The sequence below is a fragment of the Triticum aestivum genome, chromosome 7B, assembly GCF_018294505.1.
Source record: "Triticum aestivum cultivar Chinese Spring chromosome 7B, IWGSC CS RefSeq v2.1, whole genome shotgun sequence".
NCBI classification, from domain to species: domain Eukaryota; kingdom Viridiplantae; phylum Streptophyta; class Magnoliopsida; order Poales; family Poaceae; genus Triticum; species Triticum aestivum.
Genome location: NC_057813.1, coordinates 587543384 through 587615472, shown reverse-complemented (window position 1 = coordinate 587615472; position 72089 = coordinate 587543384). Strand labels below are relative to the sequence as shown.

The 72089-nt window shown below is 46.8% G+C and overlaps 1 long non-coding RNA gene across 1 annotated transcript; it reads right to left on the bottom strand.

Annotated features, from left to right (window-relative positions):
* Positions 1-58274: 58274 nt before the first annotated feature.
* Positions 58275-63098, bottom strand: LOC123156478 (uncharacterized). Its single transcript, XR_006478170.1, has 3 exons — positions 63038-63098; positions 59023-59202; positions 58275-58331 (listed from the first exon to the last, which is right to left on the bottom strand). It is a non-coding gene; the product is annotated as an uncharacterized lncRNA (long non-coding RNA).
* Between the last annotated feature and the right edge of the window lie 8991 nt (positions 63099-72089).

The window sequence follows — 72089 nt, the reverse complement described above, 5'->3', positions numbered from 1 at the left end:
CTCTGCTTTTGCAGGAGCCTTTGTTAATGACGTATACCCCTTTGTGTGAAAACAGGCGTGTGTAGAGAAGACGGCCGCTCATAGTGCGGAAGTGTCCAGACTGAATCAGAGCCTGGAACGGGCTGAAGAAGAACTTGGTCGTGTAAAGAAGCAATTGGAGGACAAGCAGGGTATGTTGAAACATTGTCTTGAATTCGGCACGAATGAGTAATTGTGCCTAGTGAAAAGTATTTGTATTGTATGCTCTAGGAGCAAGTGCCGAATATGAGGCACTGAAGAAGGCTGTGGCTGATGCCAACGAGAAGGCTGGCGCCGAACAGGCGCTTCGTGAGAAACATGAGGCCAGGGTCATCGCAGCTGAGCGAGAGCTCCAGAAGGCTGTGAAGAAAAGTGAGGGCTTGGAGCAGAGTCTAGTAGGGAAAGAATCCGAACTTGCCCAAGCTCTCCAAGCCACGGAGGATGCTCCGGAAGAAACCCGAGGTGCTGTGCGGGACATTTAGGAGGCCCGGAAGGTTGCGGCTGGTAAGGCCTTTTGTATTCATGGCCATTCTGACAAGATAATGGGGAGAACTCTAAGCGACAAGCCCCTTGTTTTTCCAGGGGCGTTTGCGGATTTGCCTCGTAGTATATCAGATGCCACCCAATTCTACTGGACCGAGGAGAAGAAGTCTGCGGGGAGGAATTTCTGGTCGTAGTATTTGGAGCCAAACTATCCGGTGCCCTTTTGTCGATCAGCTGAAGCAGCTGGTCGAACTGCACCAGGCGGCCGAACTAGCCATGAAGGACTTGGTTGTCCGGCTATGGCCCGCGGAGCCAATTACGTGCAGTTACTTCGGACTCATGAAGCGGATTGTGGGCACCTGTCCTCGGCTTGATGCTATTAAGCGATCAGTGTGTATAGAGGGTGCACGCATGGTGTTTGCCCGTGCGAAAGTGCATTGGGGGAAGCTTGATGCGGAGAAGCTGATGACTGAGGGACCGCCAGAGGGTAAGGAGCACCGCAAGCCCGAGCTGTACTATGAAGGTGTACTGAAGGGAGCCCGCCTTGTGGCGGATAAGTGTACCAAAGACATTATATTTCCCTGAGGGTATTCATGCCGTTCTTTGTAATATGGGATAATGGCACTTTTATTATTTATTGCCTGTTTTGTTTGAACATTTGTTCTTCCTGTGTGGCTGTTTTGTGTATGTAAATCCTGAGAGTTGGCCAGTCGTCGGCTTCTGCCCCCATGAAAGAAATACAGGTGTGTTCGGGATATACCTGAACACTCTTTATCCCATGGCTGGGTCCTTTTAAGGAGGTGTTCCTCACCACGAACGAGGCAATCGGACTATAGGGCTTTACCACTCTCACTTAGCCATAGGAATTCGAGTATGGTCGGCGCAGCCCCTAGTGTTCGGAAGGCCGCACTAGGGGCTCTATTGGCGCTTGATCGGAAGACCGATCCGTTGCACTCTGCATTTATAATGGCGTTATGCGGAATAAATCTTTAAGGATTTTACAACCTCTCGAACAGCTGACCAGCTCTCGCTGTATCATGATAGTCGGTTTTCGGCTTTCTCTACTGAGGTGCTCGTCCGGCAGAACCGGGACATAATCGCATTAGTTCTCCCAGCGCTACTGAGGGCGTCCTGGATTAGGGGGTTTCCGGATGACCGGACTAAAACCTTTGGCCGGACTCCTGGACTATGAAGATACAAGATTGAAGACTTCGTCCCGTGTCCGGATGGGACTTTCCTTGGCGTGGAAGGCAAGCTTGGCAATATGGATATGTAGATCTCCTCCCATTGTAACCGACTCTGTGTAACCCTAGCCCTCTCCGGTGTCTATATAAACTGGAGGGTTTTAGTCTATTGGAGGGTTTAGCCTCTCTGATCTCGTGGTAGATCTACTCTTGTACTACCCATATCATCAATATTAATCAAGCAGCAGTAGGGTTTTACCTCCATCGAGAGGGCCCAAACCTGGGTAAAAACATCGTGTCCCTCGTCTCCTGTTACCATCCGCCTAGACGCATAGTTCGGACCCACTACCCGAGATCCGCCGGTTTTGACACCGACATTGGTGCTTTCATTGAGAGTTCCTCTGTGTCGTCATCTTTAGGCCCGATGGCTCCTCCGATCATCAACAACGAAGCGGTCCAGGGTGAGACTTTTCTTCCCAGACAGATCTTCGTATTCGGCGGCTTTGCACTGCGGGCCAATTCTCTTGGCCATCTGGAGTAGATCGAAAGCTACGCCCCTGGCCATCAGGTCAGATTTGGAAGTTTGAACTACACGGCTGACATTCGCAGAGACTTCATCTCCGATGGATTCTTGCCACAGCCGAGCGCGCCGCACTGTCATGATGGGCATGATCTAGCTCTACCGCCAAACAGTTCCCAGGAGGCCGCCCCAGTGTCCGCTCCGACCCTTTGCTCGGAGCCGACTGCGCCAATAGAGGACGAGTGGCTGGACACCGCCTCGGGGGCTGCAATCTCTACGGAGATCGAGCCGAACACCATCCTTGTCCTTTGTGAAGCTCGTGACTCCAAGGTGCCGGACTCCTTTCCGGACTCCGAACCTTCCGCGCCCCTGCCGATCGACCCCGATTGGGCGCCGATCATGGAGTTCGCCGCCGCGGACATCTTTCAGCACTCGCCCTTCGGCGACATTCTGAAATCACTAAAGTCTCTCTTTATCAGGAGAGCCCTGGCCGGACTATGGTCAGCGAGGTTGGGATGCGGACGACGAAGAAATTCAAAGCCCACCCACCACCCACTTCGTAGCCACCGTCGATGATTTAACCGACATGCTCAACTTTGACTCCAAGACATCGACGATATGGACGATGTTGTAGGAGACGAACAGGAACCAGCGCCTATAGGGAACTGGACAACCACTTCATCTCACGATGTATAAAGGAAACAACGACGAGGAACAAAGGGACGCAACGAGGGATCGTTCCCTCGAAAAGCAGTCAAAGCGGCGGCGTAAGCGCCGCTCCAAACCCCACCTCGACAGAGACAACAACATACAGACCCAGCCATAGAGCAGGGCGAACCGGCGGACGACGAACATGCCATCGAGCAACCGTCCTATCAGGGCAACTTGGGTAAACAAACCGAACAACCCGTCTCCCGTGAAGATAATAGTCCGGACGACCTCACGCCAGACAAGTTGCTGGAGCAGAAGAACCTCCACAAAAGGCTCGTCGCCACTGCGCGTAGCCTGAAAAAGCAGAAGCGGAAGCTCAAAACAGCGAAAGATGCACTCAGAATCAGATGGGGCAAAGTACTCAACACCGCAAACAAGTACGGTGACAGTCGCCACACAAAGAGCTATCCGAAGCGAAAATTACTGCCAGAATTTGATGAGGAGGCCTTAGAGCCCCCGTAATCAAAAAAATAAGAAAGCCACCCGATCGGATAAACAACCCCATGGCCAACATAGAGCGGGAAATGGCACCGCACACAAGCCGACACGCGGTTCGCACAAGGATTCGCATCAAAAAGACGGCCCAGCCAGATCTATCTACGGGCCGAGAAAGCAAGCTCTAGTAAGCAATGCAACGCAACAAGTATCCGAACATCACGGCACACCCAAATATAGGGGTGCTGCACACCCCCTATGTTTCACCGATGAGGTGCTGGACCATGAATTTCCAGCGGGATTCAAGCCCGTAAACATAGAGGCATACGACGGAACAACAGACCCTGGAGTTTGGATTGAGGATTATATCCTCCACATACACATGGCTAGAGGAGATGACCTCCACGCCATAAAATACTTACCCCACAAGCTCAAAGGGCCAGCCCGGCATTGGCTTAAGAGCCTTCCTGAAAACACCATCGGTAGTTGGGAAGAGCTCGAGGATGCTTTTCAGGCAAATTTCCAAGGGACCTATGTCAGACCTTCGGATGCAGACGATCTAAGTCATATAACTCAACAGCCCGGAGAGTCAGACCGGAAACTCTGGAACATATTTCTTACTAAAAAGAACCAGATAGTCGATTGTTCGGACGCCGAAGCCTTAGCAGCTTTCAAACACAGCGTTTGAGATGAATGGCTCGCCAGACACCTCGGCCAAGAAAAGCCAAGAACAATGGTCGCATTAACAAGCCTCATGACCCGCTTTTGCGCAGGAGAGGATAGCTGGTTGGCAAGAAGCAGTACCAGCGACCCAAGTACATACGAAGTCAGGGATGGAAACGGGAAACCGCGACGTAGCAAGGACCAGCGCCGAACCAAGGGAAACTGCTCGAAGAGGGCGGCAGTCAACGCCGGATTCAAAAGCTCTCAGCAAAATCAGAATAAGCTGCCCCTCAAGGATAACAGGGACGAGCTATCTAACCTAAACAAAATCTTGGACAAAACATGCCAAATCCATAGTACTCCCGGGAAGCCTGCAAACCATACCCACAGATATTGTTGGGTCTTCAAGCAATCCGGCAAACTTAACGCCGAACACAAGGGGCTCGACATATCAAGCGAGGACGATGACGAACCCCACAAGCAGAGCACTAGAGAACAAAAGAAGTTCCCACAAGAAGTCAATACAGTAAACTCACTTCACATGACAAAAGGGAAAACAGAGTGGCACCTATAGAGATACGCGCCATGCGGCCTGTCCGAGAGAAGTCCCGCCACTGGTTGTTAAAACCAATCATCTTCGACCATCAGGATTACTCTAGAAGTATCCAGAACGCAGGTTGGACTGCCTTGATATTAGATCCAATAATTGACGGACTCCACTTTACACAAGTCCTAATGGACGGCGGCAGTGGTCTAAACCTACTATATCAGGACACAATCCGCAAAATGGGGATAAACCCAACAAAAATTCGCCATGGAAACACTTCCTTTCAAGGGGTAACGCCAGGCCCAGATACCCATTGTACGGGTTCTCTCCTACTAGAAGTTATGTTCGGCTCCCCCGACAACTTCCGCCGCGAAAAGCTAACCTTCCACATCGCCCCATTTACAAGTAGCTATCAAGCACTACTAGGACGCGAAGCTTATGCCCGCTTTAACACAATACCGCATTATGCATCCCTTATGCTTAAAATACCCGGTCTGCGAGGCATCATCTCATTAAAGGGAAATATCGAGTGTTCCTCGAGTGCGGAAGACTATGCGGCTGCCTTGACAGCCACACACTAAACCGGCTTCACTATCCAAAGCACCTAAACAGGTCGTTCAGACCCCGGACATGGCTAGACGAGTCCGGCGTAAACATACAAGGGCTTACTAGCCGCATACCCTCGTACAAGGGGCTCCGCGCGTGTACAACAAGAGTCAATAAAGCTCAATTCTACCCATTTTCTGAATTATACTTTGTTTATTTAATATAACATAGATTTTTGCGTGATCTTTTTCAACTAAATTCCTCTCTTTTACAGATGAACACCACGCTACACCCATCCAGGATACAGCACAACAGAGACACAGGCGCAGACGTATAGTAGGGACCCGTTCCAAGGATTCTTTTCAGATTAAGACCACGCATAAACCTTTTTCACTGTCTCTTGTTGATACACATCCCCCGGTTTCTTGTTATAATCGAGGAGGAGGCTGGTGTCTTGGCATGTGGCCATGTCAGAAATTTGCGCGTACCTGGACACCAGGGGCTTCCTACCAAGGGCGTTGTTCAGCCTGTTTTCATAAAGACCGAATACCTTCGGGAGTGTTCGGCGTCGCGAGTTTGGCCTTATATACATCAGCTCCAAATCATGTCTTTGGTCAAATGTTGGGTTTGCCCGGCTCCTGTGTTTTGCTGACTTACCTTCCCCTCTATCGGCTAAGGCGGCACCAGGAGAACTACTGCGATGGTGCCCCAGTTCAGTCAGGCGAGCACCTTAGTAGAGAAAGCCGAAAACTGACTGTCATGATATAGCGTGAGACTGGTCAACCACTCGATGACCCGCCAAAATCTTTCGGATTCCTCCACATTAACGAAGGGCAGTTTCCCGGCCAGGCACACATGCACCCCGAACTCGGGTAAGCGCGGTGCCCCTAGGGGCTATATAGTAGCCCCACTGTAAAACTCCTATGGCTAAGTGAAAGTGATAAAGCATTATAGTCCGGTTGCCTAGTTCGCTGCGCTATCACCTCCTTTATAGGACCAAGACGTTGGATCAAGTGTGAAAATGCGCCTTCTGCGAACACCCCCGCATTATATGCGTGGGGGCTGAAGCCGAAGACTGCCATCTTTCAGGTTATATGCACATATACATTAACGGCCGCACAGGAGGTATTCTAATTCTTGAAAGCACAAGTATAAAAAGCTTTTATATTCCATCAAAACATTGTTTTACAATAATACATGTTATTCGAACATAACAACCTTCGAGCACTGCGTCTCTATTAAACGAGCACCCTGCAAAACTTCCTGAAAATAGTGCTCGACAGGTACTCGGCTGTCGTCCGAATCTTGGGATGCAACAACACTGGCCTTCATCTCCTCCCAGTATGTCTTGACACGGGAAAGAGCCATCTGCGCACCCTCTATGCACGCCGACCTCTTCATTGCATCAATATGCGGTACCGCACCGAGGAACTGCTGCACCAAGCTAAAGTAACTCTTCGGCTCGGGCCTTTTCGGCCATAGATGACTCACGACATACTTCATGGCGAGTCCAGATAACCTATTCAGCTCCGCCCATGCGGCCAAACGATCGGTTAATGGAAGTGTGCGCTCTGGATTGTGGAACTGTGACCAAAAAAGCTTGTCCACTTCGTGGTCCTTTTGATCGCGGAAGTATTCGGCCGCGTCCGCGGCACTCGCCGCCAAGTCCAGATAAGTGTTCGCCGCACTCCACTGCCAGTCTAATGGAGCATATTTAGGATCCCCGAACTTCATCCACAGCATAAAGGGCTTTCCAGCCGTGATATCTCCTCCTTCATAGCTCTCATCGCAGAACGAGTATCCTTGGCCTCGGTAGTGACCTTTTCTAGGTCCTTCTGTGCCACCCGATCTTCTTTTTCAAGAAGCTTACAGCGGTCGGCAACATTCTTCAACTTTACAGCCATCTCAGCCATTTCCTTCTTGCTTTGGCAGTGAGCAGCCTGTTCGGCTTTCAGCTCTTCAGCCGCCTTTAAGGCAGCCACATCGCTTTTCCTAGCCTGCTCCTTGGCTCGGGCAAGTTCCGCCCGAAGCTTCTCCATGGCAGCGGCACCATCTGCATCAAGCACACATGTTGTAAGGTACGGGCATCAAGCTCCTCTTACCAGGCGTCTTCGGAGAAATTACATACCTTATGCCTCGTCCAGCCGCTTGTTGACAAGCGCGATGTCAGCATCTGCCACGTCAAGTTGCCGCTTTAGTGCGGCAAAATCATCAGTCCGGCTAGCCACCGGACACTTCGCCACCTACATAGGAAAGGTGACATATCATACCTGGGATTATGATCCTCAGCGCGCCATCATTTTTGACAACACACCGAGTCTCAGTGGCTAGTATCTATACAGGGCGCATCTTATATATGCGGATCTGTCAAAAGGTACATCATTTCGCGTACCTCAAAACCTGTCAGTAAACTCTTGACGGCCTCGTACAACCCGCTCTCCGCGGATGAAATCCTTCCAATCACCGTATCCATCAATGCACGGTGTTCTTCTGAGATAGACGCTCGCCCGAGAAGATCCTTCAGCTCCTCCGACTATGCACCGGACGGTGCCGGACTCATTCGATGGCCTTTTTCGAAGGCCTGACACGGAGGGCCTTGGGGGGCCATACGACTATCTTCCGGCCCGGCTGGATTTGGAGAAACCCTCCGTGACGACACCTCAGGGTCGCCCGCCTCGCAAGGTGGTACGGCAGGGGGAGGCGTTCCGCTCTCCATCATCTTCGGACGAAGATCCTCTGAAGATGAGCTCTGCTGAGAAGGGCTGAGATCCGAACTACAAGGTAAAATTTCGGTTATCTTCCTCAGAAATAGAACAGGGATGTCTCTCATTTTAAAAGCCCCCAGCGCCGGACCCTCTGACAAAGATTCCTTCCCCCGCTTTGAGACCATGGCCTCCGGGTCTTCAGAGGCGGTCCTCTTCTTCCCCTGGTCAGAGGAATTCTCGATTCCTCCTTTCCTGACAGCCTCCTTCGTGGAGGCGGTAGCTTCCTTGTTCCCCTCTTCGCCTTCTTCCAAAGGCGCAACCTACAGCATCCTGGTTAACACTGGATCCGGCGTGGTCTCAGGGAGGGGGGCCGGACACCTGATTAGCTTTGCTTTCTCTATCCACTCATGTCTAAAGGACAAATCTTTTAAGGGCAATTTTATGATAAATATACGGATAGCGTGTCCGGGTACATGGCTACTTACTTGAGTATCCAGGCGATTGCATCTCGGACCTGCGTCTTTGGACAAGTCTGGACACATTGCTTGTGATCCGAAGAACAATTTGTACATCTCCATGGGCGTCGCGCCCATAAAATGTTGGAGGGCTCGTGGTCCTTCTGGATTAAACTCCCACAGGCAGAGTGGGCGACGTTTGCAGGGAAGGATGCGGTGAATCAACATAACCTGCGTCACTACGGCCAGATTGATATATCTTTCTAGGAGATCTCGAACGCGGCCCTTCAACAAGGGCACGTCCTTGGATGGCCCCCAGTTAAGCCCTTTATTGACCCATGACGCTAGCTGTGGTGGGGGACCCGAGCGAAAGGCAGGTGGCGCCACCCATTTGGTGCCCCTGCGAGGTGTGATATAGAACCACTCTCATTGCCATAAGCTGAACTCCTCTTGGAAAGAGCCCTCGGGCCATGGAGCGCTGGCATTCTTGCTTATAACAGCACCTCCGCACTCTGCATGCTGCCCCTCGATCATCTTCGGCTCTACATTGAAGGTCTTAAGCCACAATCCGAAGTGAGGAGTAATACGGAGGAAGGCCTCGCACACGACAATGAATGATGAGATATGGAGGATGGACTCCGGAGCTAAGTCATGAAATTCCAGCCCGTAATAAAACACGAGCCCCCTCACGAAGGGGTCTGTCGGGAAGCCTAGCCCCCGAAGGAAGTGATACGCAAACACCACGCTCTCACCAGGCTTGGGAGTGAGAATAACCTGCCCTTGAGCAGGCAGCCTATGCGAGATTTCGCCGGTTAGATACCTGGCATCTCTTAGCATTCACACGTCTTCTTCCGTAACGGAGGAAGGCATCCACCGGCCTTGAAGGTCAGAGCCGGACATCATCGGAGGTCTGAAGCGTCTGAATATGGAGCTTTGGGTGTTGGAACTCAAGGAGGGAGGCAGATTTGATTGAGATTGAAACAAAGGAGTCGAGCCTTGGTCTCTTTATAAAGAGGTTGAAAACCAAGAGCCCTCCCCGCGACTGTTTGGGACTCGCCTTCGATTGAGGAGACATACTAACATGCACGATTGGGTTACCCACGACCGTATTGGTGAGAATCCCGGAATAAGGGGACACGATCTCTGCTTTGACAAGACGTGCCACAGAAACCACCTCGCTAAACGCGCTGAGCTGGGATAGTAAAACAATTCGAATAAAGGCTTGGCCGTGGCATGATGTCACACTGCGGAATACGTCAGCAGATTAGATTTGTACAAGTATTATTCTCTCTACGGTGGTATGTGGAACTTATTTTGCGGAGACGGACACTATCCTTGTGTTCAAAATCTTCTATGAAGTATTCGGAGGAGGAACCCGCCTTGTAATGTCGAAGACAATCTGCGTGCCGGACTCGTCGTCATTGAAGCCAGGTTCAGGGGCTACTGAGGGAGTCCTGGATTAGGGGGTGTTCGGATGACCGGACTATAACCTTTGGCCGGACTCCTGTACTATGAAGATACAAGATTGAAGACTTCGTCCCGTGTACGGATGGGACTTTCCTTGGCGTGGAAGGCAAGCTTGGCAATACGGATATGTAGATCTCCTCCCATTGTAACCGACTCTGTGTAACCCTAGCCCTCTCCGGTGTCTATATAAACCGGAGGGTTTTAGTCCATAGGACGAACAACAATCATACCATAGGCTAGCTTCTAGGGTTTAGGCTCTCGGATCTCGTGGTAGATCTACTCTTGTACTACCCATATCATCAATATTAATCAACCAGGAGTAGGGTTTTACCTCCATCGAGAGGGCCCAAACCTGGGTAAAAACATCGTGTCCCTCCTCTCCTGTTACCATCCGCCTAGACGCACAGTTCGGGACCCCCTACCCGAGATCCGCCGGTTTTGACAGCGATAGCTACCTTAGCCGATGGGGCGGAACGTAAGGTACCAAAACATGGGAGCCGGGCAAACCCAACAGATGACCCAAGACATGATTCGGAGCTGATGCATATAGTGCTATAAGTTCGGGGTGCCGAGCGACCGAAAAGGTGGTTGGACTTTATTGCCGTACTGTGAAGCCCCTGGCATAATCGGGCATAACCCAAGGCATGGGTGACGTTTTTGACAAAGAGGCGTTGATGAGAGACGATGGCCATTAAGTGTTATTTAAGTCTAGGCATTGTAGTAGGATGATATGTCTATGCATAGGAGTACGATTTATGATTATGAAAAGAGGTGTTTTTGGCGGAATCTGTCATGGCCGGACTGGAGGGGGCTGTGAGTGGACCTGAAGTGAATCCGGACTGCCTTCTTTGGAGGGGGGGTCACTTACGTGTTCCCGCCCTTGTGTGCCCGGGCCGATTCCACGTCGCCAATCATGTTCTGCATCAAAGTTAGTTTGTAAAGGCAAATACTTGAGGGCAGCTAAACGTCCTCTTGTGGTTGGTCCAAGGGTTCCTGATCGGAACCTAGTTAACCCAACGGTTATACCGTGAAGTAGCGCGGACTCCTCAGTTGGTGTCTGGGTAGTTGGTTGTCATATCAAAATTTTGATAGGCCAACATGACTCATTAGTCCGGCAGCGGTATGATTTCCGCTCTAAGGGCGGGTGTCGGTGTCAAAACCGGCGGATCTCGGGTAGGGGGTCCCGAACTGTGCGTCTAGGCGGATGGTAACAGGAGACAAGCGACACGATGTTTTTACCTAGGTTCGGGCCCTCTCGGTGGAGGTAAAACCCTACTCCTGCTTGATTAATATTGATGATATGGGTAGTACAAGAGTTGATCTACCACGAGATCGGAGAGGCTAAACCCTAGAAGCTAGCCTATGGTATGATTGTTGTTCGTCCTACGGACTAAAACTCTCTGGTTTATATAGACACTGGAGATGGCTAGGGTTACACAGAGTCGGTTACAATGGGAGGAGATCTTCATATTGTATCGCCAAGCTTGCCTTCCACGCCAAGGAAATTCCCATCCGGACACGGGACGAAGTCTTCAATCTTGCATCTTCATAGTCCGGGAGTCTGGCCAAAGGTCATAGTCCGGCCATCCGGACACCCCCTAATCCAGGACTCCCTCAGTAGCCCCTGAACCAGGCTTCAATGACGACGAGTCCTGCGCAAGTTGTCTTCGGCATTGCAAGGCGGGTTCCTCCTCCGAATACTTCATAGAAGATGTTGAACACAAGGATAGTGTCCGGCTCTGCAAAAATAAGTTCCACATACCGTCGTAGAGAGAATAATTTCTGCACAAATCTAATCTGCTGATGTATTCTGCAGCATGACATCACGCCAAGGTCAAGCCTTTATTCAAATCATTTTACTGTTCCACCTCAGCGTGTTTAGCGAGGCGGTTTCCTTGGCACGTCTTGTCAAAGCAGAGATCGTGTCCACTTATTCTGGGATTCTCATCAATACAGGCGTGGGTAACCCAACCGCGCCATTAACAGTGGCACTTGGGAGATAAGCGAGTTTTATTAGGCCGGTGGGGGCTCGTAGTTTCAGCCGCCCATATAAGGGGATAAGGATCTACCCTTCCCATTTATGCCTTCCTCCTCCTTTGCTTATTCGTCCCTGCGCACTCGAGCTCCAACGCCCAAGCCCGCACTTCCCACCTCAACCTTCTCCAATCATGTCCGGAGTGGGAGGTAGATGGATGGCCTCCTCCGTCACGGAGGGGCAAATCAAAAAGCCGAGGAAGGCTGGATACCTGTCCGACGACATCGCGCACCGACTTCCAGATGTGGGGCAACTCGTCCCCACCCCCAGGCCCCATGAGAGGGTTGGTTTTCTTCCCCATTTCCTCCGTGGACTGGGTTTTCTTCTTCACCCGTTCGTCCGGGGGCTCATGTTCTACTATGGCCTGGATTTCCATGATCTAGCCCCGAACTTCGTCCTCAACATCTCGGCATTTATCGTCGTGTGCGAGGCCTTCCTCTACATCCAGCCCCACTTCGGCTTATGGCTGAAGACTTTTAATGTCAAGCCGAAAGTAGTGGGCAGCCGCCAAGCAGAGTGCGGAGGTGCCATGGTGGGCCGAATGGCCAACGTCCTATGGCTCGAGGGCTCCTTTGTGGAGACAATGAAAGGGTGGCAATCGGGGTGGTTCTACATCACCGAGCCACGCGACCCCAAATGGGCGGCGGACCCCGAATTCCGATCCGACTTTCCCACATGGCTCACCTCCAGGAAAGATACAGGCCTAACGTGGGGGGATTTGGAAGAGCTGACCGGACTCGAAACCTGCGTCAAAAACCTGGTGAACAAGAATCTTAAGCTCGTCAACGTAGTCCAGGTCATGGTTATCCGCCGGGTCCTCACATGCCAACAACGGGCCTTCAAATTGTGGGAGTTTGATCCGGCGCAGCACCAAACCTTGAGCGGGCTCTTAGACACCACGTACGAAGATGCCTGGAAGGTGTTGTTCAAGGGCGCCGAGGCCCCCGCATCCGCTACTGAAGATTGCGGATTCAGCTCACGGCGCCAGGCCAATGAGGTAAGCTATTCTACCCTTTACGGGACTCTTGTCTTTCATAGTCTGACTCTATGCGGGATCTAAACTCCCCTACCTTTGATAGGACTGGCTGAAGAAGTCCGGGCAGGTTATCTGTCCGGCTCCCCTACCAGAAGACCCAGCGGACGCCCGATTGACGGGGCTGCTGGTTCCGGCACCTCACCTGGTGCCGAAGAAGAAGGCCAAGAAGAAGGCCACAGGGACTCAAAAGAGCTCCCGGTGCCTGGTGGTGTCAGATTCATCGCCCGACAACCCCGAAGCACCCTCCGCCTCTGAAGACGAGGAGAAGGAAGAAGAAGAAGCCTCCCCCCTCCAACAGGGGGAGGAAAGAAAAGAAAGGCCGCCCCAACTGGGGAGGCCAGAGGGTCCAAGAAGGGGAAGACCCTTCTGCCGGACTACGCCTCCGATGCCGAAGACGACAGGAAGGAATGGCCATCCAGGGTCAAGCCCCTGGCAAAATCATAAGTGTCTGGTTACCCGAATGACTTATGGCGCTCCTCTATTATTCGGTAGCTTCTGACGCCGAATTTAATTATGCAGTCCGCCCAGAGCTCAGCTCGGCGATTCGTCGAGCGGCTCCTTGAATTCGTCGGACGTGAACAACGCTTCACTTCCGACGGCCTCCTCCCCTCTCCCTGCGGACGACGCCGAGGTGGAGTCCCAAAAGGGACCGAACTAGGAGGTGGTGGTCCCGGAGGCGCCTCAAGGAGACCTCCCGGACTCCAGGCCCAAAGGGGGTAAAGCCCCAGAGGGATCTAAGTCCGGCCCCGGGCCGGACACTGCTCCGGAACCATCAACGGTTCCGGGGTCCGTCAGGCGGCGCCTTCATAAGAAGGGCAAGCCTACGACGCCGGTGACCTCCATCCATCCGGAGGCGCCGGACAATTTGCTGGAGGTGCTTAATGGCGCCTCCATCGACAAGGAGCACCGCACTGTTATGAGTGCGGTGATTCAAAAGGTTCAGTCGGCCAAGAGCAGGCTGATCGAAGCTTGTACAAGCCTTCTAACAGGCTTTGAGGTAAGTATTTAAAACATGTAAAAATGTTACCGCATAGACAGTAGCCCTTGATGCTCATTTCGGTGTTCGGAAAGAAAAGCCGAGCTGAGGATCTAAAAAGATATATGCAGGAGTCTACCAAAAATATGTCAATATGGGAATGCAGGCTGCGCTGCTGACCTCTGCCGCACTGACTGCGGAGGTCAATGCATTGAAGGAGAGCCTCGAGCGGTCCGAGAGAGAGCTCAGCCATGCCAAGAAGCAGCTCAAGGATAAGGAGGGTATGTAGTACCGCATGTAAATGTATATAGAAATACTTTGTTGCAAATTATGACAGGACCAACGTAAATGTTGCAGGGGCCACGCCCGAGGTAACGATCCTGAAGGAGGCGGTCTCCAAGGCCGAAAACAGTGCGGCCTTGGAGCGCACCGAGCGAGAGAAGCAGGAGGCGCGAGTGGCGGAGGTGCGGCAAGAGCTCCAGGCTCTCGTGGAAAACCACGAGAGTTTGGAGCGTGACTTGAAGACTCGGGAGTCCGAGCTCGCCTTGGCTCTTGAGAGTGCCAAGACCGCTAAGGCCGAAGCCCATAAGGCCCTCCAGGAGATCGAGGCGATGAAGAAGATAGCGGCGGTTTAGTCATTCTTTATGCAAAGCAAGAACATAAAAGTAAATTATCTGTTACTTACCTGAATCCGGAGCTCTCCAGGAGCGTTCACCGATCTGCCCCGTAGTGTGTCTGATGCTGCTGCATTCTACCGAGCCGAGGAGGGGAGCTCGATGGAAAAGGTGTTCTGGTCTTAGTATGCTGAGGCAAAACATCCGGTGCCCCTGAGCGGCTAGCTGAAGCAGCTGGTCGAGCTCCACAAGGTGGCCGAACAGGCCATGAAGGGCCTCATAGTTTGGCTGTGGCCTAGGGAAGCCATGCCTGGGAGCTACTTCGGTCTGGTGCGGTGGCTAGTGGACGCGTGTCCGTGGATTGAGGTCATCAAGTGCTCCTTCTTCATTGAAGGTGCCCGTCGGGCCCTCGCCCGTGCTAAAGTGCACTGGGGAAAGCTGGACGCGGAGAAGCTTTTGACGGACGCGCCACCGCCGGGCAAGGAGCAACGCATGCCCGAGATGTATTATAAGAGTGTCCTGAAGGGTGCCCGCCTTATAGCGGGTGAATGCTCCAAAGATGTAATTTTTTAGTAGACTCGCATTTGTTATCCTGTATGCTGAATACTTTGTTCATATGCGTTAAGCAACGCTTTGTTAATTTAAAATATTACCTTCTGTGCAGTCGTTTATCGAATCTGAGAGATGCAAGTCGTCGGCTTCTATCCCCATGCCACGAGTGCTGGGGTGTTCGGAATAAACCTGAGCGCTCTTGTTCCCATTCTTGGGCCCATCTAGGGAGGCGCTCAGCACAACGAACCAAGCCATCGGACTTATAATGCTTTATCACTCTCACTTAGCCATAGAATTCTATAATTTTAAATTTCGGCGAAGCCCCTAGTATTCGGAAGACCGAGTTCGGGGCGCTATCCACGCCTAGGCCAGATAAATCCGGCTCCTCGCTCTAAGCGGCATAAGTCTTTAAGGACTCGAAAACCTCGCGAACAGCGACCGGTCTCTCACACTATCATGACGGTCAGTTTTAGCTTTCTCTACTGAGGTGTTAACCCAGCTCAACTGGGGCACAATCGCAGTAGTTCTCCCAGCGCTACCTTAGCCAACATTGCGGAACGTAAGGTACCAAAACATGGGAGCCGGGCAAACCCAACTATTGACCCAAGACATGATTCGGAGCCAATGCATAAAGTGCTATAAGTTCGGGGTGCCGCACTTGTTAGAGTGTTCGGTATTCTCACACCATGTTATGGGGTGCTTAAGCCCCTGGTGTATTGGCCGTACCAAAGTGTATGGTTGCATAATGTCATGACTGAACATATATACAAAAAAAGATGAATACAATAATAGACAAGAGCTATGTATTGTTTATTAAAAAAAGGGCTGCTATGAAAGCAGAACGATACAAATAGTGCGATAAGCAAGAGATGGGATTATTTGACATGTCCCCCTCCAGGGGCAAGCTGCGGGACTTTAAGTAAAACAGGTATTAAGCTTGTTATAGAGACCACCTGGACATTTGACGCGGCTTGTTCTCTCCCTGGCTGTTGCATCGTGTGTTCGGCGAGTGTATTGCCGGACAGGCCTTCCGAATAGTTGGGTCCTGAAAGTATATAAAAAAGAAATGGCGGAATAGGGAGCCCCTTAGTGCGGTTTAGCCGCACTCTGGGCATGCCATGGTTGTGCCCCTCCCCTTATGCCCATGGTATTTCTAAAGCATAATTATGTACGTGTGGTATCGACATCACCGTCTGGCGAGGGCTGGGGTTGGGGCTGCACTACTATGCTTGCTCGGAACGTACCAGCCGGCTTTGTTGCAGGTTACTTCGGGCTTGCTTGACATTGTCCGGACGTTTAACTCCTGGATTGGAGAATTGCCTTGAGAGGTTACTCTGTACTTCCGCCGCCAGGGCCGCCGTGTGCTCCTCCGTTTGGAGAGAGCATTCGGTGTTTCCATTTACGGTGATGACTCCACGAGGGCCTGGCATCTTGAGCTTGAGATATGCGTAGTGCGGCACCGCATTGAATTTTGCAAATGCGGTTCGTCCGAGCAGGGCGTGATAGCCACTGCGGAATAGGACTATGTCGAAGATTAACTCTTTGCTTCGGAAATTATCCAGGGATCTGAAGACCACTTCGAGTGTAACCGAGCCTGTACACCTGGCTTCTACACCTGGTATGATGCCTTTAAAGGTTGTCTTTGTGGGTTTAATCCTTGAGGGATCGATACCCATTTTTCGCACTGTATCCTGATAAAGCAGATTCAGGCAGCTGCCGCCGTCCATGAGGACTCTGGTGAGGTGAAATCCGTCAATGATTGGGTCTAGGACCAATGCGGCGAATCCACCATGACGGATGCTAGTGGGGTGGTCCCTTCGATCAAAAGTGGTCGAGCAGGAGGACCATGGGTTGAACTTTGGGGCGACTGGCTCCAACGCATAGACGTCCTTGTGAGCATGCTTCCACTCCCTTTTAGGGATGTGGGTTGCGTATATCATGTTCACCGTCCGCACTTACGGGTGGAATCCCTTCTATCCTCTGTTGTTCAGTGGCCGGGGCTCCTCCTCGTCATTGCTACGTAGCCCCTTGTCTCTGGTTTCGGCACTTAACTTGCCTGCCTGCTTGAACACCCAACAATCCCTGTTGGTGTGGTTGGCTGGTTGTTCGGGGGTGCCGTGTATCTGGCACGAGCGATCGAGTATCCGGTCTAAGCTGGATGGACCCGGAGGGTTTCTTTTGAATGGCTTCTTCCGCTGACCGGGTTTAGAGCCTCTGAATCCGGCATTGACTGCCGTATCCTCAGTATTGTCGCCGTTAATGCGGCGCTTGTGCTTGTTGCGACGTGACCTGCCATTGTTGTCCTAGGAATCCGAATTGCCAGGGCTCTTGGTTATGTTATTGCTACGAGCTAGCCAGCTGTATTCGCCCGCGCAGAAGCGGGTCATGAGTGTCGTGAGGGCTGCCATAGATTTCGGCTTTTCCTGTCCTAGGTGCCGGGCAAGCCATTCGTCTCGGATGTTTTGCCTGAAGGCTGCAAGGGCCTCGGCGTCTGGACAGTCGACTATTTGATTTTTCTTGGTTAGGAACCGTGTCCAGAATTGCCTGGTCGATTCCTCTAGCTGCTGGATTATGTGTCTTAGGTCATCGGCGTCTGGTGGTCGCACATAAGTTCCCTGGAAGTTGTCAAGGAATGCGGATTCCAGGTCCTCCCAGCAACTAATTGACTCTGCTGGCAGGCTGTTAAGCCAGTGTCGAGCTGGTCCTTTCAGCTTGAGCGGGAGATATTTGATGGTGTGTAGATCATCACCACGGGCCATGTGGATATGAAGGAGATAATCCTCGATCCATACCGCGGGATCAGTTGTGCCATCGTATGATTCGATGTTTACGGGTTTAAAATCCTCGGGGATTTGATGATCCATTACTTCGTCTGTGAAGCATAGTGGGTGTGCGGTGCCCCTGTACTAGGCTATGTCGCGACCAGCTCGGATGAGCTTGGTCTGTTGTATTTGGCCTGGCCGTATCCGGTGTGATGGTTATCGTCCTATGATGTGGGGCGCCCGCGCGATCCGTAGGTCGATCTTGTTTGCCTTGCCTTATCCTCCAATATCTCTCACAGGTCTGTTGCGTTTACCCGTGCTCTGGTATTCTTAGAGTAGGCGCCGGGGTGCGGCTTGGATTGAGGGCCAAAGAGCCTCTCTGTCGCGGCCACGGGGTGGCCAATCGGGCACATCGTACGCTGGTGATGTAGGTTTAGTTGCTTCCTCCTCTAGCTGGGGTAGCAGCCTGCGCTTTGGGTCACTCTTGGAGGGGCGTTCAAGTTTATACTCTTCGGCTGCCAAGATTTTAGTCCATCTGTCGGCTAGCAGGTCTTCGTCAGCTCTAAGCTGCTGCTGTTTTTTCTTGAGGCTGCTTGCCGTGGCCATAAGCCTGCGTTTGAAACGCTCTTGTTCGACGGGATCCTCTGGCACGACGAATTCGTCGTTGTCGAGGCTTGCCTCGTCTTCGGAGGGAGGCATATAATTGTCGTCCTCGACCTCTCTGTCAGCCGCTCTCTCACGAGGGCTGGCTCCTTCGTCCTCCTGTGTTGAATCCTGCTGGAGGGGCATGTCTTCGGCACTGTCCGGGGTGTTGACGTCTCTGGTGCCGGATTCGCCGTTCTTGCTTTGGCGGGATTTAGAGCGGCGCCGCTGACGTCGGCGCTTGGGTTGCTTCTTGGAGGGGTCGTCCTCCACTTTTTCATCGCCATCCCCTGCTTTGGGGGTGTCCACCATGTATATGTCATATGACGAGGTGGCCTTCCAGTGCCATATAGGTGCTGGTTCTTGGTCGTCTCCTTCATCGGCGTCCATACCGTCGATGTCTTCGGAGTCGAAGTCGAGCATGTCGGTTAGATCGTCGACAGTGGCTTCAAAGTGGGTGGTGGGTGGGTTTCAAATCTCTTCGTCGTCCGCATCCCAACCCTGCTGACCATAGTCCGGCCAGGGCTCTCCTGACAAAGAGAGAGACTTTAGGGAGTTCAGGATATCGCCAAAGGGCGAGTGCTGAAAGACGTCCGCGGCGGTGAACGCCATGATCGGAGCCCAATTGGGTTCGATTGGAAGGGGTGTGGAATATTCGGAGTCCCGAACAGAGTCCGGCACCTTGGAGTCACGGGCCTTGCAAAGGACTAGGCTGGTATTCAGCTCTATCACCGTAGAGGTTGTGGCTCCGGGAGCGGCGTCCAACCGTTCGTCCCCGACTGGCGCAGTTGGCTCCGAGCTAATGGTCGGAGCGGACACCTGAGCGGCACTCTGGGCGCTGTCCGGCGGCAGAGCTAGATCATGCCCATCGAGACAGTGCGGCGCGCTCAACCGTGGCCCGAATCCGTCGAAGATCAAGTCCCCGAGGATGTCGGCCGTGTAGTTTAAGCTTCCAAACCTGACCTGATGGCCAGGGGCGTAGCTTTTGATCTGCTCCAGATGGCCAAGCGAGTTAGCCCGCAGTGCGAAGCCGCCGAATATGAAGATCTGTCCGGGGAGAAAAGTCTCACCCTGGACCGCGTCGTGGTTGTTGATCAAAGAAGCCATCGGGCCTAAAGGTGACGACACAGAGGAACTCTCAATGAAAGCACCAATGTCGGTGTCAAAACCGACGGATCTCGGGTAGGGGGTCCCGAACTGTGTGTCTAGGCAGATGGTAACAGGAGACAAGGGACACGATGTTTTTACCCAGGTTCGGGCCCTCTCGGTGGAGGTAAAACCCTACTCCTGCTTGATTAATATTGATGATATGGGTAGTACAAGAGTTGATCTACCACGAGATCATAGAGGCTAAACCCTAGAAGCTAGCCTATGGTATGATTGTTGTTCGTCCTACGGACTAAAACTCTCCGGTTTATATAGACATCGGAGAGGGCTAGGGTTACACAGAGTCGGTTACAATGGGAGGAGATCTTCATATCGTATCCCCAAGCTTGCCTTCCACGCCAAGGAAAGTCCCATCCGGACACGGGTCGAAGCCTTCAATCTTGTATCTTCATAGTCCGGGAGTCCGGCCAAAGGTCATAGTCCGGCCATCCGGACACCCCCTAATCCAGGACTCCCTCAGCGGGGTTCGGCCTTGCCCATAGGTGTGATTATATCCCATGGGGTTGGCCTAATGGTTTACCACGTGGAATCTAGTCAACGTGGTTCGTCCCGTTAACACATGGTAAATTACCGTATGAGGGGATGGTGCCGAAGAATTATACTTTGGCGTGGCATTTTTTGATGATCCGAAGACAACCGTTAGAGTGGTGGGCCAATAAAACTTGGCCTTTGCACCTAGCATCTTTCAGAAGATGTTATTTGTGGTTCATACCCGCGGGGGCTCTATGTGAGATGGAGCCCCCAGACTACTATGTCTAGAGGTACTGCAATTTAATTGCTATGGTTGATATTGTCCAGACGGTTGATGTGATCGGGGGAGATCGACCGTACTTTTATGATCTGGAGGATCTTTTGACTTCACCGTTGTTGGACTCCTCCCCTCCTTGTTTCCGGCACACGACCGGCCGCTTTGTTTTGAGGATCCGGCATTCTCTATTGGTGAGCTTGGCCGTCCTTTTAGGAGTACCATGAATTTCACATGGTTGATCGAGTATGTTGCTCGGGCCAGATAGGCTTTAGCTGTTCTTTGTCCGTTGACCGGACTGGGAGTTGCTGGATTTGGCACCAACTTCCCTGACTTGACGTTTATGACAATTGCGCCGAGACTTGAGGATGCCTCTTTGTGTATCCTTCCTATTGTCTTGGACCATTGTGGTGAGTTGACGACGGGGTATGTGCCTTGGATTCTCTTGCTTAGGTTGGGGTAGCGAATTATGTCGTGCATGCCCTTTGTCGGGGCGGTCGAGTTTTATTTCTCGGTGGCCAGGACCTTGGTCCATCTGTCCACGAGCAAATCTTGGTCAGCTTTGAGCTGCTGTTGCTTCCTTTTCAGGCTCCTCGTAGTGGCAATGAGCCGGCGCTTGAAGCGCTCCTGCTCCACAGGGTCCTCAGGCACGCCGAACTCGTTGTTGCCGAGGCTAATATCATCTTCGGAGGGGGCATGTAGTTGTCCTCCTCTGTGTACCCATCCGTCGCCTGTTCATCTGGGCTGTCCTGCCCATCTTCCTGCTCGGCCTGCTCGAAGGCGGGCTGGTCGGGGTTGTATTCATCTTCGGCACCCTCCGGATTGTTTTCGTCTCCGGTGCCGGTATTGCTGTGGCAGGGCTTGGAGCGGAGCTGGCGACGCCCATGCTTTGCTTTCTGTTTGGAGGGGCTATCCTCCATCGCCTCATCGCCATTGGTTCCTTTCGGAGTGTCCACCATATATATGTCATATGAAGAGGTGGCTGTCCACAGCCCCGCGGGTGGTGGTTTCTGTTCTTCTCCTACATCGACGTCCAAACCATCGATGTCTTCAGAGTTGAAGTCAAGCACGTCGGTCAGATCATCAACCGTGGCTATGAAGTGGGTGGTGGGTGGGCAACGAATTCCTTCGTCGCTAGCTTCCCACTTGAGCTGGACATAGTTTGTCCAAGAGCCTCCTAACAAAGAGAGAGACTTTAATGAGTTCAGCGTGTCGCCAAAAGGCGAGTGCTGGAAGATATCCGCAGTGTTAAACTCCATAACCGAAGCCCAACCAGGCTCAGCGGGCTCGGGAGCGTGCGGACTGGAACCTACAATCGAATACGAGTCCGGGGGTCCAGAATCACAGGCGACCCTAGAGGTGAGGCCTGGGTTCGGCTCTACCGCCGATGAGTGTGCGGTCTGCGGGGTGGGGTCCATCCACCCATCCTTGGGCCATGCAGTCTGCTCCGGATTTAGGTCCGGGGCTATTGCAGGGGTGACATCCCGAGCACTGTCCGACAGCAGGTCTAGGACGTGCTCATCGTGACTGTCCGGCGCTCCTGGCACGGGCCCGATTCCGTCCAAGATCAAGTCTCTGTGGATATCGGCCGTGTACTTCAGGTTTCCGAACCTGACCTGGTGGCCAGGGGCGTAGCTGCCGATCTGCTCCAGTTGGCCAAGCGAATTGGCCCGCAGTGCTAAGCCGCCGAACACGAAAATCTTTCCGGGAAGAAAAGTCTCACCCTAGACTATGTTTTTGACGATTGAAGGCTCCAGCAAGCCTTGAAGCGGTGAAACAGAGGAACTCTCAATGAAATCACCAATGTCGGTGTCAAAACCGGCGGATCTCGGGTAGGGGGTCCTGATCTGTGCGTCTTAGGCTGATGGTAACAGGAAGCAAGGGACACAATGTTTACCCAGGTTTGGGCCCTCTTGATGGAGGTAAAACCCTACTTCCTACTTGATTAATATTGATGATAGGATTAGTACAAGAGTAGATCTACCACGAGATCGTAGAGGCTAAACCCTAGAAGCTAGCCTATGATGATTATGATTGTAATTGTGATCGGCCTTCTAAGGACCAACCTCTCCGGTTTATATAGACACCGGAGAGGGCTAGGGCTTACACGGAGTCGGTTACAAGGAAGGAAATACAATATCCGGATCGCCAAGCTTGTCTTCCATGCCAAGGAGAGTCCCATCCGGACACGGGACGAAGTCTTGAGTCTTGTACCTTCACGCTCCAATAGTCCGGACGAAGTATATAGTCCGGCCATCCGGATACCCCCTAATCTAGGATTCCCTCACCCCCTTCCATAGTGGTTATCATGCACTACTAGGACAAACCGCATTTGCTCGATTCAATGCGGTGCCACATTACACCTATCTCAAGCTCAAGATGCCCGGACCTCGCAGGGTTATAACAGTCAATGGAAACACAGAGCGCTCCCTCCGTATAGAGAAGCACACTGCGGCCCTCGCAGCAGAAGTACAGAGCAGCCTCTTAGGCAGACCTCCAACTCGGCAATAAGGCCCCCGGACACCGCTAAGCGAGTCTGAAGTACTCTTCAACAGGATCGTCCGGAGCTTGCCTAGCAATTCAGCCTCTGTCCTAGATCCATTCATCAAGCGGTAAAATTTGTGCCGCGCGTACATGATTACGCACTTAAAATACCATGTGCATAGGGGGAGGCAGCTACAATACGGTCCACAGTCTGGCTCAACCTGACCCAGGACCCATACACCTTCCTTTCTTTCTTTCTTTCAGGTCCCTATTCTCTCGAGGCTCTTCCGATAACCTGATTATCGGACCCATCGCGGGACGGAAACACCAAGGAGGCAAGAAGCTTTGACGTACAAAGGAATCCCCAAGTGGTCTCTGATAACGATCGCTATACCTGCTACATACCCACACACAGCTCACCTTTGGTCAGGACATGTCAAATAGTCCTATTTTGCTTATTGCACCTCTTGTATACATACGCCCCGACGTATAATTCAAAATAACAATGGAAAATAATGTACAATGTTAGCTTATTATTACATTTCTTTATTTTTATCCTTGACTCATTATTCATTGCAAATTGCACCCGTACATTTTGGTACGTTCAGTCCGCCAGGGGCTTCAGTGTACCCCATAACACGGCAAGAAAAGTCCGAACACCTTCGACAGTGCGGCACCCCGAACTTATAGCATTATATGCATCAGCTCCGAATCATGTCTTGGGTCAATAGTTGGGTTTTCCCGGCTCCCATGTTTTGCTGCCTTACGTTCCGCTACATCGGCCAAGGTGGCATAGGGAGAACTACTGCGATTGTGTCCCAGTTCTTCCGGACGAGCACCTCAGTAGAGAAAGCCGAAAACTGACTGTCATGATGCAGCGAGAGTTGGTCGTTGTTCGAGAGGTCTCAAATCCTTAAAGGATTTTTTCCACTTTGGGCGAGGAATCGACCTTGTCCGATTTAGGTGTGTATAGCGCCCCAAGTTCGGCCTTCTGAATACCAGGGGCTACGCCAAAATTTAAAATTATAGACTTCTATGGCTAAGTGAGAGTGTTAAAGCTATATAGTCCGATTGCCTTGTTCGGTGCGCTAAACACCTCCTTAAAGGACCAAAAATTTGGATAAAGAGTGTTTAGATTTATCCCGAACACCCCGGTACTAGTTACATGGGGGAAGAAGCTGACGACTGACCAACTCTCAGATTTTATAAACGATCGCACATAAGGTAAAATTTTAAATCAACAAGCGTTACATAACACAAATGAACTCATTTTCATATTACAGGATCACATGAGTACATTCATTCAAATATTACATCCTTAGCACATTCCTCCGCCACAAGGAGGGCGCCCTTCAGGACACCGTCATAATACTTTTGGGGGTGGCGGTGCTCCTTGCCCTTTGGCGGCCCCTCTGTCACCAGCTTCTCGGCATCCATCTTCACCCAGTGCACTTTCGCACAGGCGAAGGCCCTGCCCGCCCCTTCAATACAGACTGACCACTTTATGGATTCAAGTCGCAGGCAGGCGTTTACAGGTTGCTTCACAAGGCCGAAGTAGCTATTGGGAAGGGCTCGGCAAGCCACATCTGAACTATAAGGTCCTTCATGGCCAGTTCGGCCACCTTGTGCAATTCGACCAGTTGCTTCAGCTGGTCGCTCAAGGGCATCGGATGTTCGGTCCGAATATATTGAGACCAGAACAACTTCTCCATCAAGCTCCCTTCTTCATCCCGGTAGAACTCCGTGGCTTCCAATATGCTGCGTGGCAGATCTGCGAATGCTCCTGGAGAGCTCCGAATTCGGGTAATTAAAAGGAAAGTCTCCTTCACATGCTTGTTTTGCATAATGAATGCTTACCCGCCGCTATCTTCTTGGCTGCTTGAATCTCCTAGAGGTCCCTTTGGGCTTCGGCTTTGGCGTCTCGTGCACTCTGGAGGGCCTCAGCAAGCTCGGACTCTCACATCTTAGAGTCACGCTCCAAGGACTCGTATTTTTTGATGAAATCCTAGAGCTCTTGCTGGACCTCGTTGACATAGGCCTCTTGCTTCTCGCGCTCAATGCTTCTTGGCCGCTTTGTCTTCATCCTCGGACAGCGCCTTCTTAAGGGCCGCCACTTCGGTCGTGGCCCCTATTAAAGTTCATGATTCTTCTATAAGCTGAAACCATTTTTTCTTTATCAATATACAGACGGGGTATCACTTACCTTTGTTCTCCTTGATCTGCCTCTTCACGAGGCCGAGCTCTCCCTCGGTCCGCTCCAGGTCCTGCTTCAGTCCGTAGACCTCCGCAGTACGAGCGGCAACGACCAGCAGTGATGCCTCCTTATTCACATGGACATTTTCTATTAGACTCCTGTGGATGTTATTTGATCCTCTGTTCGGCTATTCTTTTCCGAACGCCAAACAGTTCATTAGGGGCTACTGTCTATACCGTGATATTTTCTCATAATTTGATTACTTACCTCAAAGCCTATTAGGAGGCTGGTGCAGGCTTCGGTCAATCCGCTTTTGGTGGACCGAACCTTCTCAATCACCGCACTCATGATGGTGCGGTGCTCTTCGTCAATGGAAGCGCCAGGAAGTGCTTCCAACAAGTTGTCTGATGCCTCTAGATGGACAAAGGTCATCGGCACGGGCGGCTCGCCCCCTTTAGAGAGAGGCTGCCTGCATGGATCCAGAACCATTGCGGGTTTTGGCGCAGTATCCGGCTGAGGGCCAGACTTATTGCGGCCCCCGTCATCAGCATCCATGGGGGTCTTCCCTCCCATGTGCCCGGCGTCTGGGATTTCGCCTTGGGCTGTCTCCAGAACTGTCTCCCCCTGGTCCGGTATCCTCTAAGACAACACCTGCCGCGGGCTGAGGGAGGTGGCCGTCGGGAGTGAATTGCTGTTCATCGCTGACTGGCCCAAAGACCCATCCGAGGAGGATACGTTGATGTGGGCTTTGGCCGGACTGCACGATCATGTTTGGCATGATAATAAGAAATAAAGCAAGACATATTGGAAGTATTATAGTGTCTGGATACTTACAACTTCGCCAGGGGCTTGGCGCTAGGCAACCACTCCTCGCCGCTGTAGGCGGCTGTGGTGGAATGGCACGGAGGGACGGTCTGTCCTTTCTTGGGCCCTTCGGCCTCCCCAGACGGAGTGGCCTTCCTCTCCCCCCCTCCCCTCGGTTGGGGGGTGGATTTCCTCTTCCTCCTCCTCGTTTTTGTTGGAGGAGCGCGCCTCGGTGTCCTCGGACGATGAGTCCGATATAACCTTGCGCCAGAGACCTTTCCTGGTCCTCGTGGCCTTCTTCTTGGGCTTCTTCTCTGGCACCTCATAGGGCGCCAGAAACAACATCTCTGTCAAGAGAGCCGATGCTGGATCTTCGGTTAATGGAGCCGGACAGTCAATCCGCTCCGCCATTGCTACCCAGTCCTGTTAAATTGGCATGGGGGTTTAAATTCCTCCTGCGGATGTGCTAGTACAAGGCACGTCTTGCAAAATATAAAATCTTACCGGATTGGCGGGGCGCTTTGTGCTGAGTCCGCGATCCTCGGTTATGGGCGGTGGTACCTCGGTGGTCTTGAACAACACCTTCCAGACATCTTCGTGCGTCGTGTCGAAGAGCTCTCACAGCGTCTGGTGTTCGGCTGGGTCGAACTCCCACATATTGAAAGACCGTCTTTGACACGGAAGGATCCGGCGGAAGAGCATGACTTGGACCATGTTCACGAGCTTGATTTTCTTGCTTATCATATTTTTGACGCAGGTCTGAAGTCCAGTCAGCTCCATCGATGAACCCCAGGCAAGGCCCTTCTCTTTCCAGGAGGTTAGCCACATGGGGATGCCGGATCAAAACTCGGGGGCGGCCGCCCAGTTGGTGTCGCGCGGCTCAGTGATGTAGAACCACCCCGATTGCCACCCCTTTACGGTCTCCACAAAGGAGCCTTTGGGCCAGGTGATATTGGGCATCTTGTCCACCATGGCGCCTCCGCACTCCGCTTGCTGGCCAACCACCACCTTCGGCTTCACGTTGAAGGTCCTCAGCCATAGGCCGAAGTGGGGCGTGATGCGGAGGAAGGCCTCACACATGACGATAAACGCCGAGATGTTGAGGATGAAATTGGGGCCAGATCATGGAAATCCAGCCCGTAGTAGAACATGATCCCGTGGACAAATGGTTGGAGGGGGAATCCCAGTCCACAGACAAAGTGAGAGAGAAACACTACCCTCTCCCGAGGCTTCGGGGTAGGAACGATCTGCCCTTCGGTAGATTGCCAGTGCGCGATGTCTGCGGCCAGGTATCCAGCCTCCCGAAGCTTCATGATGTCCTCCTCCTTAACGGAGGAGGCCATCCACTTGCCTCCAGCTCCGGACATGATTGGAATGGCTCTACGGAGAAGGTGAGAACATGGGTGCTGGAGCTCAAGCGAAGAAGAATGAATGAGAAGTGGAAGAAGAAGGCGTGGGTGAAAAAGGGGGATCCTTATCTCTTTATAAAGGCGGTAGAAACCATTCGTCTCCCCACTTGCTTAGTAAACTCGCTTATTCCCCAAGCACCATGTTGATGGCGTGGTTGGGTTACCCACACCCGTATTGATGAGAATCCTCTGATAAGGGGACACGATCTCTGCTTCGACAAGACGTGTCTATAAAACCGCCTCGCGATATGTGCGGTAGTAGGTTGTGAAAAATGGATCGCATAATGACCGGGCCGCAGCATGATGTCACGCTATGAAAAGTTGTCAGCAGATTAGATTTGTGGAATATTGTGCTCTCTACGGTGGTATGTGGAAATTGTTTTGTAGAGCCGGGCACGACCCTTGCGTTCAAGATCTTCTATGGAGTATTCGGAGAAGGAACCCACCTTGCAATGCCGAAGACAATTTGCCCGTCGGACTCATCGTCATTGAAGCCTGGTTTAGGGGCTACTAAGGGAGTCCTGGATTATTGGTCCCCGGACAGCCGGACTATGTACTTGTGCCGGACTGTTGGACTCTGAAGATACAAGATTGAAGACTTCGTCCCGTGTCCGGGTGGGACTCTCCTTTGCGTGGAAGGCAAGCTTGGCAATTCGTATATGTAGATCTCCTTCTCTGTAACTGACTCTGTGTAACCCTAGCCCATCTAGTGTCTATATAAATCAGAGGGTTTAGTCCATAGGACAACAACAATCATAATCATAGGCTAGCTTCTAGGGTATTACCTCCATCGAGAGGGCCCGAACCTGGGTAAACATTGTGTCCCTCGCCTCCTATTACCATTAGCCTTAGACGCATAGTTCGGGACCCCCTACCCGAGATCCACCGGTTTTGACACTGACAGGAGGCTCCACAAAAGTCCTTCATACCTACACAAACAAACAAGAACCTCACAACCAACGCGATAAAGGGTTGTCAATCCCTTCATGGTAACTTGCGAAAGTGAGATCTGATAGAGATAATAAGATAGGATAAATATTTTTGGTATTTTATGATATAGACTGAAAAGTAAAGATGCAAATAAAAGTAGATCGAAAATTTATATGATAAAAGATAGACCCGGGGGCCATAGATTTCACTAGTGGCTTCTCTCAAGATAGCATAAGTATTACAGTGGGTGAACAAATTACTATCGAGCAATTGATAGAAAAGTGCATAGTTATGAGAATATCTAGGCATGATCATGTATATAGGCATCACGTCCATGACAAGTAGATCGAAACGATTCTGCATCTACTACTATTACTCCACACATCGACCGACTCCTGCCTGCATCTAGAGTATTAAGTTCATGAAGAACAGAGTAATGCATTAAGAAAGATGACATGATGTAGAGGGATAAACTCAAGAAATATGATATAAAACCCATATTTTTATCCTCGATGGCAACAATACAATACGTGCCTTGCTGCCCCTGCTGTCACTGGGAAAGGACACCGCAAGATTGAACCCAAAGCTAAGCACTTCACCCATTGCAAGAAAGATCAATCTAGTAGGCCAAACCAAACTGATAATTCGAAGAGACTTGCAAAGATAACCAATCATACATAAAAGAATCTAGAGGATATTCAAATATTTCTCATAGATAAACTTGATCATAAACCCACAATTCATCGGATCTCGACAAACACACCGCAAAAAGAGTTACATCTAATAGATCTCCAAGAAGATCAAGGAGAACTTTGTATTGAGATTGAAAGATAGAGAAGAATCCATCTAGCTAATAAATATGGACCTGAAGGTCCATGGTAAATTACTCACAACTCATAGGAGAGGCCTTGGAGATGATGTAGAGGCCCTCCATGGTTGATTCCCCCTCCGGCGAAGCGCCAGTGAAGGCTCCAAGTTGGGATCTCGCGGATACAGAAGGTTATGACAGTGGAAATAGTTTTTCGTGGTGCCCCTAGATGTTTTCAGGGTATGGAGGTATATATAGGCGAATGAGGTAGGTCAGGGGAGCCACGAGGGGCACACGAGGGTGGGGGGCGTGCCTACCCCCCTAGGGCGCACCCTCCTACCTCGTGGCCGCCTTGGCTGCTTCTTGACGTCCACTCCAAGTCTCCTGGATTGCACTTGTTCCAAAAAGATCGCTCCCGAAGGTTTCATTCCGTTTGGACTCCGTTTGATATTCCTTTTCTTTGAAACACTGAAATAGGCACAAAAACAAGAATTCGGGCTGGGCCTCCGGTTAGTAGGTTAGTCCCAAAAATGGTATAAAAGTGTATAGTAAAGCCCATAAACATCCCAAACGGGTAATATAATAGCATGGAACAATAAAAAATTATAGATATGTTGGAGACGTATCAACGCGTCTGAGGTCGAGGCCCTCAAGAGTGCTCTGGCCGAGGCCAAGAAGGAGGCAGACGAGGAGCGAGCCGTCCGCCGAAAACATGAAGCGACGTTGGATGAAGTCCAACAAGAGCTCACAGATGTTATAAGAAAATGTGAGTCCTTGGAGCGCAAGGTGTTGGATCGAGACTCCGAACTTGCTACGACACTCCAAAGTGCGAAGGAGGCCCGGGTTGAAGCCCAAGGCGCCAGTCAGGACATCCGAGAAGCCAAGTAGATCACGGCGGGTAAGGCCTTTAATATGCAGAGAAAATTCGTAAGCAGAAAGTACACCTTACTGACACGCATTTGGAGTTCTCTAGGAGTGTTTACGGATCTGCCCCAAAGTATTGTAGATGCTGCAGATTTCTTCCAAGCCGAAGTGGGGAGCTCAATAGAAAAGCTGTTCTGGTCGCAGTACCTTGCACCAGAGCATCGTGTGCCCTCAGTGATCAGCTGAAACAGCTGATCGAGCTACATAGGGTGGCCGAACTGGCCATGAAGGATGTTATAGTCCGTCTTTGGCCAGCCGAACCCATACCCAGTAGCTACTTTGGGCTTGTGAAACGGCTAGTTGATGCATGCCCACGGCTTGACGCTATAAAGCGATCAGTCTATACCGAAGGTGCCTGGATGGCCTTCACCCGTGTCAAGGTGTAGTGGGCGAAGATGAATGCCACCAGCCTTGCAACCGAGGGACCGCCCGCAGGCAAGGAGCACCATACACCAGAGCGACATTTCAACGACGTCCTTGAAGGATCCCGCATTGTAGAGGCCCAGTGTTCGAAGGACATCATTTTTGAATGAATGTATCTATGCTGCACAAACTTTGTATTATGAAAACAAGGCGTTTGTATAATATCTGTCTTGTTTCATTTGAAATTATTTGTCCTCCGTTGCGGCCGTTTATTGAATCTGAGAGTTGGACAGTCGATGGCTTCAGCCCCTTGTCGGTGTCAAAACCGGCGGATCTCAGGTAGGGGGTCCCGAACTGTGCGTCTAGGCGGATGGTAACAGGAGACGAGGGACACGATGTTTTTACCCAGGTTCATGCCCTCTCGATGGAGGTAAAACCCTACTCCTACTTGATTAGTATTGATGATATGGGTAGTACAAGAGTAGATCTACCACGAGATCAGAGAGGCTAAACCCTAGAAGCTAGCCTATGGTATGATTGTTGTTCGTCCTACAGACTAAAACTCTCCGGTTTATATAGACACCGGAGAGGGCCAGGGTTACACAGAGTCGGTTACAATGGGAGGAGATCTACATATCCGTATCTCCAAGATTGCCTTCCACGCCAAGGAAAGTCCCATCCGGACACGGGACGAAGTCTTCAATCTTGTATCTTCATAGTCCAGGAGTTCGGCCAAAGTATATAGTCCGGTCATCCGGACACCCCCTAATCCGGGACTCCCTCAGTGGCCCCTGAACCAGACTTCAATGAGGACGAGTCGGGCACGCAGATTGTCTTCAGCATTGCAAGGCGGGTTCCTCCTCCGAATACTTCATAGAAGATTTTGAACACAAGGATAGTGTCCGGCTCTGCAAAATAAGTTCCACATACCACCGTAGAGAGAATAATATTTGTACAAATCTAATCTGCTGACATATTCCGCAGCGTGACATCATGCCACAGCCAAGCCTTTATTCGAATCGTTTTACTGTCCCACCTCAGCGTGTTTAGCGAGGTGGTTTCCTTGGCACGTCCTGTCGAAGCATAGATCGTGTCCCCTTATTCCGGGATTCTCATCAATACGGGCGTGGGTAACCCAACCGTGCCATTAATCACGGCGCTTGGGAGGTAAGCGAGTTTTACCAGGCTGGTGGGGGTACATAGTTTCGTCCGCCCAGATAAGGGGATAAGGATCCACCCTTCCCATCTACGCCTTCTTCCTCTTATCCATTTCTGCGCACTCGAGCTCCAGCACCCAAGTCCGCACTTCCCACCTCAACCTTCTCCAGCCATGTCCGGAGCGGGAGGCAGGTGGATGGCCTCCTCCGTCACGGAGGGGCACATCAAAAAGTTGAGGAAAGCCGGATACTTGTCCAAGGACATTGCGCACCGGCTCCGAGACGAGGGGCAGCTCATCCCCACCCCGAGGTCCCATGAGAGGGTGGTGTTCCTCCCGCATTTCCTCCACGGACTAGGCTTCCCACTCCACCCATTTGTCCGGGGGCTCATGTTCTACTATGGCCTGGATTTCCATGATCTGTCCCCAAACTTCATCCTCAAGATCTCGGCGTTTATCGTCGTGTGCGAGGTCTTCCTCCGCATCAAGCCCCACTTCGGATTATGGCTGAAGATCTTCAATGTCAAGCCGAAGGTAGTGGGCGTCCAGCAGGCGGAGTGCGGAGGCGCCATGGTGGGCAACATGCCCAACGTCATATGGCTCGAGGGCTCCTTTGTGGAAACCATAAAAGGGTGGCAATCGGGGTGGTTGTACATCACCGAGCCGCGTGACCCTGAATGGGCAGCGGCCCTCGAATTCCAATATGGCATCCCCACACGGCTCACCTCCTGGAAAGAGACGAGCCTGTCATGGGGTAATTCGGGAGAGCTAACCGGACTCCAAACCTGTGTCAAAGACCTAATTGACAAGAAGGTTAAACTTGTCATCATAGTCCAGGTCATGCTCTTCCGTCGGATCCTCCCGTGTCAACGACGGGCTTTTAACTTGTGGGAGTTCGACCCGGCCCGACACCAAACTTTGTCCAGGCTCTTTGACACAACGCACAAAGATGCCTGGAAGGTGCTATTCAAGGGCACCGAGGTTCCCCCTCCCATTACCGAGGATCACGGATTCTGCGCGAAGCGCCAAGCCAGCGCGGTAAGCTTGTTTTACCCATTACAGGATACTTGTTTTTCATAGTTTGACTCTATGCGGGATCTAAGCTCCCATTCCTTTAACAGGACTGGCATAAGAAGTCCGGACAGATCGACTGTCCGGCTCCTTTGCCCGAAGTCCCAGCAGATGCCCGCTTGGTGAAGTTGCTGGTCCCGGCACCTCACGTTGTGCCGGAGAAGAAGGCCAAGAAGAAGGCCACGGGAACTCGAAAGAGCTCCCGGCGCCTGGTGGTGTCGGATTCATCGCCCAAAGACTCCGAAGCGCACTCCTTCCACGAAGACGAGGAGGCGGAGGAAGAGGCCTCTCCCCCTCCAACGGGGGGAGGAATGAAAAGGAAGGCCACCCAACTAGGGGGGCCGGAGGGTCCAAGAAGGGAAAGACCCTTCTCCCGGACTACTCCACCAACGCCGACGACGGAGAAGAGGAGTGGCAATCCAGGGCCAAGCCCCTGGAAAAATCGTAAGTATCGCCGAACATAATCATGCAGTCCGCCTAAGGCCCGACTCGATGCTTCATCGAGCAGATCCCTGGATTTGTCAGATGTGAATAGTCTTTCACTCCAGACTGCTGCCTCCCCTCGCCCCACGGACGATGCTGAGGTGGAGTCCCAAAAGGGGCCGATCCAGGAGGGGGTAGCCCCGGAGGCACCGCAAGGCGACCTTCCAGACTCCGGGCGCAAAGGGGATAAAACCCCAAAGGGCTCTAAGTCCGGCCCTAGGCCGGACACTGCACCGGAACCTTCAGTGGTTCCGGAGTCCGGCAGGCGGCCCCCTGGTAAGAAGGGCAAGCCTACGACGCCCGGTGACCTCCCTCCAACCGGAGGCACCGGATAATTTGCTGGAGGTGCTTAACGGCGCCTCCATCGACGAGGAGCACCGCACTATTATGAGTGCGGTGATCCGGAATGTTCGGTCCGCCAAGAGCGGGCTGACGGAAGCCTGTGGCAGCCTTCTAACAGGCTTTGAGGTATGTATTTAAGACATGTAAAAATATTACCGCATAGACAGTAGCCCTGATGCTCAGTTTGGTGTTCGGAAAGAAAAGCCGGACTGAGGATCTAAAAAGATATATGCAGGAGTCTAACATAAATATGTCAATATGGGAATGCAGGTTGTGCTGCCGACCTCTGCCGCACTGACTGCGGAGGTCGATGCATTGAAGCAGATCCTCGAGCGGTCCGAAAACGAGCTCGTCCTTGCCAAGAAGCAGCTCGAGGACAAGGAAGGTAAGTAGTACCTGATGTGAGTGTTACAGGGGCCACAACCGAGGTGGCGACCCTAAAAGAAGCGTTGTCCAAGGCCGAAGACAATGCGGCCATGGAGCGCACCGAGCGAGAAAAGTAGGGGGCGCGGGTGGCGGAGGTGCGGCAAGAGCTCCACGCTCTTGTGAAAAAACACGAGAGTTTGGAGCTTGACTCAAAGACTCGAGAGTCCGAGCTTGCCTCGGCCCTTGAGAGCGCCAAATCTGCCAAGGCCGAAGCCCAAAAAGCTCTCCAGGAAATTGAGGCGATGAAGAAGATAGCGGCGGGTAAGGCATTCTTTATGCAAAGCAAGCACGTGAAAGTGAATTAGTTGTTACTTACCCGAGTCCGGAGCTCTCCAGGAGCATTCGTAGATCTGCCCCGCAGTGTGTCCGACGCTACCGCATTCTACCAAGCCGAGGAAGGGAGCTCGACGGAGAAGGTGTTCTTGTCCCAATATTGTGAGGCCGGACACCCGGTGCCCTTGAGCGACCAGCTGAAGCAGCTGGTTGAGCTCCATAAGGTAGCCGAACAGGCCATGAAGGGCCTTATAGGCCGGTTATGGCCTGGGGAGGTCCTCGCTGGGAGCTACTTTGGGCTGGTGAGGCGGCTGGTGGATGCCTGCCCATGGATTGAAGTCATCAAGCACTCCGTATGCATCGAAGGCGCCTGTAGGGCCCTTGCCCGTGTTAAAGTACACTGGGGAAAGATGGATGCTGAGAAGCTAGTGACAGATGGGCCACCGAAGGGGAAGGAGCATCGCAAGCCCGAGTTGTATTATGAGGGCGTCCTGAAGGGTGCCTGCCTTGTGGCCAATGAGTGTTCCAAGGATGTAATCTTTGAGTAAACTCGCTCATGTTATCCTGTGCGCTGAAAACTTGTTCATATGTGCTAAGCAACGCTTTTTGAATTTAAAATATTACCTTCTATGCGGCCATTTATTAAATCTGAGAGATGCGAGTCGTTGGCTTCTACCCCCATGCCACGAGTGCTGGGGTGTTCGGGATAAACCTAAGAGCTCTTATTCCCATTCTTGGGTCCTTCAAGGGAGGCGCTCAGCACAACAAACAAGGCGATCGGACTATAATGCTTTATCACTCTCACTTAGCCATAGAATTCTATAATTTTAAATTTCAGCGAAGCCCCTAGTATTCGGAAGACCGAGTTCGGGGCGCTATCCACGCCTAGGCCGTACAAAGCCAACTCCTCGCTCTAAGCGGCATAAGTCTTTAGGGACTCGAAAACCTCTCGAACAGCGACCAACTCTCACCCTATCATGACGGTCAGTTTTAGCTTTCTCTACTGAGGTGCTTAACCCAGCTCAACTGGGGTACAATCACAGTAGTTGTCCCAGTGCTACCTTAGCCGATATAACGGAACGTAAGGTACCAAAACATGGGAGCCGGGCAAATCCAACTATTGACCCAAGACATGATTCGGAGCCGATGCATATAATGCTATAAGTTCGGGGTGCCACACTCGTGAGAGTATTCGGACTTCTCACACCATATTTTGGGGTACTTGAGCCCCTGGTGTATTGGCCGTACCAAATTGTACGGTTGCATAATGTCATAACTGAACATATTTACATAAAAAATGAATGCATTAATGGAGAAGGGCTATGTATTGTTTATTAAAAGGCTACTGTGAAAGCAGAACGATACAAATAGTGCGATAAGCAAGAGATGGGATTATTTGACATGTCCCCCTCCAGGGGCAAGCTGAGACACTTTATGTAAGACAGGTACTTAGCTCGTTATAGAGACCACCTGGACATTCGACGTAGCTTGTTGCTGCCCTGGCTGTTGCATCGTGTGTTCGGTGATTGTACTGCCGGACAGGCCTTCCGGAGAGTGGAGTCCTGAAAGTAAGAAAAAGGAAATGAAAAAATCGGGAGCCCCTAGTGCGGTTCAGCCGCATTTTGGGCGTGCCGTGGTTGTGCCCCTCCCCCTGTGCCCATGGTATTTCCAGAGCGTAATTATGTACGCTGGTACTGGTTTCGCAATTTCACGAGGGCTGGAGTTGGGGCCGCGCTGCTACGCTTGCTCGGTGCGTGCCAAGCGGTCTTTTTGTAGGTTACTCCGGGCGCGCTTGACGGTGTCCGGACGTTTAATAGCCGGACTGAAGAATTGCCTTGAGAGGCTACTTTGTACTTCCGCCACGAGGGCCGCTGTATGCTCCTCCGTTCGGCGAGAGCGTTCGGTGTTTCCATTGACCGTAATGACTCCTCGAGGGCCTGGCATCTTGAGCTTGAGGTATGCGTAGTGCGGCGCCGCATTGAACTTTGCAAATGCGGTTCGTCCGAGCAGGGAGTGATAGCCACTACGGAACGGGACTATGTCGAAGATTAACTCCTCGATTCGGAAATTATCCGGGGATTCGAAGACCACTTCTAGTGTAACTGAGCCTGTACAGTTGGCCTCTACACCTGGTATGACGCCTTTAAAGGTCGTCTTTGTGGGTTTAATCCTTAAGGGATCTATGCCCATTTTTCGCACTGTATCCTGATAAAGCAGGTTCAGGCTACTGCCGCCGTCCATGAGGACTCTACTGAGGTGAAATCCGTCAATGATTGGGTCTAGAACCAACGCGGCGAATCCGCCGTGGCAGATGCTAGTGGGGTGGTCCCTTCGATCAAAAGTCATCAGGCAGGAGGACCACGTGTTGAACTTTGGGGCGATTGGCTCCAACGCATATACGTCCCAGAGTGCATGCTTCCGCTCCCTTTTGGGGATGTGGGTTGCGTATATCATGTTCACCGTCCGCACATGTGGGGGAAATCTCTTCTGTCCCCTATTGTTCGGCGGCCGGGGCTCCTTCTCATCATCGCTGTGCAGCCCCTTGTCTCTGTTTTGGGCACTTAATTTGCATGCCTGCTTGAACACCCAACAATCCATGTTGGTGTGATTGGCTGGTGTTTCGGGGGTGCTATGTATCTGGCACGAGCGATCGAGTATTCGGTCCAAACTAGACGGGCCCATAGTATTTCTTTTGAATGGCTTTTTCCGCTGACCGGGTTTAGAACCTCTGAATCTGGCATTAACTGTCGTATCCTCAGCATTGTCGCCGTTAATGCAGCGCTTGTGCTTGTTGCCACGCGACCTACCATTGTTGTCCTTGGTATCCGAATTACCAGGGCTCTTCGTCATGTTATTACTACGAGCTAGCCAGCTGTCTTCTCCCACGCAAAAACGGGACATGAGTGTTGTGAGGGCTGCCATGGATTTTGGCTTTTCCTGTCCTAGGTGCCGGGCAAGCCATTCGTCTCGGATGTTATGCTTGAAGGCTACGAGGGCCTCTGCGTCCGAACAGTCGACTATTTGATTTTTCTTGGTTAGGAACCGTGTCCAGAATTGTCTAGCCGATTCCTCCGGCTGCTGAATGATGTGGCTTAGGTCATCGGCGTCTGGTGGTCGCACATAGGTTCCCTAGAAATTGTCAAGGAATGCTGCTTCCAGGTCCTCCCAGCAACCAATTGACTCAGCTGGGAAGCTGTTAAGCCAATGCCGAGCTGGTCCTTTAAGCTTGAGTGGGAGGTATTTGATAGCGTGTAGATCATCACCGCAGGCCATGTGGATATGAAGGAGATAATCCTCGATCCATACCGCAGGATCTGTTGTGCCATCGTATGATTCGATGTTTACGGGCTTAAAACCATCGAGGATTTGATGGTCCATTACTTCATCTGTGAAGCATAGTGGGTGTGCGGCGCCTCTCTATTGGGCTATATCACGACGTAGCCCAGATGAGCTTTGTCTGCTGTGTTTGGCCTGGCCGTATTTGCCATATCCGGCATGACGGTTATCGTCACGTGCCGTGGGGCGCCCACGCGATCCGTAGATCGATCTTGTTTGCCTTGCCTTGTCCTCCAATATGTCTCGCAGGTCTGGCGCATTTCCCCATGCCTTGGTATTTTTTGAGCGACGCCGGGGTGCGGCTTGAGTGGATGGCCGAGAGGCCTCTCTGTCGCGGCCACGAGGTGGCCGGTCGGCCGCGTCATGCGCTGGTGATGTAGGTTTAGGTGCTTCCTCCTCTAATCGGGGTAGCAGCCTGCGCTTTGGGTAGCTCTTGGAGGGGCGTTCGAGTTCGTACTCTTCGGCCGCAAGGACTTCAGTCCATCTGTCGGCTAGCAAGTCTTGGTCATCTCTAAGCTGCTGCTATTTTTTCTTGAGGCTGCGCGCCATGGACATAAGCCTACATTTGAAACACTCTTGTTCGACGAGATCCTCAGGCACGACAAATTCGTCGTCGTCGAGGCTTGCCTCGTCTTCGGAGGGAGGCATGTAATTATCGTCCTCTACCTCTCTGTCTGCCGCTCTCTCATGAGGGCTAGCTTCTCCATCCTCCTATGCTGAATCCTGCTGGAGGGGGTTGTCTTCGGCACTGTCTAGGGTGTTATTACCTCCCGTGCCGGAATTGCCGTTTTTTCTTTGGCGGGATTTAGAGCGGCGCCGCTGACGCTGGCGCTTAGGCTGCTTCTTGGAGGGGTCATCCTCCGTTGTTCCATCGACATTCCCTTCTTTTGGGGTGTCCACCATGTATATGTCATATGACGAGGTGGCCTTCCAGTGCCCTATAGGCGCTGTTTCTTGGTCGTCTCCTGCATCGGCGTCCATACCGTCGATGTCTTCAGAGTCGAAGTCGAGCATGTCGGTTAAATCATCGACATTGGCTACAAAGTGGGTGGTGGGTGGGCCTCGAATTCCTTCATCGTCCGCATCCCAACCTTGCTGACCATAGTCCGGCCAGGGATCTACTGATAAAGAGAGAGACTTTAGTGAATTCAGAATGTCGCCAAAGGGCGAGTGCTGAAAGATGTCCGCAGCGGCAAACTCCATGATCGGCGCCCGATCGGGTTCGATCGACAGGGGCGCGGAAGGTTCAGAGTCCGGAAAGGAGTCCGGTACCTTGGAGTCACGATCTTCGCAAAGGACAAGGCTGGTGTTCGGCTCGATCGCCGTAGAGATTGCAGCCCCCGAGGCGGTGTCCAGCCACCCGTCCTCGATTGGCGCAGTCGGCTCCGAGCTAAGGGTCAGAGCGGACACTGGGGCGGCCTCCTGGGCATTGTTCAGCGCCAGAGCTAGATCATGCCCATCGTGACAATGCGACGCGCTCGGCTGTGGCTCGAACCCTTCGAAGATCAAGTCTCTGCGGACGTCAGTCGTGTAGTTCAAACTTCCAAATCTGACTTGATGGCCAGGGGCGTAGCTGTTGATCTACTCCAGATGGCCAAGCGAATTGGCCCGCAGTGCAAAGCCGCCGAATACGAAGATCTGTCCGGGGAGAAAAGTCTCACCCTGGACCGCATCGTTGTTGATGATCGGAGGAGCCATCGGGCCTAAAGATGACGACACAGAGGAACTCTCAATGAAATAACCAATGTCGGTGTCAAACCCGGCGGATCTCGGGTAGGGGTTCCCGAACTGTGCGTCTAGGCGGATGGTAACAGGAGACGAGGGACACGATGTTTTTACCCAGGTTCGGGCCCTCTCGATGGAGGTAAAACTCTAATCCTGCTTGATTAATATTGATGATATGGGTAGTACAAGAGTAGATCTACCACGATATCAGAGAGGCTAAACCCTAGAAGCTAGCCTATGGTATGATTGTTGTTCGTCCTACGGACTAAAACCCTCCGGTTTATATAGACACCGGAGAGGGCTAGGGTTACACAGAGTTGGTTACAATGGGAGGAGATCTACATATCCGTATCGCCAAGCTTGCCTTCCACGCCAAGGAAAGTCCCATCCGGACACGGGACAAAGTCTTCAATCTTGTATCTTCATAGTCCAGGAGTCCGGCCAAAGTATATAGTCCAGTCATCCGGACACTCCCTAATCCGAGACTCCCTCACCCCTCATGTAGATAGTACGGGTGTGTTCAGAACAGCACAAAACACACTTAACCCCAATGATCTGGTCCTTGAAGGAGATGCTAGTGCGGCGAACCAGGCAATCGGACTATGCGGCTTTATTACTCTCACTTAGCCATAGGAGTTTGACAATAAGATTGTAGGCGCAACCGCTGGTATTGTTTGATGACCCGAACATGGGTGTTGTAGGCGCCCGTCCTGGTAAAGACCGGGCCATCTCGTAACGCGGAAAAAATCACAAGATATTTCTAATTGGTCACAGAATAGCTGACCAACTCTCGCCGCATCATGACAGTCGGTTTTCGGCTTTCTGTACTGAGGTGTTTTATTCGGATGAGCCAGAAACACAATCACAGTAGTTCTCCCTTTACTACTTTAGTTAAACAAGCGGAACGTAAGGTAGTAACGACAGGAGCCGGACAACCCAACTATTAACCAAAGACATGATGCAGAGCCGATGCATATAATGCTATATTTGGGACGCCAAATTGTACTTTAAAAAGTGTTCGGACTTATTGTGTTATGAAGAGGTGTACGCGGCTGCATGGAGTCCCTGGCGATTGAAATCGTGCCGAGGTGTACACGACAAGCGGACTAAAGAAAAAGATGAAATACAGATTAAGAAATAAGCCAGTACCGAATAGGTTGGGTGAAAGACTGTTTTCATTATAGTCTGATTGATATGCCAAAACATATTTGTACATATAATGCTATAAGCATCGAAGCTATTTTACATGCCGAGCAAAAGGAAAAGCTGTGTATAGGCACTAAAAAAGGTGAAGAGATGATCTTTGAAGACCCTTTAGGTTCTCTGCCGTACGTCTGCGCTGCTTTTCACCTTGGTGTGTATCCTTTGAGAGGATTAATGTGCAAGTTTTCATAAGGGGCCGAGAAAAGGGTCCTTGGCACCATAAAAAAGGTGATGTGGGTTTTGGGGAACCTGAAAAAAACGAAGTTAAGAAAAAGGTAGATATAGGGGTCCAGGTATGGTTGGGCCGTATTGTGGACTTTATCCTTGATATGCCTCCATCGTCGCCCATGGTATCTTTAGTGCGTAGTTATGTGCACGTGGTACATACGCTGCAGTTCGGCTGGGGCTAAGACAGAGGCCGAATTGCTAATCGAGCTCCTGACAAGCTGGACTGTCATTTTGCAGGGTAGTACGGACTCGTTTGGCAAGGTCCGTTGCTTGAATGCCGATGTGGAGTTTGGCTTGATAAGGCCGACCTGCACTTCTGCTGCGAGGGCCGCGGTGTGTTCCTTAGTACGGAGGGAGCGATCCATGTTTCCATGGATTGTTATAACACCACGTGGTCCTGGCATCTTGATTTTAGATAAGCATAGTGCAGGACTGCATTGAAGCGGGCAAATGCAGTTCGTCCGAGCAGTGCATGATAGCCACTACGGAAAGGGACGATGTCGAAGATCAAGTCTTCGCTTTGGAAGTTGTCTAGCAAACCGAAGATGACTTCCAATATGATTGAGCCCGTGCAGCGGGCCTCTACACCAGGTATTACTCCTTTAAAGGTAGTTTTGGTGGGCTTGATTATTGACGAGTCAATACGCATTTTCCAGACTGTGTCCTAATAGAGTAGGTTAAGACTACTGCCGCCATCCATGAGGACTCTCATGAGGTGGAATCCATCGATAATTGGGTCGAGGACCAACGCGTCTGAGCCTCCATGACGGATACTGATCGGATGGTCTCTGCGACCGAAAGTGATCGGGCATGCTGACCATGGGTTGAACTTTGGGGTCACTGGCTCTATCGCATAGATGTCCCTTAACGCACGCTTGCGCTCCCTCTTGGGGATGTGAGTAACGTATATCATGTTCACCGTTTTGACATCAGGGGGAAATTTCTTCTGTCCCCCTGTGTTCGATGGGCGAGGCTCCTCGTCATCATCCTTGCTGGGCGACCCTTTCCCCTTGTGCTCGGTGTTTAACTTACCAGCCTGCTTAATAACCCAACAACTTCTGTTGGTATGGTTGGCAGGCTTGTCAGGGGTGCCGTGAATCTGGCAAGGTCGATTGAGTATTCGGTCCACGCTAGATGAACTGTCTTTGTTTCTTTTGAATGGCCTCTTCCGCTGACCGGGTTTGGAGCCACTGAATCCGGTGTTGATAGCCGTATCTTCAGCATTGTAAGTGTTGCTCTGACGCTTGTTTTTGCTGCGTTGGGGCCTGCCGCTTCTGTTCCTGGCTTCAGAAGTGCCAGGGTCACTAGTACTGTTGTTGCTACGAGCTAGCCAGCTATCCTCGCCTGCGCAAAAGCGGGTCATGAGTGATGTGAGGCTGCCATGGAATTCGGCTTTTCTTGCCCGAGGTGTCGGGAGGGCCATTCATTGCGAATGCTGTGTTTAAAGGCGGCTAAAGCCTCGGTGTCCGGACAATCAACAATTTGGTTCTTCTTGATTAGGAACCTGGTCCAGAATGTTTTGGCTGACTCTCTAGGCTGCTGGACTATGTGACTGATGTCATCGGTGTCTGGGGGCCGGATATTAGTGCCTTGGAAGTTGTCTCTGAAGGCATCCCTCCAAGTCTTCCAGCTTCCAATAGAGTTTTCTAGGAGACTGTTTAGCCAGTGCCGAGCTGGTCCCTTGAGCTTTAGGGGGAGGTATTTGATGGCATGTAAATCGTCACCACGAGCCATGTGAATGTGGAGAAGAAAGTCTTCAATCCATACTGCGGGATCTGCCATTGTATGATTCAATGTTCACGGGTTTAAACCCTTCTGGGAACTGGTGCTCCATTACCTCATCGGTGAAGCATAGGGTGTGTGTGGCGTCTCTATGTTGGGCAACGTCACGAGTAGTTCGGATGGAGTCCGTATGCGATTTTTGGCCCGGGTGAAGTTGTGCTTGTCACGCCAGGCCTGATGGCCGTCTTCTCACGCAGGGGCACGCCCCCTTGATCCATAGATTGATCTGGTCTGACCGGCTCTTTTAGCTTGGTCCTGCCATATGTCATAAGTCTATCCTGCAGCTACTATCTCTCTACCTTTATGGCGTGGTGGTGCGGGCTGGTGTTCGGCTTGAGTTGCTGCTCTGTTCCGGCCATGTGGTAGTTGGTCAGGTCCGCCGGCAGTGTTACGCATTGGCGGTATAGGCTCTAGGGCCTCATCATCGAATTGAGGTAGCAGCTTGCGCTTCGGATAACTCTTAGTTGGGCATTCGAGGCCGTATTCCTCGGCTACTAGGACATCAGTCCATCTGTCATTGAGCAAATCCTACTCAGCTTGAAGCTGCTGTTGCTTCTTTTTCAGGCTTCTTGCAGTGGCTATTAGCCGGCGCTTAAAGTGCTCTTGTTCAAGGGGTTCCTCTGGCAAGATGAATTCTTCGTCGCCGAGGCTCTCGTCTTCTTCAGAGATCGGTAAGTAGTTACTATCCTCTGAGCCCTCCCTCCTGATAGGATCGTTGGGGTTGACTTGCCCATCCTCCCAACCATCCTGTTCAGATGTTGGCTCGGCAGGGGCATCTTGTTCTTCGGCGTTCTCCGCGGTATTATTGTCTCCGGTGCCAGTATTGCTATCTTTTTCGCGACGTGATTTCGAGCGGCGTCGCTGGCGTCGACGCTTCGATGGTGCCTCAAAAGGCTTGTCCTCGACGGGACCTTTCCCACCATCGCCGTCATCCTCTTTCGGTGTGTCCACCATATACACATCATATATGGAAGTGGCCGTCCAGCGTACAGTAAACAACGGGTTCTAGCTTTGCTCCTCTTCGGCATCGTCGTCCATACCGTCGATGTCTTCGGAGGTGTGATCGAGCATGTTGGTTATGTCCTCGACAATGGCTATAAAGTGGGTGGTGGGTGGGACGTAAAATTCCCCGCTCTCGGCCCCTAGTGTGGGCTGGGCATAGTTTGGAAGCGATCCTTCTGTAATGGGAAGAGATCACATTAATTCTAGGGCCTCGTTTAAGAGTGCGGTCTGGACAGGGAAGCGAGAGTCCGTGGAGCAGGGCGGGGCAGGAGTTCCCTAGCCGAGCTCGCATGATGCAGACCTCGAGAGTTTGGAGCTGGCGTTCAAGAGTGAGTCCGGCTTCGTGTTGATGAAGGGAGCCTGGTATGACTCCGGGCTTGCCGGTGAAACGATCCCCTCCGTATCTCCGGTATTGAGCCCTATGGCTGCGGGGAGTCCAACGGGCTCTAAACTCCCGTCTTCGGACTCGGTGAGGTGTTCCTGATCTAAGGCCGGAGCTGTGGTTGAGGTCGCGAACCCTTGGAAGATCAAGTCTCCTCAAATATCAGCGACATAGTTTAGGTTTCCAAAACTGATCTGATGACCAGGGGTGTAATTGTCGATCTGCTCCAAATGGCCAATTGAATTGGCACACAGTGTGAAGCCGCTGAATGTGAAGATTTGGCCGGGGAGAGAAGTCCCCCTCAGGGTGGTATTGTTGTACATGATTGATGGAGCCATCGAGCCTTGTGGCAATTACACATTGGAACTCTCAATGAAAGCACCAATGTCGGTGTCAAAATCGGCAGATCTCGGGTAGGGGGTCCCGAACTGTGTGTCTAAGGATCAAAGGTAACAGGAGGTAGGGGACAAGATGTTTACCCAGGTTCGGGCCCTATTAATGGAGGTAATACCCTACTTCCTGCTTGATTGACTTTGATGAGTATAGGGGTTACAAGAGTTGATCTACCTCGAGACCGTAATGGCTAAACCCTAGATGTCTAGCCTGTATGATTGTGATTGCCTCTACGGACTAAACCCTCCGGTTTATATAGGCACCGGAGGGGACTAGGATCGTACAAAGTCGGTTTGCAGATGAAGGGAACTATACATCCGGATGCCAAGCTTGCCATCCACACAAAGAAGAGTCCTGTTCGAACACGGGAGAAGGCCTTCTATCACGTATCTTCACGGCCCATTAGTCCGGCCCATGTCACATAGGTCAGCTCCCGGAGGACCCCACAGTCCAGGACTCCCTCACTTGCGGTGGCCCAAACCTGGGTAAAACTTCCTGTGTGATCTCTGCCATGCTGCCTCTCGTTCGTGTGCTCTTTGTGCAACGCGACGTCCCCCTGCCGAAACGGAAAGGTGTCTCCTGGTCCCATAGGTGGTCGTGGTTTCCCGTGACATGTTTTCACTGGAATTTTCATTGCTGCCTTCTCCTGTATCATCAACATAAAACTCATGCATGCTCTTAATGGGACTATTCAACAATTGATCACCACAATAATTTCCCACTTGATCAATACCGGTAAGATGAGAAGGGAAGAGAAGAATTTCCTTGCGAAGAAGGGTACCAGCGTTAGGATGGAGATCAGTGAAGGGAAACTTGGTCTCATCAAAAACAATATCTCGTGAGATATAGACATGACCAGTGGAGACATCTAAGCATTTTGCACCCTTGTGTTGAGCACTGTACCCAAGAAAAACGCACTGTTTGGAGCGAAACATAAGTTTTCGACTATTGTAGGGACGGAGGTTGGGCCAACATGCACACCCAAACACTCGAAGAGATGTATAATCTGGTTTTGTGTGGAGAAGTCGTTCTAGCGTAGTTTCATTATTTATGACACAACTGGGAAGCATGTTGATAATATGAATAACTGTGAGGAAAGCCTCATCCCAAAATTTGAGAGGCATGGTGGCGCTAGCTAGAAGGGCTCAATGATGTGTCGATGCTTGCGTTCAGCAGACCCGTTTTGTTGGTGAGCATGGGGGCATGGTACATGATGGGATAGGCCAAGGGATTGAAAGGAGTTCAATTTTTTGTACTCCCCTCTGCAATCAGATTGGGCAACAATGATTTTGCTATCGAATTTTTGTTCAACGAGAAATTGAAAGTTCTGAAAACCTTGAAAAACGTCGGATCTTTTCTTAAGAAGATAAATCCAAGAAAATTTACTGTAATCATCAATGAAACTCACATAGTAAGTGTGTCTACCAATAGAGCTAGGGGCAGGACCCCAAACATCAGAAAGGATTAATTATAAAAGTTTGTTAGAAACACTAGTGGATATTGGATAGGGTAACTGATGACTTTTAGCTCATTGGCATGAATCAAAAATATTTTCTATATTTCTCTCACCAACATACGGGAGCTTATTTTTCCTAAGCAATCTTTCAACTAGAGAAAAAGAAGCATGGCTTAATCTATCATGCCACCATGTTGACGAAAGTTTGACAACACCATAGGCTTGTTTATTGAATCTTCTAATCTCCAGAATCAAAGGATAGAGCCCTCGAACACATCAACCTCGATAGAGTACTTTCTTCGTGACCTAATCCTTGATCAAAAAGAAATATGGGTGAAACTCAAGGAAGACATGATTATCAATGGCAATTCTATGGACAGAAAGAAGATTTTCGTGGGCACTAGGAACATGCAAAATTTTCCTAAGATGAATTTTACGATGAGGGGTACCAAAAAAGGAGTGACTAATGTGACGGATCCTCATACCTTCTCCACTAGCAGTGTGGATTTGGTCTTTGCCGCAGTACTTCTCCTTCATGGTCACCTTCTCAAGCTCATTGGTGATGTGCTTTGTAGCTCCACTATCGACGTACCAGTTCGTGTCCACCCAGTAGGAGCCATCAATAGCAGCAACAACTTTGTCCTCATCCTGGGAGGAGTCATCATCTTCATCATAATGATACCAGCAGTCCTTCGCCATATGACCAATTTTGCCCCAGATCTGGCATCATGGGGCGTCCGGATGGGACTTGCTAGAGTTGCCGCCGCGACGACTTTTGGTGTTGTTGGAGCGTCCAGCGCGAGGAGTGGAGCCACCATCGTTCCCACTACCTCCAGATCTTCCCTTGTTCCGGGAAGTGCTGCGGGAGCGAGGGCCACCGCCATGGTCGTGAGAGGCGGCCTTTGACGAAGACTTCACACCACTGCCCGACCCATGGAATTGGGCCATGCGCTAGTCGAAGTTGCTGAGCATGGCGAAGAGTTCGTCGATGGTGACGGGCGTGATGCGGGCGTCGTGGGCGGAGACGAGTGGCTGATAGTCCAGATCCAACCCGTGAAGGATGTACGAGATGAGCTCATCATCCTGGATGGGCTTTCCGGCGGTGGCAAGTTCATCAACAAGACCGTGCATGAAGGCAAAGAAGGAAGCCATCCATTGGTTTCCCTTCTGCGCGTTGATTAGCGAGGTCCGGATGTTGTTGACGCGATTGAGGGACTGCGATGAGAACATGCCCACCACCATCTCCCAGAGCGCATGCACCATGGTGACCGTGATCTCCGTGACAAGCACCTCTTTTGAGAGGTTGTTGAGTAGGTAGCCGAGTACCTACTGGTCCTCCCTGACCTAGATAGGCTGGAGAGGGTTGGGCGCAGAAGACTCCTTTTCGTCCTTGTCCTTCATGACAAGAAGTTCGACCGGTTCGGGCGTGGTGCCGTTGACATGGACGAAGACACTAGTGCCTCTCAGCCGCGGTGTGATCTGGGTGCGCCATAGCACGTAGTTCATGCGAGAGAGTTTCTCCGTGACCTGGCTATTGAGGTTTGGATGGAAGGTACTGGAGGAACACATGGCTAGGCGCTCAATGATAGGAAGCTAGATTGGAATTGGAAGGAGGAAGGCTCTGACTACCTTATGCGTTAGCAGAAACGTCTTACCTCGATGGGAGGCGACGGGTTGTGTTATATGGCAGGGGTGCACCTCCCTAGAACAGCGCATAGAAAGGTTGTTGGAGATAAGATTACAAGAGAATTACTTGAAGAGAAAGAGACAAGTTGGTTACATAGAGATAGAGATAACCTAAGAACCAATCCTATCTCAATACTACTCCAAAGCCACGATAGAACTCCAACAGAAGACGTGACGTGCCAGGATAGATGGTGTGGCATTAAGTGTTTAACAGTTACTTGATGCACTCATTGGGCAAGAACAACTTATTTTGCTGATGTAATGATAGCTTGTGGAACTAAGACTACAGTTGGTGCAAAGGACATACTCCCTCTGTTCTAAAATTCTTGTCTTAGATTTGTCTAGATACGAATTTTGGGACGGAGGGAGTAGTAATCTTTGATGCGTTCTAGAGAGACCATGGTTAATCATCATCTATCATTTGTTGCTGAATATATATTGAGAGAATATAAACACTGATTTACAATGTAGAGACATGAATACTTATAATTTAAGGTGGAAACTTGCGGTGCACCCGACTTTGGTTGCCCTATCTGAAAGTGTTAATTTTCGAAACTCAACGTAGCTGAAAGTGAAAATCCCAATTTTGTTTCCTGAGTTGGGTTTGAATTCTTGTAACATGGTAGATATATGTTCTGTCTACGTCCATGAATTTTTGTCATAATTTTCTTAAACTTCTACATAGAGTTATTGAGAATGGGTGTACGACAAGCATTGGTGCACCATATGTTTTCATAATTTGCCAATGGTACACTGGGATGACTACTTTCAGTCTGTTTGGACTGATGCAATGCTAATGGTCAAAGTCAAACACTTGCACATCTCCAGCCTCCAGGACATGATAGACGAGGCTCTGTAGGATGTACTAATTCATTATGTGTAGAGGTGCACAAAAGTTATATGTGCGCTGAGCCAGCCATTTCAGATTACTTGATTTTGATGGTGTAAGATTTTTCAAATTAGTGACTAGTATCAGTGATTTGGATTTTACCAGTCTATACAAGTCTTTTGGGTGCAAGGGTGTGCCACTGGCAGGTTATTTAGTTGTACCCGCTGATACGTCTCCAATGTATCTATAATTTTTGATTGTTCCATGCTATTATATTACCCGTTTTGGATGTTTATGGGCTTTACTTTACACTTTTATATCATTTTTGGGACTAACCTACTAACCGGAGGCCCAGCCCGAATTGCTGTTTTTTTGCCTATTTCAGTGTTTCGAAGAAAAGAAATATCAAACGGAGTCCAAACAGAATGAAACCTTCGGGAGCGATCTTTTTGGAACAAACGTGATCCAGAGGACTTGGAGTGGAAGTCAAGAAAGAACCGAGGCAGCCACGAGGGTGCCCGACGCGCCCCCTAGGGCTGGGCGTGCCCCCACCCTCGTGGGCCCCTCGGGCATCCACCGACCTACTTCTTCCTCCTATATATACCCATGTACCCCTAAAACATCAGAAGCGACCACGAAAAACTATTTCCACCGCCGCAACCTTCTGTATCCGCAAGATCCCATCTTGGAGCCTTTGCCGGTGCTGCACCGGAGGGGGAATCGACCATAGAGGGCCTCTACATCATCTCCAAGGCCTCTCCGATGAATTGTGAGTAGTTTACCACAAACTTTCGGGTCTATAGTTTTTAGCTAGATGGCTTCTTCTCTCTCTTTGAATCTCAATACAAAGTTCTCCTTGATGTTCTTGGAGATCTATTCGATGTAACTCTTTTCGCAGTGTGTTTGTCGAGATCGGATGAACTGTGGGTTTATGATCAAGTTTATCTATGAGAAATATTTGAATCTCCTCTGAATTCTTTTATGTATGATTAAGTTATCTTGGCAGGTCGCTTCGAATTATCAGTTTGGTTTGGCCTACTAGATTGATCTTTCTTGCAATGGGAGGAGCGCTTAGATTTGGGTTCAATCTTGTGGTGTCCTTTCCTAGTGACAACATGGGCAGCAAGGCACGTATTGTATTGTTGCCATCAAGGATAAAAATATGGGGTTTATATCATATTGCATGAGTTTATCCCTCTACATCATGTCATCTTTCTTAATGCGTTACTCTGTTCTTATGAACTTAATACTCTAGATGCATGCTGGATAGCGGTCGATGTGTGGAGTAATAGTAGTAGATGCAGGCAGGAGTCGGTCTACTTGTCTCGGATGTGATGCCTATATACATGATCATGCCTAGATAATCTCATAATTATTCGCTTTTATATCAATTGCTCGACAGTAATTTGTTCACTCACCGTAATACTTATGCTATCTTGAGAGAAGCCACTAGTGAAACCTATGCCCCCGGGGTCTATCATTTATCATATAAGCTTTCAATCTAGTTTTATTTGCATCTTTACTTTTCCAATCTGTATCATAAAATACCAAAAATATATTTATATTATCTTATTATCTCTATCAGATTTCGCTTTCGCATGTGGCCTTGAAGGGATTGACAACCCCTTTATTGCGTTGGTTGCGAGGTTCTTGTTTGTTTGTGTAGGTGCGTGGGACTTTTGAGGAGCGTCCTACTGGATTGATACCTTGGCTCTAAAAAACTGAGGGAAATACTTATGCTACTATTGCTGCATCACCCTTTCCTGTTCAAGAAAAACCAATGCAAGCTCAAGACGTAGCAAGAAGGATTTCTGGCGCCGTTGCCGGGGAGGTCTTCGCTCAAGTCAAGACATACCAAGTACCCATCACAAACTCATCTCCCTCGCACTTACATTATTTGCCATTTGCCTCTCGTTTTCCTCTCCCCCACCTCACCCTTGCCGTTTTATTCGCCCTCTCTTTCCCAATCCCCTCTCTTTTCTTTTTGCCCTCTTTTTCCCTCCTCACTTTTGTTTGCCGTTATGTCTGAAATTGGGGAGATTATCATCGATATGGACAATTCTGATGCTCCTGCTGAAGAACCCCCTATCTTGCATACTAAAAAGTTTCGAATCGGTAGTGGTAATATTATTGGAAAAGGGGTTATTCAAGATTTCTTTACTTGTGCCGGTGCTTTACCTTCTATGGTTGGTTCTATTCTTCATAGAACGAGTAGTCTTGCGGATGCTATCGCTATGCTCATAGTTGAGCTTGAAAGACAATTTATGCATATGCATCCTTGCATACAAAGAATTTTCCTGGAATTTTCTAATGTTAAGCATTCTTCTTTTAAGCGCGCTGCTACTACCTTTTTGGCACATGAGTTTAATTTATAATAAAAGAGGTCAAAGAAATCTTTATGCACTATAGGGTGGACGCCGGTCATCCTCCCATAGAGGCGATCCTCTGTGATCAAGAGGAAATTAGGCGTTTTCAATCTTTGGACTATGTTGCTTTTAATGAAAACCTTAGAAAAAAGGTTCCTACCAATGTCCTAGTTGATAGAATTTCCGAACTTAATAATGATTTTGCTCTTCGAAACAATGAGCTAGGATACTTGCTTGAGTATAGGCTCAAGAAATTCTGCCAAAAGAATGCCTATAATGATGAATTAGTTGTGCAATATGAAGGGCCAAAAGAGGAACCCATACCTCCTGAGATTGATCTTGGGGACTTTTGTCCCATTATATTAGCCCTTTTGATTACTTTTGCTTGCCTCAAAGAAAACTTGCTGCTGAACATAGAGAATATGAGATGAGTTTTTGTGATCTATCTTAATATTATGGCACTACTTAGATCTATCCTCGCTTTTATGCCTAGCTAGGGGCGTTAAGCGATAGCGCTAGTTGGGAGGCAACCCAATTTTATCTTTGTTTTTGCTTATGTTTAGTAATAAATTTTGCATCTACCTTATGTTTAGATGTGTTTTCATATTTTAATTAGTGTTTGTGCCAAGTAGAACCTATAGGATAACCTATGGTGATAGTTAATTTGATTCTGCTAAAAAACAGAAACTTTGCACGCACGAAAATTATTTTAGTAATTCACAAAAACATGATTTTGCGTTGATTATTTTTTATGTAGATCAATAGACAAATTTCCCAGGACTTCCTAGTTTGGTAGGATTTTTAGAGTTCCAGAAGTATTCGAGAGTTACAGATTGCTACAGACTGTTCTGTTTTTGACAGATTCTGTTTTTCGTGTGTTGTTTGCTTATTTTGATGCATCTATGGCTAGTATGTAGGGGTATGAACCATAGAGAAGTTGGAATACAGTAGGTTTAACACCAATATAAATAAAGAATGAGTTCATTACAGTACCTTATGTGGTGGTTTTTCTTTCTTGCACTAACAGAGCTTATGAGATTTCCTGTTGAGTTTTGTGTTATGAAGTTTTCAAGTTTTGGGTAAAGATTTGATGGACTATGGACTAAGGAGTCGCAAGAGCCTAAGCTTGGGGATGCCCATGGCACCCCAAGATATTCAAGAATAGCCAAAAGCTTAAGCTTGGTGATATTAGAGTCATGCTAGTTGGGTGATTATGAATTTAAAGAATGCTTGTGTAATTCCTGTAGCATGCACGTATGGTGAACCGCTTTATTTATTGATTGTCTTCCTTATGAGTGGCGGTCGGGGACAAGCGATGGTCTTTTCCTACCAATATATCCCCTTAGGAGCATGCGCGTATTACTTTGTTTTTGATGACTTGTAGGTATTTGCAATAAGTACATTAGTTCTTTATGACTAATGTTGAGTCCATGGATTATACGCACTCTCACCTTCCACCATTGCTAGCCTCTCTTGTGCCGCCCAAATTTCGCCGGTACCATAGACCCACCATATACCTTCCTCTAAACAGCCACCATACCTACCTATTATGGCATTTCCATAGCCATTCTGAGATATATTGCCATGCAACTTTCCACCATTCCGTTCATATGACACGCATCATCATTGTCATATTGCTCTTTGCATGATCATGTAGTTGACATCGTATTTGTGGCCAGGCCACCTTCATAATTTTCATACATGTCGCTCTTGATTCATTGCATATCCCGGTACACCGCCAGAGGCATTCATATAGAGGTATATCTTGAGTTGTAATTTTGAGTTGTAAGTAAATAAAAGTGTGATGATCTTCATTATTAGAGCATTGTCCCAGTAAGGTAAGGATAATGGCGACTATGATTCCCCCACAAGTCGGGATGAGACTTCAGACTTTACAGGAAAAAAGAGAAAAAAGGGGGAGAAAGAAAAATAAAAAAAGAAAGGCCAAAAGAAAAAAAGAAGGAAGAAAAAGAAAAAAAAGAGAAAAAAATGAAATGAGAGAAAAAGAGAGAAGGGACAATGCTACTATCCTTTTTACCACACTTGTGCTTCAAAGTAGCACCATGATCTTCATGATAGAGAGTCTCCCATGTTGTCACTTTCATAAACTAGTGGGAATATTTCATTATAGAACCTGGCTTGTATATTCCAATGATGGGCTTCCTCAAAGTGCCCTAGGTCTTCGTGAGCAAGCGAGTTGGATGAACACCCACTTAGTTTCTTTTGTTGAGCTTTCATACATTTATAGCTCTAGTGCATCCGTTGCATGGCAATCCCTACTCACTCACATTGATATCTATTAATGGGCATCTCCATAGCCCATTGATACGCCTAGTTGATGTGAGACTATCTTCTCCTTTTTGTCTTCTCCACAACCACCATACTATTGCACATATACTGCTATATCCATGGCTCACGCTCATGTATTGCGTGAAAGTTGAAAAAGTTTGAGATTATTAAAGTATGAAACAATTGCTTCACTTATCATCGGGTTTGTGCATGATTAAATACTTTGTGCGATGAAGATAGAGCAACAACTAGACTATATGATTTTGTAGGGATAACTTTCTTTAGCCATGTTATTTTGACAAGACATGATTACTTTGATTAGTATGCTTGAAGTATTACTGTTTCTTATGTCAATATGAACTTTTATTTTGAATCATTTGGATCTGAACATTCATGCCACAATAAAGAAAATTACATTGGGAATTATGCTAGGTAGCATTCCACATCAAAAATTCTGTTTTTATCATTTACCTACTCGAGGATGAGTAGGAATTAAGCTTAGGGATGCTTGATAGGTCTCCAACGTATCTATAGTTTTTGATTGTTCCATGCTATTATATTACCCGTTTCGTATGTTTATGGGCTTTACTTTACACTTTTATATCATTTTTGGGACTAACCTACTAACCGGAGGACCAGCCCGAATTGCTGTTTTTTTGCCTGTTTCTGTGTTTCGAAGAAAAGGAATATCAAACGGAGTCCAAACGGAATGAAACCTTCAGGAGCGATCTTTTTTGAACAAATGTGATCCAGAGGACTTGGAGTGGAAGTCAAAAAACAACCGAGGCAGCAACGAGGGTGCCCACCGTGCCCCTAGGGCTGGGCACGCACCCACCCTCGTGGGCCCCTCGGGCGTCCACCGACCTACTTCTTCCTCCTATATATACCCATGTACCCCGAAAACATCAGAAGCGACCACGAAAAACTATTTACACCTCCGCAACCTTCTGTATCCGTGACATCCCATCTTGGAGCCTTCGTTGGCGCTTCGCCGGAGGGGGAATCGACCATGGAGGGCCTCTGCATCATCTCCAAGGCCTCTTCGATGAGTTGTGAGTAGTTTACCACAGACCTTCGTGTCCATAGTTATTAGCTAGATGGGTTCTTCTCTCTCTTTGAATCATAATACAAAGTTCTCCCCGATCTTCTTGGAGATCTATTCGATGTAACTCTTTTTGCAGTGTGTTTGTCAAGATCCGATGAATTGTCGGTTTATGATCAAGTTTATCTATGAGAAATATTTGAATCTCCTCTGAATTCTTTTACGTATGATTAAGTTATCTTTGCAAGTATCTTCGAATTATCATTTTGATTTGGCCTACTAGATTGATCTTTCTTGCAATGGGAGGACTGCTTAGCTTTGGGTTAAATCCTGCGGTGTCCTTTCCTAGTGACAGCAGGGGCAACAAGGCACGTATTGTATTGTTGCCATCGAGGATAAAAAGATGGGGTTTATATCATATTGCATGAGTTTATCCCTCTACATCATGTCATCTTTCTTAATGCGTTACTATGTTCTTATGAACTTAATACTCTAGATGCATGCTGGATAGCGGTCGATGTGTGGCGTCATAGTAGTAGATGCAGGCAGGAGTCGGTCTACTTGTCACGGACGTTATGCCTATATACATGATCATGCCTAGATAATCTCATAATTATTCGCTTTTCTATCAATTTCTCAACAGTAATTTGTTCACCTACCGTAATAGTTATGCTATCTTGAGAGAAGCCACTAGTGAAACCTATGGCCCTCGGGTCTATCTCTTATCATATAAGATTTCAATCTACTTTTATTTGCATCTTTACTTTTCCAATCTATATCATAAAATACCAAAAATATATTTATCTTGTCATATTATCTCTATCAGATCTCACTATCGCAAGTGGCCTTGAAGGGCTTGACAACCCCTTTATTGCATTGGTTGCGAGTTCTTGTTTGTTTGTGTAGGTGTGTGGGACTTTTGAGGAGCCTCCTACTAGATTGATACCTTGGGTCTCAAAAACTGAGGGAAATACTTACGCTACTATTGCTGCATCACCCTTTCCTCTTCAAGGAAAACGAACACAAGCTCAAGATGTAGCACCCACCCGCCCAAGCTGTTATGGAAAGTGGGTATGGCCATATCTAGTGGGTACAGGGTAGAGGTCAAGAGAGATGGTGTGCACAGACAGGGGCATAAGGAGATGGGAGACAAATCAAATGAGAGGACAAGGATTAATGGAGGGGGCACAGACCAATGTAATCTGATTATACGGGACCTAATTATGCTTAACTCGAACCAAACAAGAACTAATGTATTCATACCCCGCCATCATCAGGTTACTTTATAACGCCGAACCAAACAACTCCTAAAGGGGAGGAGAGACCAATGAAGCAGCGATAGAGGGAGAACTCTGAGGACTAAGGAAGTACAGATATGGTGGAGAGTGGGATGGATAGATCATATATCCCCCCTGTGAGCTCGAGCAGTATACAAGATAGCAATGTCATGACAAACTCTAGCCTACTTTATTGTCAGGTGTGTGATTTCGGTCAACTTTTCTAATACTACAATCTTCTCTTCTTTTTTTGCGTTGGCAGAGAAAATATAGAAAGGCTAGAAATTAATGGTGTTGCTGAGCCATCTGGCCGTGAACTAGGATTTAGTTATGTGCTAGTAACTCCAAAAGCACCTGTCTCCAATTCATCTAATAAGAAGTCGACTGCAGCCAAAGGTACCCATGTTACTGGAATAGATGTTGATCTCCGCAGGTTGAGCATGGATGCCACCAGAGATGTACCATGAAACCAAATCATTTAGTAGCACTATACACATTAACATTGCTAGGGAGTCCGAGGATTGACATGACTTAGGATCATCGACAAAGAATCACTGAGAATATATATGTTGGTCAAATGGTTATTTTTATTGACCGATTTATGAAGATGTTAAATGTCGATCCCTGCAAAACAAGCAATATTGTCTCCATATAAAAAGATGAAATACATAGGTGGCCAAAATGACATTGGCTATGACGGACAAGAAGTGAGATGTACACCCTCATGCGATCGAACATAGATGAAAATATGACGTATTTTTTCTTCTTCAGGAAATACTAACTTTGTACTAAACCAACAGCAATTAATATGGATAGGAAGGAGTAGCTAAGTTCAGATACAACTTGCAGAGGAGAAAAGGACGAACAGAGAAGGGAGATGGGAAAGAGCCTCCAGTCAGGGGCGACACTAGGGATATTCTTGGGTCTTCATGTGAATACCCATGATTTTTACAAAATAGTGTTGATTTTGGCAAAAGAGTGTCAATTTTCGGAAAACAACAATGATTTTGGCAAAATGAATACACATGAATACCCGATTGCAAATTCATGGAGTCGCCACTGCCTCTAGTTGCCTGTCTACTTCGATGCCTATGGCTTCTTTCGTTACAGTAGTTATCCTGCCCCAGTTGGGCTCACGCACTCGCACATTCGCTTCCCATGACTCGTGGGTTCGACCTGGTTAGGTTTCTTTGTCGATGCACTGATGGAGGTGCCGTCCCTGGCATTTATATATATGTGTCATGCCTTTTCCCCCTTCTTTTTACACTGTGTTCACTAATGCTTGCATTGATAATTATTGTTGTAAATACTTTCTTCCTAAATTCGGTGTTCCAGATGAGCAAACTGATATATTAGCAAGGTGGCATCGTATTGCGTGGTGAGGAAGCTTTCAAGTGAGCAAGCAACATCAGGAATTATGGTTGATGAAATTCTATTAAGTAAGTTTGCACGTGGACAATGGATGTCTTTCCAGCAGCTTTAGCAACAAACTAAAGAGAAATGTCAGGAAATCTGGGTCAGACAAGTTCAGTCGCTTTCTGCTATAGATGGTGATGACAATGGCAGTGATACATATGTCCATAGCTATTTGGACTCATTTATTGGTGATAACAATGGAGTAATAACTGAACTGGCAACTCCGTAGAAGACAAACATGTGCCAACAGCTTCGCGGCGTGACACTACACCTGACAAAGATGGCGTCTGAAATTTCCAATGCATGGATGGCGCGTCCGTCAATGACAAAGATAGTTATTTTTTGTGAATAATGACAAAGAGAGTTAGTGTTTAATTCGCAAAAAACGACCTATACACCGATTAATATGGTCTAGAAACTCCCGGAGGAATCCTAGGACCACGACCATGTATTACTGGAATTAGGATCAAGCTGAATGTTTTGAATAATAACCTCCTAAAGGTCAAGGAACTGAACAAACTTTTTAATGTTGAGGGGCTTCTCATGCCATGGATCCAACGAGCATTTGTGAGAACTTCAGTAATGGTGCGCTGACATGGTTACAAACTCCAGAGATAGCAAACTTGTTGTATGACATGCCTCCTTTTGCTACCATCATTGTCAAGTTTTTTCATTTTACCGCCTCGCACCGACCAGGTATTTCTTCGTGGCATGTAAGAGTATTTTTTATAAAATATAGCAAGTGTACTAACAATTCATGTCAAGAGAAAAGAGTTTATTTTACAAACAATATACTTGACAAACCTAGATCGGAAATGATAAGAACAATGATTGTTTGCGTTCCTGGGGTGCATGCACCTTCCCTTTACCATCGCACAAGAGAACATCGGACCAACAAAATTATTATGTTGCCTCACATATAAACATAAAATTATTCCATATAACTCCTTTGATGGTTAGGTCAATTTAAGTACAAGGGATGCATGTTTGTTGCAAGCAAAAGTTTTCATAGTGTAGCTTTAGGTAAATAAGCGAATACTCTCTTCATAATTTGTTGTCATCCATGCCATTTTATTTGACAACTAACACTAGGTGATACCAAGCTCAAAGTATCACATCTTATCTCATACAACCTCCAGGACCACCATAAAAGCATGCAGCATGATCAATATGGGTGATAGCGTGGCATTTTCTATCAGTAACAAACATGGGCAGGTCTTCCTTGATTGGGCTGCTATTTCCATCCTGGTCAATGAATCTAATGTCTGTGAATGATGCGGCGCGACCCTTACCACCATTTGGGAGGGCACCACTGCCCATTGGAGGAGTTGGAAGTGCTTTTTTAGCTTGAACAAATGCACCAAATTGCATTATGTCTGCCTTTTCTGCTAAGTAGCTGAACAACGACCTTGGGAAGTATCCCACGCCTGTAGGGCTTTTATTGAAGCCATAATACACCCACCAATCTCCACTTTTTTTGTCCTGAAATTGATTAGGATTTAGACAAAACTCCTTCACTTTTAATTTATACGTTTGACATATGTTATGATCAATCAACTATTAGGTTGTAAAAAAATGATACACCCTTATCGACCATGTAGCCGGATTTTTGTAAAGGGAATAGCATGGCTATGAAATGCATACAAAAAGTATGAAAATCATACCTTTAGCACCCTCAGAGTGATACTTTGTCTAGGTCCATCAGGGATATTAGAAAACGGATGTATAGCATCACCCGGAGCTATAACAGCGCCATCTACCCGTATGTAACCAGGGCAATCCATGTTATAGCAGCCGGTTGCATCATAATTATTTCTCTGTTGCATACATTGTCTTTGTGTGTGGGTTAGAAAATTTCTGTGTATGTTTCTTATTAGAGTAAGATCACTTTTATTGTGGGAAAGAGTAATTTTCAAAGCATAAATATCACAATACCGTCCAGCGGGTGTAGAAGTGAGGATGTCAGTCGCCATAGCGATTTGGATTAATCTGTTCAACAAAGGGTACGCATAAAATAAACATTGCCTCACATTAATAGGTCAAGAAGGGGAAGATGTGAGAAAGTAACCAATAAATGGAAAACAAATGAATTGGTTTGCCATTTACACAATCACAAGTCATGGTTTATGATTGCTGACATTTGTCTCATGAACTGTAGTGATCCCACAATTTACAAAATTTGAAATTCATATTTAAAAATTTCATTAAATGTAGAAATAGTTCCACATGTAGATGTTCCTAGAGTATCTATAAACTTTTGTCCACAAACTTTTTGTCTGTGAGCTACACGTAGAAGACAAACATATGGATGAAATGCTTTGTTGATGAAATTTGGCAGAAGGTTAACATCTAAACATACATGTGGTTATAAATTGTTTTGAGTTTCTGGTAACTTTGCACATGCCCAACTTTATTTTTAGCTATTATATAACACTTGAGAGAAAAAGAACACAAGTTTCCTACTTTTCAATGGGCAAAATTTAGCCTGCAAATAAATATCATTAAGTATTTTTTTGTAATGCACATTTAATTTGATCACAAGGATGTCTAGGACATTTGGCAAGTCGAAACGATGTATTTATGTTGAATATTGTAATATCATAATTGAAGCCATTGAGTAATGCCCAATTTATTATTCAAATTGAGAGGGTATGTGCATGGGAAGAAAAATAATGCTTACATGCCAGCCAACTTGAATCGCATTATAGCTTGATTTTTTACCATCTCCGGCATGATTAATCCAAAAAGTAGTCGAACTCAACTGGCCATGTTTTAGTTCATGGCCATACACATCCATGGTGGCATGTAAGCCATAATAGTTGTCATTGGGACCTCCAGAATGTGTTAGGTGTGCCACAAACTGCAAGATGGAAGCAATCAAATAAACAACACAAAACCTAGAGAAGTAGGTATTGTAGAAATGCATAATGATTAACCAAAAACAATTCTAGAATTCAAGGTAGCTCATCGTTGTCTAGCTACAAACAATGGCGTGCTAACATAATAGTTCACAAGGTACATACTGTTTGGTTTTGTAGTAAAATTCCCAAGTGAAGATGCCTAAAAGAAATTAGTAAAAGTAATTGAATAGCTTGATCGATCTATTACATGGGGTCTAGGCACCGCTAGGCCTACTAATTTAGTCCTTCCCACAATAACATTTCAACAATATGCCTTTTGTGTTCATTCTCATGTATCTTTTTTTATCTCCAAAGGCACTTGTTATATGTTCACAAGGAAAGTTATGTAAGATCTTTCTCAAAATTTAACTACTTTTTAGCAACATTTATTGTTACATATATAACTTTGTCCAAGTTTTATCAAAAATGTGTTTCTATCAGTGTCAAGTGATGATATAAAAATATTATTTCATAAGTCATCCTACATATGGTCTTCTATTTACATTATTAACAAAAAGGTCTAAATAAACAAATATGTAGGAATGACATACCACACTATTTACAATGCCCAACAAAATATGATAAATTTTCTTGAAGTGTATGTTCGCAGAATGCACATTCCAAAAATGTAGATTAATAAGTAAAGAGGAATATAAGCTAGTACTTTTATCGACATAGGTTAACATTATAGCATTGTAGATGAATATGATTATTTATTAGTATCTATACATTCTATGTGTATACAGAGTACACCTGTTATCAAATGGAAAAAATACAAGTCTCTTTTATAATTGAATAGTACTCCCTCCATTTTGAATTATATTATGTTCTAACTTTTTTCTAAATCAGATGTATATAGACATGTTTTAGTGCGTTTGTTCTCCCATTTCAGTTTGTATGTAGTCCATATTGAAGTACCCAAAACATCTTATATAGTGAATGGAGGGAGTGGAATTGTTAATAATAAAAAATCGGTAATTTAGTTTTCATAGTAAAGCTTTGTGAAGTTAGGAATATCCAAAACATATGTGAAATTAAGAAAACAAATAATTCATGTTAACAATTTAGTGTCATATGCACTATGTGAAGTAAAAAATACCTAAATGCCAAAATAAAACTTATATTAAAATGAATATTTAAATTTATATGTGAAACTAAGCCTAGGAAAAAATATGGAACAAAAGAAACATACAATTATTAATTATTTTTATTCTATAATATGTGATATGTAGAGATTAATGACCAATGTTAACATGATATGCTATGAAAGTATCAATATGAATGGATTGATTAGACGAATAGATAGTCATCATGTTCCCCGTTAGTTAAAAAAGGACATAGTACAATAACATATGTGAAGGCATGCATCGATCATAGGTCACTAATCACTAGATGCAAGAAAGAGGTTGTTGATTGAGAAGAATTAAAGCTTAGAGGACCATATGCATGTTATGGATGATACTAGTGGAAGATGCAGTAGATCAACACCAGTATGAGATTTGTGCAAGGGAGCATATCACAGAAAGGAAGCATAATAATGGTGTGGGTACAAAAACAAGGGCCTATTGGGAACAAACGAGCTTTGCATGGAAATACACTGTTACAATTCTATGGACAACCCTATTCATGCCTTCTTTCTTAAGAATGATGAGAGCTTTTGTTTAGTTAGCATTATGAAAATCATGTTTTATTTTAAGCATCAAGAAACCTCATGCAATGATAGTCCGACCATAGTTTTGATACAAAAGAAACACCCGAATGCCAATGAAAGGAGTAACTAAGTGTGCCTAGTATCATAGGATAATAGTTGCCGACTTCAACTTTTTATGAGGCTGAATATGAGCTTTCATGTCATGAAACAAATATTTAAAAGTTATACAACATCTTATCCATGGTTTGGATTATCTCTCTACTAAAGTAATCCCTAATCTCAAATTACATGTATCTTGTTAGTTTTTGTGGTTTTACTTGTGTAGGATACAACAAGCCATGACATATCAATCGTGTGTTTTTTCACCCATTTATAACATGATTTGGCTTAGTTATCATGGTTTGCTTAGTGTGGCAAATGTATCTTATTAGTTTTACATCTATGTGTTCCAGAGAGAACTTAACATTTGATAGCAAAGACCCACATGTCAAGTAAAATTATCCATTTGTGTTTTCTAAAACAATTGATATTCACATGATAACAAGGTTGAGTTAAAAGAGTGTGAAACAATATTTTTGCAATCATCAATGAATATTCATTAATAACTATATAAGTCAAAATTTAGAGGTAATTAGATTAAGTAAAGATAACATCCACGCAAAAAGAAAAGATTAAGGATAGCATGTGTGGAAGCATCTCCATGCATTATATCACATAATTAAATAACACAAGCGTAATACAAGGTGGGATGGGAGTGAAAAAATGTAAGGTATTGGTACTTGTTACAAACATTTCTATTTATTATTAGTGGAAATATTGCCACATATTGATATGGGAAGTGGCAGAGTAAAATCTAAAAATCGACATGAAACACAATTGTGTTTCATGACGAGCTAGAGTCCGCAATAAGTCCAACCTTCTATTGTCCAATAATTGATCGTTACCGATAAGTTGGTGCACTTACGAAAATATTTAAGCAAAACTCCAATAATATTTCCTCGGGATGTATGTATTGGACACAAAAGGTTTCTTTATTTTGAATGATAATTTACCATAATTACAAAGAAAAAATGATGTAACTATGTTTTTTGATGTGGAATAACTGGCCAAAAGCAGTGGCATCAAAATTTTCATAGGGGGTATTTTCTTCAAAAAATTAATAGTTTAAAATGTATATAAATGTCAAAAAATACCTCAAAGTTAACACAATAATTGCGTAAAGAACATAAGGAACTATCATTTTCTATGGTGAAACATTTAACGAACAATTGTTGGTGGTACTAAATAGCTTAAAACAATGTCATCAAACTTTTAACAAGGTGTATTTTTGCTTCCAATATTTTATAGTTTAAAAGGTGTATAAATTTCACTGCATGTCTGAAAGTTAGCGTAGTAAATATATTATACAAATTGAAAGAAAGGAACCAACAAATCCATCCATGCTAATGTTCGGATCATTATGCTCGTTTTCCAAAATAACACGATTTTTGTATAAAACAATACTACCTATATGCAATGGGGAAGCTCAAACACGTGATATCTGTGTGGTGATAAAAATAAGTATGCAAATATCTTCAAATGCAGACATATTTCCTTAATTTATTAAATTGGCAAAGATAAATAGGATGACTATAAAGGCTACTTAGACTAAAATATCATTCATCTCACTTTGATGGCAAGTAGGTTAGCATCATATTATGAACATATTATTTCACAATATCTATTCGGCTTGGTGGGTGTTATTGTTGCCCTTTCTTGGGTGAAATCCTCAAATAAGCAGTTATCTAGTACATACGGATATTCATAGTTGCCTATCGACATAATATCATGACATTTGCCCAAACCTGATATGTTACCAACTAGTGTCGTTGTTATTTAAATCATCTAGCATTCATATTGGTGAACATGTCAAAATAGTTGCAGTGCAACATCATACTAAGTCATATGCCACTCTATACATGTAAGTATGCTTTCCAACGTGAATTCCGTAATTAATCATATATTCCTGAAAATGGCATGCCACGTTGCTTATTTTAGATTTAAATCACTATATATTGGGTCACTACACCTAAAAAGTGTACTATTTGATAATCATGGATAAAATATTTAAGTAAAACGAGTGAAGATAAGAAAGTATAACTCACATAGGGATCATCCCATAAACTAGAACCTTGTCCAGAAGTTATTACTTCAGTGGAGTTTGACTTCAAAGTTTTGCGAATTTGTTTGGCTGGACCATGGACCAAATCTTTGGCCAATGAATCATTTTCCTTCAAGTAAAAATGTAAATGTATGTGAAGAGGGGAAAAACTTATGTAAAGTATCTTTTGTAGAATCGAGAACTTGAAGCTAATGTTTATTTTGTAGTAGCTAAACATTGTAGCCATAGCAATAGTAGACATGCTAACCACTTTGAAAATTTACTCTAACATAGTATGTTGATTATTTTACTCCCATGATTTTCTTGGAATCCAACTATTACAAGAGGAGTGTACACGGTCCAGTAATGTATATAGTCCTTCCAACATAGATATGTGTTTGTGTTGGTCCTACCATGTAATTATTTAGTATTCTTAACTTATGGGTCCATTCTTGTTATGCACGGTTATTATGAACCATGGTGTCTTTTGGAATAAATATAACTCATCAAAAGGCCAAGAATGGTGGGGAATTCCTCAAAAAAAGAATGGTGGGGAAAGTAACCCACTAATCCATCTCACTCACGTGTAATATTTATATACAATAATGTATATCACAATATATAATATGATTACCTCTTGAATGGTATGGAAGAACCGAACACCTCTAGTTTGAAGAGCATGATAAAAGAAACATAAAGAAATTGCTCGTCGAAGTAAACTAAGCCTATGCATATTGATATGAATAGATGAATATCACTATGGGCAACCAGAACTATATATAGACCATATGTATGTGTCTTTCTCTAGTACGTGGCAAGCTAAACCATACTCTATTAACTGAATATTGTGCAAATCTTTATTTAATGCACACAAAATATTGTAATTAATGTCATATATTTTGTGTGTATTAAATAAATATGCAATATATTTTGCGCATTAAATAAAGATTTGTGTGATATTTAATTAGTTTTGTGTGGATTAGCATGACACGTACTAGAGAAAGATTTACATCTTATAGAAATAAATATCATGTTGTTTAATTACATTAAAGAAATGTAATAGAGTGCTTAATAAATGATTTTGCACAAATTTTAAGAATCTTAATTTAATGCTTAACAATTTTTTTGCGCCAATATTAATGAGCATGATAAAAGAAACATAAGGCAATAGGTCGTCGAAGTAGATTAAGCCTATACATATTGATATGTAATAAATGATGATCACTATGGGCAACCAGAACTGTATATAGACCATATGTTTGTGTCTTTCTCTAGTACATGTCAAGCTAAACCATATAAAATTAACTGAATATTGTGCAAATCTTTATTTCATGCACACAAAATATTTTCATTAATGTCATATATTTTTTTGCACATTAAATAAATATGCAATATTTTTTGCGCATTAAAACTAAAGATTTGCATGATATTCAATTAGTATTGTATGGATTAGCCTAACATGTACTAGAGAAAGATTTAAATCTTATAGAAATAAATATCATATGGTTTAATGACATTAAAGAAATGTAATAGAATGCTTAAGAGATTATTTTGCACCAGTATTAATAAGGTATATGCCACAATTAAATGCTACTTGCATGAAAATATTCACAACCATCTCCGTTAGACAGACACATGGTCTGTATATATAGTTATGGTTGCCACCGGTGCTAGGTTGGCCCACTTCAGATGCACCATAGGCGAATGCGTTGTCGAGAGGTCCTATGTGACGCACCAGCGTCAAATTTTCGCCGTTCCACATAATACCACCAGACTGGGCCGAACCATGTAGCAACCATGCTTAACGAGTGCTCCACCCTAGCTTTTTTGTCTCATTATATATTTTTCGTATTTAATTGTGGTTTTCTAGATGAAAGCTATTTTTTTAGAAAGTCAATTCAAAAATAAAAACACGAACATATTTTAAGTTTTTGAAGGTTTTTGTAAAACAATGTTAACATTTTTTTGAAATGTTTGAGCAGTTTTTAATGCAGAATTTTTAAAAGTATAAGTGTTTTTTATTTATTTTTAAAGATGTGAGAATATTTTTTAGATGCAAAATTTTAAATATTTTAGACATTTTCTTGAAATCAAAACATCTGTAAATACAAACATTTTAGAAATCCAGATTTTTTGAAATTTATTTTAAAAACAAGAAAATGAAAACATAAACTTGGTAAATATAAATAATCTGGTGAAACCTTCTAGAAGGTTCCCAAAACCGGATTTTGTAGCTAACTAAATTAGCTAAATGGGTAGGTCCATCCCATGTTACATTCATTGCCTCCTTACGCGAAAGGCTGACATTTTATTGCTTAATGCTACCAATAGAAATCGTGGGCACTATAACTAGAAGGATAGAGATGGAACTAAAGGGGGTAAATAGGGACAACTACAAAAATTTCACTAATTAGTAGCAAGTTTAGGCTATGCAGAATGTAAAGGCATGCATAAACACTTCGTTATGATGGTATAAACAATCATGTATGATGAATGCAATCTCAAATGACAAAGGTAAATGAAAAGTAAAGAGGTAGTGTTACGCATAACCGAAGCATGCATAAACAAGGCGATGTTCACTACCTTGGAGAGAAGCTATCATCATTGGAGAGATGGGTGTTACACACAAACACCACGAGGGCTCGCTCACCCAATTCATGATAGTAAAACTGCACCTAAACCTTGCCCTCTCACGCCGTCAGACGTCTGGACTGTCCATTTTCTTGATCAAACTGTTTCCGACCATTCGATCTAATCTTGGAACCACGTTTCTCCTTAGTGAGCTAACTGTCTTAAGAGGAGGCTACTCCGGTGGCCAAAACACAACATGCTCATTGATTAGACTAATTGGGCCTGAGGGACCGGCCCATTAGGTAGCGAGGGATGAGGGGTAGGGTGTGTGTGTGTTCCTTCATAGGGTGAGTGTACGCGCGTGTATATGAGTGCTTGTGTGTGTGCTGTGTTAAAAAAATCAAGATGTGAAGGCGGCAGTTCGAGCACGACTTCCTTCTCCCCCATCTACGGTGAAGATGACACCAACAATCGGAACCCCGAGATGACCCCCTTCGCTCCTCTGCACCGAGCCGCATGCAAACCCTAGCCGTTGGACCGCGCTGCACCGGCGATCCTCTCAGCAACGCGCGGCTCTGCGATTACTCCACTTGTGGCCTCAACGGAGCACCGGAGTATCGATACAATCAATAATGGTGGTGGATGCATGTTACTATCCGGCGATGGTGAATGTGTGTTACAATACCATCGCCTCCTCTGTTCATGCCGCGATGTTCCTATATATGTTCTTCTTGGTTAATTTGATGTTATGTCTTCTTCCGTGGTGCAGATCTTTTGTACCACTGCGCCCCTCCTTCCACATGGTTCATATTCCATCTAATGATGTTCTTGCTTCTCTCCAAAATTGTTGCTGGTGCTGTTAGTCAAATTGTTTGGAGTGCCTTCACGTCTTCCTCCGCCTCAATCCGCCCCTTTAGAAGTCAGCACTCAGCAGTTTTCATAGCACTAGACCTTCATCTCCTGCTGGAGTTGATGTGGTGGTTCATGTTCTTTTGTTCTTGGAGCATGCAGTTCATGTAGAGGGGCTATCATGTGTAAATGGTGTGTGCACCTATCTAAGGTAAGATTTCTTTGAAGTAAGATTATGCAGTGCCATATAATCGGTTATCATTGATATAAAAACTGCATGATATAGTTGAAAATTTAGACTTTTTCTGGCTATAATATATTTCTCTATTCAAATAAATATGTGACTTGGATGTTACTGATTACTCATGGGGCGATTTAATGGCATTTTAGGCAAACATAACATGACTATCAAAATGGGCACTGTCTGATCAATAGCTTTTTTACCGGAGGTTCACAAGCGTAGATTTCTCTCCCTCTTACAGTTATATGAAATGAGTTGTTAACGGATAAATCCTAGGTCCATATTACTTTCCTCTATTTATCTTCCAACGAATCATTTTTGTTCACATTGAAGATGTGCGCTTCACCTTCGTAATGTGTATTCTTATATCCGATCAACTTGAGTGTGTTATTACAAGTTTTAGACTTGCAGTATGTATGAAAGTGATTTATAGTTCTCTGGTACCAGATCCATCTCTTGTCTGGCTTTGCGGATATTTCCTGCAAGTGATTGTATTAACTTCTATTATAGTATGTATTACTGTATAAGATCGGAGTACAACAAATTTGTAACTTATATTGAGCAATAGTTATTTAATTCACATAATCATGTAAAGAGAATGTAACATCTCATGTTTAGGCTCTTCATCAGTGGAGATGTTACATAGCTCGCTAATAACAGTAGAGCACTGTTTATGTACTGCCAAATAAGGCTTAGATTGAAATAGATATTACTAATTTCTTTGGATTGTTATTCTGCAAAATTTGATGAATTGACTTGGTTAAATTTTGTGAACCATCTTAAAACCACTTCAGATTTATGAAGAATTTTGAAACAAAAACATCTATATGTTCTAGTCAAGTTTGATCTAATCCAGGTCATCTATGGAATTGAACTGAAAATCCAGTGTCAAGTCAGTTAGGCTCAATTCTGTGGAGACCCCCTTTTCCTTTGTCCTGTTGTTAAAACTGATGTTGAGTATTTTGTGGCTTTTCTTGGTAAGTTTTGTATTTGTTCAGTAAAGGATGAATCACATATATAGAAATAATGTTGTGGAGCAACTTCTACTTTGTCGGGCATGTTGCAGAAACATTTTGCTTAGTTGAATTTAAAATTATGTTTGTTTTAATTTCGATCTGAATTAGTTGTACAACTGAGTTTGCAACTTGACTTCGCTTATTTGAAGCCCTGCTATGCACTCCATAACTAATGGGTGTACTTTCTAGAGGGCCAATGGTCCTTTTTTTGCAAATGGCACTTCTTGTGAAGTTTCCTCCACTCATCACACATGTTCTGGTTCATGCGCTCATATATTTGAAGAGATTTGAATATGTATACATATATTTCATTTTTTAAGTGAACAATATTTGTTTCCTTTTGCATCAAGTGTTAGTGACAGGCCACATGACCTCCACGGGCTACTTTTCCACACAAATGTTATGTAAGTTTTCACTTTGAGAAAGAGGTAATGACTGTAGTTACACCATTGATGCACCATTGCATTGTCATAATCTCTTTCTACTGAGTGTACTGTGAACCTGTGATGGATACACAAAGAAGATAATGGCCTACCCTTTATAAACAGAAATGATAATTATTGCCATGAAGTATATGTAAGGAATAGGAATAATTCCATAATAATGATGCGGTTCACCTACAGTTTTACTACCCATTCAGTGCTGGCATTTATGCACTTATAAACCAACGTTCCTCTCCTCTCCCAACTCTCCACCTTACTCTCTAATTATGTATATAAAAAATTACTCAAATACGATTTGGTCCAACGGAAACATAGCCCTGAATGCCAACAAAGCAACTTACACTTGATTACGGTAACTTTTAACCAACAAAGCGCACGTACAATAGACAATATGCAACAAAATTCACAATCAGTTATTTATCTTCTTCCAAAAGATTGCAGAATTCAAGGGAGAAAATTTATAACACATTTAAAATATATAATCGTACCTATGACGGAGACCACTTAATAGAAGAAGTTTAAATGGAGAATGTAACCATTGACTACAACAAGATCTAACCTATAAAGGATGAAGGGGTTGCTAGGAAAGCTCGCGCCATCCACGTGTCGCTATGAATAGTGCGCATAGTGGCAAGAAATACCAAATGATATTATAGATAGAGAGCAAGTAACGTACTAACATACCTGTACATAGGGCATGTTCTGATCTCCTTTGGCTTTATCGTATCAGATTTCAGATGTGAAGCCGTTCTCGAACGGTTTTTCTAGTAGAAGCTAGATTAGAAAAGCTCAGCCCGCTCGTAGTGTAAAAATGCGAAGTTCGATCAGCCTAACTCCACAAAAACGAGAAAGGGAAGTTGTCCATATTTACAACCAAACTACCCCGCTAAATAAAACACTTCAACCTCTCTCCCTCAAATCATTACGCTCAAGCAGGCACCTCTCCTCTGTCACTCGACATAAACTCTCCAGTAGCCGCTACCCCCCCCCCACCGAGCCTAGCTCCACCCATTCTTTGTTCGACGCTCTCCTCCGCCGCTAGATCCAGAATCTACAGGGCCATCCCGTCGGTTCCCGTCCAGAACATCACCCCGGAGCAGCATCCCCGCTGGCACCCGACACTACACACCCACCGGCTGCAGACCCGACCCCAATGACGGTTCTGCCATCGATGGACCCTGATACATGTCCAACGTATCTATAATCATTACAAAAATAGGACACATCCATGACATTTTGGCCCGAACGATTTTTTTTTCTATCAAGCTTATGACACTTCTATGACGATAATTGTGACAAAAACACATATCATCGTATATGTGGTGGGCTACTACTTCCATGACAAAAAATATGACAGAAAATGGGCTTTTCGTCCTGGCCGGGCCGGAGACGCACCTGCATGACATTCTTTGGGCCGTCCATGACGGAAAAAATTATGCTAGAAGTGAGGGCGAGGAAAATATCAGGGAGTTCTCAACTACGGTGGGTGGTCGGGATCGAGCGATGCACTGTGGTTTGCGCGTTTCTCTTGTGTATGCGCGTGTGTGTGAGTCGTTTGCTAACGGAACACGAGGGATCACACTAGCTACATTACGGAACCCGAGCGATCGATCCCTTGGTTGTTAACTAAACCCGAGCGATTCATTCACTACTGCTACTAACTAAACCCGAGCGATCGATCACTGCTGCTGCTTACTGAAGCCAAGCGAGCCCCCGTGCGAGACATAGCCAGCCGGTGTTGGGTTTCCTCTCGATGAACAGTGACTGTTGCTACCGTGCGCGCGATACGTAGAACGAGTCGAGACGTGGTGAGTCGAGTCGATTGGTTGGTTGTGGATGAACAGTTCCCGCTGGGGGTTGGATGAAAAGGACCCTGTGGTAGTAGGCGGTTGCCGCTGGATGAACGGGACCCTGAGGAGGCCGACGCACCCCGGCTGGTTGGGGGTGGATGAACAGGACCCCGTGGAGGCTGGATGAACAGTAGCCGGTGGAGGCTGGATGCATGAACAGTAGTTGGTGGATGCTACCTATTGACCACTGCGTTGGATTTCCCCGAAGAGGAGAGGATGATGCAGCAAAGTAGCGTAAGTATTTCCCTCAGTTTTTGAGAACCAAGGTATCAATCCAGTAGGAGACCACACACAATTCCCTCGTACCTACACAAAATGATAGCTACTCCAACCAACGCGATTAGGGGTTGTCAATCCCTTCACGGTCACTTGCGAGGGTGAGATCTGATAGAGATGATAAATAATATTTTTGGTATTTTTGATATAGAGATGCAAAGTGAAAAGTAAAAGGCAAAGTAAAAACAAGGCAAATAATAAAGTGATAGAGATTGATATGATGAGAATAGACCCGGGGGCCATAGGTTTACTAGTGGCTTCTCTCAAGAGCCTAAGTATTCTACGGTGGTGAACAAATTACTGTTGAGCAATTGACATAATTGAGCATAGTTATGAGTATATCTAGGTATGATCATGTATATAGGCATCACGTCCGAGACAAGTAGATCGAAATGATTCTGCATCTACTACTATTTTTCCACTCATCGACCGCTATCCAGCATGCATCTAGAGTATTAAGTTAAAAACAGAGTAACACCTTAAGCAAGATGACATGATGTAGAGGGATAAATTCATGCAATATGATAAAAAACCATATTGTTATCATCGATGGCAACAATACAATACGTGCCTTGCTGCCCCTGCTGTCACTGGGAAAGGACAATGCAAGATTGAACCCAAAGCTAAACACTTCTCCCATTGCAAGAACTACCAATCTAGCTGGCCAAACCAAATGGATAATTAGAAGAGACTTACAAAGATAACTCAATCATACATAAAAGAATTTAGAGAAGATCCAAATATTATTCATAGATAAGCTGGATCATAAACCCACAATTCATTGGTCTCAACAAACACACCGCAAAAAGAAGATTACATCGAATAGATCTCCACGAGAGAGGGGGAGAACATTGTATTGAGATCCAAAAAGAGAGAAGAAGCCATCTAGCTACTAGCTATGGACCCGAAGGTCTGAAGTAAACTACTCACACTTCATCGGAGAGGCTATGGTGTTGATGTAGAAGCCCTCCGTGGTAGATGCCCCCTCCGGCGGAGCACCAGAACAGGCCCCAAGATGGGATCTCGTGGATACAAAAAGTTGCGGCGGTGGAATTAGGTTTTTGTCTCCGTATCTGATCGTTTGGGGATACGCAGGTATATATAGGAGGAAGGAGTACGTTGGTGGAGCAAAAGGGGGCCCACGAGGTAGGGGGCGCGCCCTAGGAGGGGCGCCCCCACCCTCGTGACCTCCTCGGTTGTTCCTTGGAGTAGGGTCCAAGTCTCCCGGATCACGTTCGGTGATAAAATCACGTTTCCGAAGATTTCAGTCCGTTTGGACTCCATTTGATATTCTGTTTCTTTGAAACACTAAAATAGGCAAAAAAAACAGGAATTCTGGGCTGGGCCTCCGATTAATAGGTTAGTCCCAAAAATAATATAAAAGTGGAAAATAAAACCCATTATAGTCCAAAACAGTAGATAATGTAGCATGGAGCAATCAAAAATTATAGATACGTTGGAGATGTATCAGGCATCCCCAAGCTTAATTCTTGCTCGTCCTCGAGTAGGTAAATGATAAAAAAAGAATTTTTGATGCGGAGTGATACTTTGGCATAATTTCAATGTAAATATTCTTAATTGTGGCATGAATATTCAGATCCGAAAGATTCAAGACAAAATTTCATATTGACATAAAAAATAATAGTACTTCAAGCATACTAATCAAAGCAATCATGTCTTCTCAAAATAGCATGGCAAAAGAAAGTTCATCCCTACAAAATCATATAGTTAGGCTATGCTTCATTTTCTTCACACAAAGATGTTCCCAACTTCTATACCCCCGATGACAAGCCTAGCAATTGTTTCATAC